This window comes from Haliotis rubra, unplaced genomic scaffold, assembly GCF_003918875.1.
Source record: "Haliotis rubra isolate DU_JTF1 unplaced genomic scaffold, ASM391887v1 Scf601, whole genome shotgun sequence".
Classification (NCBI taxonomy): Eukaryota; Metazoa; Mollusca; class Gastropoda; order Lepetellida; family Haliotidae; genus Haliotis; species Haliotis rubra.
The window spans coordinates 1-72,089 of NW_025767304.1; the positions used below are offsets into that span (position 1 = coordinate 1).

Below are 72,089 nucleotides of genomic sequence, written 5' to 3' on the forward strand. Positions count from 1 at the left end.
CAAGGTTCATGTGTTTATCATTTCAACATGTTCAGCATTATGTTTCTTCCACAGGTGATCTGGAGCATCATAAATGATTCATTCTGCTCCTTCAAGACCAGGTGAGCATAAACGTGGTATAATTCAGGAAAAGAGTTCCTTCCGTTCGGTATGGACGTACCGAAACAAATCATCCCAAGTTATAAAGTTGAAAAAACCCTAAACGTAGTTCAAACCCTAATTTTCCTAAAATTTTGGACTTTCACTCATTTTGTGAGTTCTCAACTTGGAAGCGGGCTGTCTGGTGAATACTCGGTGAAGGCTTTGGTGTGAGCTATTTTCCTAATGTTTTGTTGATATCTCACAGAGTCAGTCAGAGCGGGTGGGTGTGCACTCAAGTGTAACGGCTGGTTCATTTGCAGATGCCGCCCAAACGGCTCATTGTGTGTGTATATATAGAGATGTTGGGTTTTGTAAATACATGCTCATTTTTTGTGCATAACATTATGCAATCAACAGACATGATAACATGTCATGTGTTCAAGTATCACACCTGCCTGTCTGTGTAATTACATAATGTGACAGAGACCGAACTCGGGCCATAAATCAATGTATTTTGTTTATGGTTAGCTGATTGGTGTTAAGTTCAAATTGCATGTGGTCAGTGATCGCAGTTGTGTATTGAATATTATCATTAGCAGACAGGCAGGCAGAAACACAGGTGTCAATAAAACAAGACATTGAGTTTTGTCTGTGACAACGACATATCTATATCACAGTTAGAAATTCTGTCAACGCTACATAATGACATTGCTTTTAAGTATCGAACTGAGAATGTGACTCAGTAAGAAGAACGTGTGGTGAAATAGACAAATGAAATTATATAAACAGTTTATTTACTGTCATAACATATGAGATATTAAAGGTAACATGCAACCAAAACATCAAACATAATCAAAACACAATTATCACTTATTCATGACATATAATATACATTGTTGGTTATGAAAAAACATACAAACAAAATTATAAGTGTATAATCGCAAATCAAAAGAGCAATATTTTGTACTTGGGTTTACCTCCCTCGAAACGAAGCAGCCGGGATACCGAACCCAGTCAGAGCGGGTGGGTGTGCACTCAAGTGTAACGGCTGGTTCATTTGCAGATGCCGCCCAAACGGCTCATTGTGTGTGTATATATAGAGATGTTGGGTTTTGTAAATACATGCTCATTTTTTGTGCATAACATTATGCAATCAACAGACATGATAACATGTCATGTGTTCAAGTATCACACCTGCCTGTCTGTGTAATTACATAATGTGACAGAGACCGAACTCGGGCCATAAATCGATGTATTTTGTTTATGGTGTATAGCCTGATTGGTGTTAAGTTCAAATTGCATGTGGTCAGTGATCGCAGTTGTGTATTGAATATTATCATTAGCAGACAGGCAGGCAGACACATAGGTGTCAATAAAACAGACATTGAGTTTTGTCTGTGACAACGACATATCTATATCACACTACAGTTAGAAATTCTATCAACGCTAAATAATGACATTGATTTTAAGTATCAAACTGAGAAAGTGACTTGGTAAGAAGAATGTGTGGTGAAATAGACAAATGACATTATACAAACAGTTAAATCGGTAATCTACTGTCATAACATATAAAAAGCTCGCGCCTGTGAAATATCAACAAAACATTAGAAAAATAGCTCACACCAAAGCCTTCACCGAGTATTCACCGGACAATCCGCTTCCAAGCTGCACGAACCTATTTCACTGCGCATGTGCTATGAGCGCAGCCCAGCTGTTGAAACCACTTCGATTCCCCCAAGCGCTGGGGAAAAATTAGTGAATCGTTTGAACTACGATTTCGCGCTTTTTTTTCATCGCGTTACAGAGGCCCAGATAAGCTGCGTATCCGGGTAAAATACGCATATAAACTTTCCAATTACGCATTGAAAAATAATTGTTGCGTACCAATTACGCATTTAAAATGTTAGATACCCAAAAAGATCCAAAAAAAATGCGTACGGAATATATTTATAAAAATCGCTTGCGTAATGAAAAAGACATCGATTGCTATCAAGTTGTACTGTTAGTATAGGACAAGTGCTGTACTATCCATTTAGGATGGGGGACTTTTTATGAACTCATTTCCATTATATTTAAGTTGGTTTTGATTAGGTATGACATAGTCACAAGGCAGAACATACCTGCTTAGTAAACTTACTCAGTCACATAATACTTAGGTGAGTAAAATCACTGAAATACCCACATGTTTGAAAGCAGTGGGTAACGTCAAATGAAATACCCACGCAACATTCATAATACGCACTCCACAAAAATACAGTGGGTACAGTACCCCCATGAGCTAAATCTTATCTGGAGCTCTGGCGTTATTTTTCAACTTTATATGTTGAATTTGCATTTTTGATGATTTGTTTCGGTAAGTCCATACCGAAAGCTATCAGAATCTGCAAAGTTGTGTTTTACGTTGCATGTGACCTTTAACATATCATTAAACTGCTAATGTGATGAATATTGTTATCAGGACATAGTCTTCCATGATTTAAAAGTGTATTATAACTTAACAAGTCGGAGAGAGTGATATATTTACCTTAGATATTATTGTCCAGAATTCGAAACTTACAAATGTTGGCATATAAAAGGGGTTTTGACATTCTCCCCTCATTTCAGAACGAAGTCCCAAAAGTTTTGTCGAAATGAGTACAACTTGACAGGCCTGTGCAGTAGGGCATCATGTCCGTTGGCCAACAGCCAGTATGCTACAATACGAGAAGAGAAAGGTGTGTGCTATCTGTACATGAAGGTGATCGAGAGAGCAGCTTTCCCCAGCAAACTTTGGGAAAAGGTGAAACTCTCGAGAAATTATGAACAGGCACTGAAACAGATTGATGACAATCTGATCTATTGGCCAAGGTGAGTCAATTGTGGATTAACTTTACATAGTTTCATGCCAACTGTAGATGAACCTGGTGCATAGACCAGAATGAATACATTTTACTGCACCTGATTGTCTAAGGGCTTAACCACAACTATGCATAGATTCGACACATAAGTTTGCTACTGAAGCATGGGAAATACATGAGAAAATTTAGACCCTTAGCAGTCAATTCTCTTTGTAACAGATGCCATGACTAGTTTGATAACATGTTATCATTACCCATTTGGGTGGATAATTGTTTGTGATGTGAATCGCTGACTTGTCTTGTCGTTTATTATAACCTGGCTGCCATCATACTGTTGAAATACTGCTGAGTAAACAGCACACAACCATAATACATGCTTACGACCCCCATCCCAAACAGTTTTTGAAATTTGGGGGTCACATACATACATACATCTAGGTAAATTCTCATGTTATTGTAATCTTTCTGATGTTGATCAGATTGATAGACATCTTAGAAATATAAAATATTGTGTCTGTACATCAAAAATATAAAATATTGTGTCGTTTAACAAAGTAATGAATTGACTGTTTGCATGTTGTATAGTTAACTACTGCTTAGCTGTGTACAGTGTGTTTTGAGATAACGTGGCCATGGTTACTATTTTATCTTTCAGGTTTATCAGGCATAAGTGCAAACAGAGGTTCACCAAGATTGCACAGTATCTGATAAGAATCAGAAAACTGACTCTGAAAAGACAGTGAGTATTGTTCTAAGACAGGTATATTATCCCCCCTTGTTTGAAAGATGATCCGTATATTCATTTTCTATTTCTGGGGCAGATCTCCTAAATTTGTAAATATGTCTTTCTGAAACTTGCAATAATATCATTCTAGTGGTAAACTGGTGCTTCTTGTATATTCTTTTGTTTTCATGACAAGTTGGACTTAGAAATGTTGGACTCTATACTCCTTTCTTGAGCATATTTCCAAAAATCATTGAATTTGCTATACAAGTCAGTTCAGTAGTGAACTGTCACCTTCAGATGATTTGGTACTTTTATTTAACCTTTGAACATTCCTTGAAGAAACTTGCTATGCAGATTCAGTCTATACAAGATTAAGACTTTACATGGAGTAAACGTTATCCTTAACATGGCTCTGGTCTTTATGTACGTTTATTTTGTTATGACCTGGCTGATGTCTCTACAGAATCTGAATGTAGTCTGGAGATTCTAGACTATAGTCTGATTCTGAAAGCGAGCTATAATTCTGTTTCAAGTGAAAACGTACCGATGAATTACACTTTAAACTAGAAAGTAAATCAAATAAAGTGAAATTAAGATTGCGAAGCCTCATAATTTTACCTTGCCAACTGAACATTTGAATCTCAGAATTTGTTAAAAGTTGTTTAACAAACGATCATAGATTCAAATCGCTAATATTGGTTTGTATTACAAGGGGGTAAGCGCAGTAGTTGGAACACTGAAACAAATGCACGTGAGGTACGTGATGAGCGTTAACTTAGACCAACCCTACTTGTTCTCGATGTTTCATTTAAATGTGCATACCCCCTTGTAATACAAACCAATAATAACGATTTGAAACAATGATGGTTTGTTAAACTTTTATCCTAAGTTTAATAAAATTCTGATATTTAAATGTTCAGTTGGCAAGGTAAAATATGAGGACTCACAATCTTATTTCACTCTATTCGATTTACTTTCTTGTTTAAAGTGAAATTCATCGGTACGTTTTCACTGCAAACAGACTAAAGAACAGGTCTCCAGCTACCAGTTCTAATTGTAAGAGGCAACAAATGGAACAAGTGGATCTTTACCCTAATATCAATCACTGGATTGTCTGGTCAAGGCTTGTGGGTTAACAGGCTGCATCATACAGCTGAAATATCGCTGGATGTGTTGTTATAATACCAAACAACAGAAGTGTAGGTTAACTGTGTTGTCATTAACGTGGAAATGATCTCGACCTTGATGGTCTGTTGCAGGAAAAAGTTGGTTCCCCTCAGTCGGAAGGTGGAGAAGAGAGAGTCGAGGAAAGAGGTGAGACTGACATGTTTTTCACAGACACAGACAGTATATGTTACTGGGTGTGTCACAATACCTTAAGTCAAGATATAATGGATATTGTCGTACTTCATTTGCTGTGGTGATGCTCACATTATATATGAGGGAAAAATTTGGAGAATATCTTACAAAGTGGTGGTGGTAACCATGCTTTGCCAATCCTCTAATCAACCAGAATTTATCTGGACAGCTTACTATTTCATAACATGATTTTTTATTAAACTGTGTATATATTCATTGAGCAAGACTAAATATAACTCACAAATTCCAGCCAAGATTGGCAAGGGTAGAAAGTGGATGTTTACTCAGTTATCTCCCTTACCTTCGGATGCCTGCATTCTGCTGCTCAGTAAAGAAATTCTATCTTAACTACAGTGGTCGTCTTGGTAGCATGTAGTTAAGTATTGTTTCTAAACCAATTTTAAATGTGCAGGAGAAGGCCTATGCTGCTGCTCAGTTGACGACATCAATCGAGAAGGAGCTTCTAGAAAGGTTAAAGAAGGGCACGGTGAGTACAAACAGCTACATGACCAGATTTTCTGAAGCTAACATCAATGTAGTTTCTAATGGTCCCCAGTACCTAATACTTGCATATTCTGAAACAATCCCATTAAAAATAATCCTGTAGTGAATAATACAGTTGAGCACAATTGTGTCGAAAGCTGATAACTCGATATTTCGGTTGTCTTGATATAACATCTCGGTCCCGGCAAAATCCTTCATAATTTATCATTATTCAAGCTCTTTCAACTCGATACGGATGTCTCCATATTTCGGATATCTCGATATAATTTCATGGTCCAAACAAGCAAAATTACCCTTGTAACTCGATGTTTTCAAAGAAACTCGATATTCACCTACCTTTCATGGGCAAGTATTCCTCTGAACTGAGGTTATTTCCACACGTTTACCCACAGTGCGGCATGATTCAAAGGGATGCGGTAGTGTAAACTAATTTGGGCTAATTGAGTTGAAGGTGTGACTTGTCTGTTATTTAATCAGGATTAATTAAGAAGGAATTAATTAGGAAGTACTCACTGTTACAACTAAACACTATGGGTTATGTGTAATCACGTGACAAGCATGTGATTGTTGAGTTGTTTCTAAATTGCGGACATACATGAAATCTACTTTTTGTTTTGTTTTCTTTCATATTGATATATAATTATATGCCCTGGTCAGATGTCTCGAAGTTCGGATAACTCGATATTTTTTCTTGGACCCATGAATATCAAGACAACGGTGCTAGACTGTATATTTTAAATTCCAACGTCAATATTCTAAGTTTAGTCTTGGCAGCTGGCAATCTGTTCATCATTATGTACAACTGACGTCTATGGACCCATGAGTGTTGATGTATTGCTGCCTGTGTCTTGTTCCAGTATGCGGGATATCTACAACTTCCCTCCGTAGCCGACAAGGTGCTGGATGAGGAGGAAGTGGAGAGTGAGAGTGAGTCAGAGAAGGAAGAGAAGGATGAAGGATGAGGAGAGGAGGAGGAGGAGGAGGTGTATGAATTGTCCTTGAGATTTGGGGGGGAAGAGGAGGGGCACAATGTGTAAGCCCATGAATGGTGTCCCCCTTGATATTTGAATATTTGGGGGTCAGTCAGTCAGTCAGTAAATGCGATTCGTAGAGGATGATGATGATGATGATTTGGACATTAAACATGCACTTTCCGGCACACAGTAGGTTGGCATTGAATTTCAGTGGCTTCTTTTTAATTACTGTGATGTTAATACTTAATATTTCAAATCTTAAATTAAAATCAGGTTATTCAGGTCCCTACCACTACACAATGCAGAGTACTTACAATTACAGGTCCATAAGGTATAACTTTCATTTTGCCATTCAGAGTGTCACTTCAAGATTGAGAAAGCTAATGATCAAATGTGTTTTATATCCAGCTACATCCAAATGTGTAACACAACTTGTTCTGAATGACAATTATGGGCTGTAATGGAACAAACATTTGAACATGTTACAATGGGAGAGACTTTCGAATGGCTCTTTGGCGCAACTCATAAGAGTTATCTCCCTTTGCTCCATGAAAAGATTAGTTTGCCTTCCCAAGAACACTTGTCTTGTGCTCCTTGCAGTACCACAACTATGGGTCAGGCCACCACTTTAGGCAGGAACTATTCCAGGTTGATTTAAACCGTCACTCCTGGCCACACATGATAGGTGTAGGTGCCACCATGTTCATGGGGAGATATATTATGTCAAGGCGAAGTGATGATTTCGAAGTTGGTATGCTCACTTTGCTGAAACAAACCAGTTTCAAATGCTCACAAATTCAAACATATTCCCTGTCACTGTCTGGAAAGTATCCTGTATTTAGTTTCCGCCTTTTGACTGATGAGAGTTGTATGCACCTGTCTTTGTGCAGCCCCAAGAGACGAAGGTAGCAGTTCACTCCCAACAGTGAGGGTCAGGTTGTTATGGACATACCGGTAAACTTACGTGTCATCTGCTTTGTCATGCAAAGTGGTTACCGCCTCATCCTGATAGGTTCAAAGTTTTGCTACATGTAAAAACTAAAATACTTGCAAGTATCATGGATCTAACAAATTTTCAATTACAGGGAGTTGGTGAAATTGAGTATGTAGCTGATGAAGACTTTGATGAGAGCGATGTGTCTGACATGGAGGTAAAGAAAACCAACAGTTGCTGATCATTAGTACTGATTGTTCTTCATATCAACCACTTTATTTTCTGACTCGATTATTTACAAGCTGCCATCATATTGCTGTCAATATTTGAGTGAAGTGTTAAAACATTTATGACAAACAAGTAAATATGGTGAACGTTTTTGTACCACTATATCAGAGATTGTTCACGTCCTGTGGCAATACCAGTTTGGTGTTAAACCATACGCTCTCACCACGGTACAGTACGTATTGCGGTACAAGGCCTTCGCTCCGGTGCGGTATACGAGATGTGATCATGATATGGAAAATTGACAAGAGCAAAATACCGCGGTTCTACTTATACCACGGTGTACCGTTTCACCCCCATGGTGCTTGTGTCCTGCATTCATATCAGGCTGACATTTGTGTAGATCAATGCTCATGCTGTTGATCACTTGATTGTCTGGTCCAGACATATATTTACACCATCACCATATACTGGAATATTGCTGAGTGCAGCATTAAACAACAAACAAACATCAGTACTGATGTTGAAGCATGTTTGAAATTTGTGTTGACGTTGTCTTCCTTTATTGTACAGGACATGGGGAACAGTGACTCATCGGACAGCTCCTCGTCTGAAGATGACAAGCCCAGAAAGGCAGCACCTCGAAGGAAACGTCCCCGTGTTGAAATTGAATATGAGCAGGAAACAGATCAACCATCGACATCCAAGGTCAAAGCGGTGTCATGATAACCAAATACTCCTTCTCCTGATACATGAAAACAACATTTTACGGCATTTTTTTAATCATCTTAACATTTTAGATGCCTGACTATGTAATCCTGTAAGATTTCTAAGTTAGAATAGGTCCCAAAAAATCTGGACCTGCCACATAGCTGGAATATTGCTGTGTGCGGTTTTAAACAACAGACCAGTGTTAATTGTAAATGGTACTAGATGCACTATGTGGTGAGGCACTTGGATTGGGTTGATGGCGTGTCATCTCACCTTGGAGGCAATTATATCAATCACTGGATTGTTTAGTCAAGGCTCTTTCATTTGCAGTCTGCCATCATATAGCTGGATTATTTTGGAGTACGGTGTTGAACAGCAAATGAAAACACATGCCTTGGACTTGTGTTTTCCTTGTGTTTTCTGAGAAGATCCGGGCTAGAATTGATCTTCAGTAACCCATGCTTGTCGGAAAAGGCGACTATCGGGATTGGGTGGTCAGATGACACATGTCATCATATCCAAATTGTGTAGATCGATGCTCATGCTGTTGATCACTGGATTGTCTGGCCCAGACTCGATTATTTACAGACCGCCGCCATATAGCTCTACTATTGCTGAGTGTGGCGTAAAACTAAACTCACTCACTCCCTGTGTTTCACCTTACAAAGTGTTTGTTGATTGAGACATGGCAGGACAGTTTTGACTTGTCAAGTCTCATCTGTGAGGTCTGCACATTGTGAAACAACAGTACTGAAAGGTGGTACAGACCTCCCTGCTTCTTGAAGACTCGTCCTATCTTCAACACATTTTGATGTCAGATGTTTCAGTTAACGGAGCCGTCATCTCCACATATGAGTATTTGTAAATTAATTCATGATGTTTACTCAATCCCTGACATGACAGTTGTGGTAAATTTAACAGCTTTTTATGTGAAGTCCTCCAATTGCGCATACCTTTGTTGCTAAAACATATGGAATGGAATTTCGATTGTTACAACTTTTAAACTTAGCTAAGGTAGAATTCTGTGGGTGGTGTCTGGATTAACACAATCATTCAAGAACTGTTTTTACCAGGTACTGATGCCTGTTCAAGTTTTGAATATTTAATGACTATTCCCATATGGGTGGAATATTGCTGAATTTGGCCAAAGTTAGGCTTGCAGCTGAGTGGTGTTTTTAAATTAACTGAACATTTATTAAAGCAGTGTCACTACAAAAGTTCAATACCATGCAACGAGCACAAAGGAGACACTAAATAATAATAATTTAAGGGAAACTGTTTCATACCAGACAAATGGTAGGTGTTAACGTGTATATTGTTGTACAGATGTTCTGTATAGAGTGACTATAATGTTGAAATAAAGAAAAAAAATGTGAATATATGTGTCTGTGTATTGTAATGAAACTGGTCCATGTCAGTGATCATAGGAATAGCAAGCCAGGGGCCCATTCCACAAAGCGTGGAACCTATCGTAATTTTAAGACACAAATCTTAAGCGATCCACAAAGCTATCTTAGTGAAAACATCTCGTAAAGTTAAGAGAAAATTTAAGAACGGCCAGCGCCTATCGTAAATCAAACATTTCTGTCGTAACTTGAGAATTAAGATGGCTGCATATTTTCTGCTCGGCTTAGTTGAAGAAGAGTCAAAACCATCACGACCAAGGGTATTTCGGGACCGAACTCAGGTTCTCGATACGCAGGAGAGCGACAATCTTTATTTATGAAAATGCTCGTAAGATAATGAATTTACGAATGGATTAAGATCGCTTTGTGGATCGGTTGTAAAAATTAGTAAAACTTTCTTATTTTCGATCATAAACTCTTACGAATATCGTAGGCTACGAACGCTTTGTGGATCGGGCCCCAGCAGTGGTTCCAGGCTAAACTGGTACATAGATACCCATGTTGGTCTGGCTCAGTGACCTGGTTGATTCTACGTCATCATAAGACAATGACATCATTTGTGTGGTACACATGATGATCCGTGGTAAGAATGGGTCTTCAGCAACCTATGATTGTCGTAAGAGGTGAAAAACGGGATCGGGTGGTCAGGATCGCTGATTTGGTTGACTCATAATCGTATCCCAATTGCTGGAATATTGCTCTGTGCAGCATTAAACAACAATCAATCAATCACTGCTCATTATATCAATCACTTGATGTTTTACTCCAGACTTGCTTATGACATGCATCTGCCTGGAGTATTGCTTAGTGTGGGTTAATTTATTGACTATTATATATGCAAATTATTATTATTATTGAATATTTACATAACGCACATATCAACTCCCTGGAGACCATACAAATAGTGTTATAGTGCTAATTGTCAGTTGTCAACACATAGTTACACAGGCTTAATGTGCCAGATGTACTAGTCCCCAACACATCATTTGACCTGGAACACAAATATATAAATGTCACCAATATCTTTTGAGGCTGATTGATAATTGGTACAATATCCAAAAATATTACAAATCTGTTCAGGTCACATGTCCAGAACAGATTTTGAATTTACCTAACATTCTATTTTGAATGCCAAATGAGGGCCAGTGTACAGGGCTCCAGATAAGGGCCGTATCAGCCTATGTACAGATATAAAATATGCACGATACGGTAGGAAATAATTTAGAAAAGGCGTAGCAGATACGCACCACAGCAATGGTGTACGGTTTTAGAATCATTTACAGACGTATTTATCTGAAAAAGTTTTGTTTAATTGTTTATTGACCTGTTTACACAAGCATAGCAATGTTATGGTGCATATATGAAACGAAACACAAGATTACTGATACTCCATTAAATACCATTCAGTACTCTAAATGTACTCTTATTGTATTCCAGTACTCCTATATTGAAAAAATAAGGGGTACATACTCCTGTTGTTGAAAAATTATCTGGAGCCCTGTATGTAAATATGTCCTCTTCAATACATTTCGAGTTACAGTAAGCACTCATGTTTATGAATAGGCCGTGTTGGTATCCCATCATTGTCAACAGGAACCCCCACACACCCTGTCTGTGAGAGAGAGAGAGAGAGAGGGACCATGTTTCGTTATCACTGGTCTCGTTAAAACAGTTAGCCTTCATCCCAGAAATAACAAACATCAAGTTGCAATTTTCCTGCAAAGCTATTTAATCAAATTATCAACAAAACGTGCTCAAATTCAATAAAAATCGATGTGAAGAGTAACCAATAACTAATGAGATATACTTGAAAGTAAAGAAAGATCAAAAGTGACAGTTCTTTATCATAAGACAATGTTGAATGTCACTGATGTTTGATCTTCAGGTCGCTCTGACCCCAAGCTATCTAACGCTTCTTCGGTGATCAAGAGCGGCCCTGCCTAATATGGCACAATAGTCAATATGTATTTTCTAGCATTCAAAATAACAAAATCATGGCTCAAAACTTATACTGCCAAAATGGGGTAAGAAAAACATGCATCAATACGTATACATCTTGTACACTTACAATGGAACAACATGGTATAAACTTAACCATTAGAAAACATCCTGCATGAGAAATTTTGTTGTTCTGTTTCAAAGCGCTTGGGAGAGTGAATGAATGACTGTTATAAATACCAAGCTCTTCTTGATGTGGGAAGAGAGCCCAAAGTGATGAAGTTGTTAGACACTACCACTTTGGTGAAACCCCTGAGCTGGGGTAGGATGCCGACGATCCCAGAAACATAAAATTGGGGCAAAACAGTATCCGAGCCCACGACAATGGGGTGTTCTCACGTGCCAAAGGGGCACAACTCTGTACAGCAAATAATAGCACCTTAGTGGACTTTGCCACCAATGCCCCCTGTGCCAATGGAAACTGATTTGATATTTGTAACAGATTAGTACTTATAACATTCATCTTGTTCATTAGCTAAACTACACTTCTTGTAAATATGAAGTCGTTCATTCTATGCAGAGCTTATTTCATGGTTTTAACACAGTTGTCAATACAGTCATTTGGAATAAAAAAATTCTTTCTTTTCTTTTACACTGCTATGAACAAAATTTCAGTTACAGCATGGTAATTTCAGTTGTGTCTATGTAATGCTGAAGGAAATCCACAAGTGATGGGTTGTAGACATAAATTTCTTTCATGAAATCCACTATCATGGATATTGTGCAAAATTCAGAGATTCTGACCGACAATCACAGAATCCTGGCCCTGTAAGGGATATAACTCTGCACATCCAATTGTGGCATCTTGGATGTCAGGCTTCATGTCCCCTTTCAACATTCTGGTACTCTGCAATACAATATGCCTACTGATGTCGCAGAGTAAGTTTGGCACAAACTCTAAATTTCCTAACATGTATCTTTTGGTTCTGCTTTGAGAGGGAGCCATTTTCAACATGAATACACAACCAGATACTTAATCTACTGATAACATTTTGACCTGCCAAGCAGTTTTGGAAAACAGTTTTGATCTGTAATTAATTATTATTATAATTATAATTGCTAACACAGAGACACTCAACTAAAATAAACATACACAAAAATATCTTGTAAATATGAGAGAATTAATAAATGAAATCAAGTGACTTGCTTTTTCTCGTTGTGTGAGATGATCCTGATAATGTACACACAAACTCAAGTACAGTCTGAATCTGTTGCTGATAATATGTTCCACATCACTGCAATATGTTTACACTGAGCATTGCAATTTTGAAGTCTTCACGGTGAGACAAGTACATCATACCTGCATCACTGGATACAAAACACAAAGGCATCTTAGAGGCTGACATCAACCAATGGTGACTTGTACAATTATTCCAGTTCAAATAGAAATTTTTATCAAAATTATCATTTAAAATAATTGAACAAAATGAAGTGAAGTTCTAATCAAGCAGAACATAGGATTTGCTGGCCTCAATCACACCTTCCTCTGATACCCTGATAAAAGGATTTACAACCTTAACTTGATTTTGTGTTCTTTGATCATAATGACTAATCTCTAAACACTGACGAATATTCTTAAACTTTCCTGCTTCAACACTCACCTCCATCCAACATGCAAAATGTGAGCCAGTGAGTGAGTTAGTTTTATGCCACTTTTAGCAATATTCCAGCAACATGATGGCAGGGGACACCAGAAAAGGACTTCACACATTGTACCCATGTGGGGAATCGAACCCGGTTCTTCAACCAGACAAGCAGACGATTTAACCACTAGGCTACCCCACCGCCATGTAACATAAAAAAGAACAAAATGCATAACAAATAATTAAATGCAGCATGAATGGTTATCGAAACCAGCTTGTGAGAATATTCTGGTTACTCAAATTATGTTCTAAACACTCACTACAGCCAAACATTGCAATCTCGGGGTGCATATGCCCAATACAATATGCCTTCATCAATCAACTTTGTGTGGTATACAAGAAACATTTCACCACTGGGATGTGAGTATAAATACAACTTATTTACCATTCCCAAAGCAATAACAAAGACTCTCTCTGTCCCCATACAGCTCGTTCCAGCTTCTGTCAATGTTTCATCTCAACCTGGACTCCTCAGAAGAACTCGTCCATAACGGAATGGTCGTTGGGTTGCAGACCTCTTTCCATCAGCGCCTTCTTCTTCTTCTCCTCCTCTTGCTGCTTCTGCAGCTGTTCTTCTCTCTGCATCTCAAGGATTTCATCTATTGACACCTGCTCCAGGGGTAGGTTGTTCTCATTCTCCAGGTCCTGCAGCGACAAACATACACATGCACTTAAGCTACTTTGGTTTGTTGCTTAACGCAGCAGTCAGTAACATTCCAGCTACATGGAGGCAGTCTGTAAATAAGCGAGTCTGGACCAGACAATCCAGTGATCAACAGCATGAGCATCGATCTACGCATTTGGGATACGATGACATGGGTCAACCAAGTCAGAGAGCCTGACCACCCGATGCTGTTAGTCACCTCTTACGACAAGTGTCGGTTGATGAAGACCAATTCTAACCCGGATTTTCACACGTAACGCCACTTTGAACAGTATATCAGTTGTACCATGGTGAGTTAACTGAAGGTGGGTAAAAAGGCCAAGGGGGTGTATGTTTCTGAAATACACCCCTCTGGTGAAACCCAGGAGGATGGTCTTAGCAGATCGAAAACAAGGATAATTCAGGCAAATCGGGATTTGAGTCAGGGTTCTTATGTACCCACTGGATGCAACTCGGCACAGTGAATTGCAGCGTTTTCGATAAATGTGTCTCCTCACATGAAATTACAACATACTTCTACTCAACAACAGTTCAGGTGGACCTGGACTTGCCCTCACACTTCAGCCATGACATAATACCAATACTGATGACATTTAATTATTCTGATTTTGGGTGAAAGTCTCCTTGTACTATGCTCCTCTGCTAACAAGAGGCAGCTTAAATCTTATCAAACAACATTGAAAATGATTTTATTGCCGTAGGAAATATTTTTTTAGCCCAAGTCATGGTAAGAAACTGCATTAAACGCTTACAAGTTCATTTACATTTCGGTATAGCTTCTTATACCATTGTCAAACTATACCAAAACGTCGCATCATAAGAAATAAAGAAGTTGTTATCCATAAAGTATTATACTTTTCTATTATCCATCAACTTCTAAAATGCCCATCAAACAGATTGTTTTATGGAATTAATCATAATTAGTGATAAAAGATATCGTTAACACCATGACAGCTTAGGTGTACATGGTACATGTATATTACAAATGTCCATTTTTATGCTACTCAAAAGAAATTAAAGAACTCCTGATTCTTGGTATGACAGATTAACTGTAGTAAAATGAAATACACATGTAAATGGTTGTTCTTTAATCTCCTGTGAGCAGCATGTTATAACTATTCCTAAAAAAATGTCTTAGAAAAGCAATTTCTTCCCCAATTGAAACACAGATACATATCGCAATATCGCAAAATTAAATTTCATGGTAAACTTTGCCCAAATGGTAACCTGACAATGCAGACACACACCGGTAACATTTTGGGATTAAAATAATACACTAATTGGTCTTTCTTGAACATGACCAAGCCAGGAATATATAAAACAAGTGTCTTGGTGAGGTAAACCTGTAGATTGGTCCATACTTACAATTTCCCCACATAGCACGACATTCTCCCCTCTTACGATGAAGATGCCTCTTGGAATGTCGCCAAACTTCTTTCCCACATGAATTCTCTCGATTGTTCGGTGCAGGACGAGGTTTGCTGCAATACAAACAAATGTTTCAGAATACTAACTCTATTTAACTTTATCTCCGTTTATTGTGTTTATATAAAGCTGGACGCAAGTCTCCCTTTTATGGATATGCTATGCCTATTATTAGATTATTTTGACAACTGCATTAAATAACAAATAAATTAGACCCAAAATCAGTCTGGTGTCTTTCCTTATGTTGTCTGAACGATCTCAATAAAATCTTTCTGACTTTGTGGATTTGAGGGGTTACAGCTAAAACAGAACCTCCTTGAAACTTGAACCAATGAACAAAGCACCTATTGGCAATAACAGTAGGGGTGGTGTGGTAGTCCAGTGGTGAAGGCGTTTGCTCATCACGTTGAAGACACAGGTTCGATTCCCCACATGGGTACAATATGTGAAACCCATTTCTGGTGTTCCCTACCATACAAATGCTGGAATGTTGAAACAAGTGGCACAAAACCATAGTCACCCACTCACTCCATAACAGAAACTTGCACAAATCGAAAGCAGGTCCAGTTACCATTGTTACGAGAATTAAATGTGTGGCAGGTATGAAGTCATGTAAGGTTTGGTTCGTTTGAAGTTGTCATTGTTTATAGTTTTAACGCAAGCAGTATCATTTTTAAGCGTTAGTCTATGGTTATTTTAGATCTTGCCTAGTCCATTACGGGTATAAGGGGTGTCAAGAGATTGTGTCATCGCTTGTGTTGTGCCCTTTGACTTGCTTGGCCCCTTGTGTTGATTGGTTCTTTTAAAACACTAAACATTACTTGCACGTCAGCCATTGCACTTCACTTCAATCCGATCGCAGTTCAGAGCATAAAACAACTAACACGTCCGATCTAAAGGTAGGAACAATATTTCAAGTATTTTATATATGTTGTACTAAATAACAATGTTATTAGTGCTAATTAAATGTTCTTCATGATAATAAAATAGGTTAAAGTATATTTGTGCAATTGTAAATATTATGCCAAGGTAAGTAGACAATCTTGCAGTGATATAGTAAATAACGATCATGCTTAAAACTATGATACTTTGTTTATTTGAATGATGTTTATGCATAGGTTATTTATTGTGCATTATAACCATAGCGCACTTGGTTTGCATTGTACTTACGATGCAGAATGATTGAATGTGTGATTGATTTTGGGTATGACCTAATGTGGCTTACACATAGTTACGTCAGTACCGAACCATAGCTATTGATTGTTGTGATTTGTATACATACATATTTAGAATATTGAGACTTTGGTTTGCTTGTTCTTGTAGCAGCAGTATATTCCTCTTGGAGGCGTGGCTCTTCTACACCCCAGTGTCACGCACAGGGTATGAACGTTATCATTGTGTCATATGTATAAAGTTATTATGTTATTCACATAGTTGATGGATTTTATGTATTATGTACAAACACGTTCACCATAATGTGTACGTTGGTACGACGTATTTGAAACGTTATTCTAATACCAAGGAGTTACCGTTCTTGGTGGTTCAGTCAACGTGTTAATGGCTATGTACCTATTACCACAACAACATTATATAATGTGCACCTGTTGACATTAATTGATATTACACTCATTTCTAATGTTAGAAATGATATAAGAGATTCAATGATTGTATATATTTATCTATATTTACATGTTTGCCCTTAACTTGGCACTTATTTTGTAAACATGTGTTTCAGGGTGTCTGTCAATAAAGAATAGATCTCACAACCCGTAATCAGTGTCTGGTCCTCAGTATTCCCATTCACGTCCCGGTTACATAATGGAGCCCCCAGTGAGGATCTTTGCAGACTATTGATGACAGAGCCACCACAGGTTGAGAAGGATGAAGCATTGCCTGCATCTTGCTGTTCGTTGAACCGGTCAGTGCACAGGTTTCATTTACAGGACTGATTGTAACACCAGTGCTGGGACTTGTTCTGTGATTACCTCGGACATATGAGACTTGAGCTGACTTGAGCTGAGTCTGGAGACTTGTGTGTCATAAGCGTGTGTGCTCATGAGTTCTGACTTTATTGAACTGTGCATTATGTGCGTCACGTGACTTACTTGATGTGATATATTTACCTGACCCAATACCTCTTGGTTTGAATTTACTTAACTTTGTCCAAGTACTTGCCACAATAAAGACCTTATTGTCATCCATCATATGCCATAGAGCAATTGTACTTACATTATGAAGCAGTGGGTGTTGATTCAATTCCTTTAGTTAAGGGCCGGCCATAGTTTGTGTGTGTTCTCTTGACTCCGTTGGTACCAACCTGTTTAGTTAGTTTGTGGATCCACACATTGAATTTTAACTTAGATCATTTCAGTCAGTATAATTTAGATATTTTATTTGTACAATTACTGGCTTTGCTTGATTAGTTATTTCTTAGCATCAGATCATATTTCAGGTCCGCATGTAAGTGTGAGAGTGTGATCTTTACTTTTCAGCTCTACCCTATAGATTAATTTGGTGACATCTAAACTTAGATAAACTTTAATTAGGGACTTAAACCCAGTGATACTTGTACCACAGTGACGCCTTACATCTACACTGCACTAGATTGCACTGCACTGTAACCATACTGTTTACTAATTCCAATGTTTCCCCCATCTATCCGTTTATCGTGCAGGTAGACTGTTGTATATGCTGATATGCTGGTGATTGAATTCACACTCCCGCTTGTTTGTCCTGTCGAACTCTAAATTGCATAACCTGTCAATCATTACTTAGTTGTGTAGTTATTGTTCAGGTTTTGGGCTTGAATAATTGTTTCGAAGGTTTATTGTTGCTGGTAATCTTGTATGACGTTTCTTTAAAGAAACAAAACAACTTAGTTACCAACTCCAATAGGACTCTGTTCTTTTCTCATTCTTTTCAACTCATACTTTGGCCAAATATCTTAGCCAATTACCCATTCATTCTTGTATTCTGATTATACCTGATTGAACTAGTTCAGGATTTCACTTGCCTTTGACGGTGCAGCTTGGTATCCAGTGGGGATCAATCGGTTTATTGCGAGTTAAGCATATTTAGTTACACGTTCACAGTGTCAACTTTGTGTCAACTTCTAGTTCATTTCCCCTCTATATCTCTACAACAATGGAGCTTGATAAGGATGGATTGAAAAGTCTACTAACAGTGTTTGAGAAGATGGGAATGTCTCCCAAAGTCGACACAGGGGAGGACTTTAAACAATGGATTCATGGAATGGCACAACAGGAAGGGCCCTTGATTAAACTGGAGGAAGGAACAGCCCACAAGATACCTACTGGGAACAATGATCCCACAGATCCTGGGACAAGCTCAACTACAAGTTACCATCACTTCCCTAGGCTTCCCATATTTAGTGGAGAGACAGACAAGGATACTACATATGATTTGTGGAGATATGAAGTTGACTGTCTTCTACAGTCAAAGACTCATACACGTGAAGTTGTCTTACAAGCTATCAGGAAATCTCTCAAAGGAGAAGCAGCTTTAATATCCATGAAACTAGGCCATAAAGCAAGCACAGAGGATATATTAGCTAAAATCAGGAGTGCATTCGGTACACTTAGGAGGAAGGAGAGTCTTATGTCACAGTTTTATGGTGCATCTCAGAAGGAAGATGAGGATGTGTCGGCATGGGGATGTCGCCTTGAGAACCTTATGTATCAGATATCAGAGCAGCGCCACTTAACCTTGGACGAACAGGATGAGATGCTTCGGGAGCAAAATGTGGGATGGGCTCAAACCTGGATTGAAAAGCTTGGCTGCGCACAAATATGAGGTCATTTCTAATTTCGATGAACTACGTCTTTGTCTGCGAGAAGTGGAATTTGACCTTAACAGAAACAAGCCCACGGCAGAGAAAAAAAAGTCAGCTACAGCTAAAATGGCTTTCACTTCAGATAGTGCTGAGGCAGCTTCAAAGCAAGAAGTTCTTGACTTGAAGGAAATGGTGAAGGAAATAAGAGCAGAGATTGCAGAGCTCAGGTGCCAACATCAGGGTCAAGTTTACCAGCACCAGGTTTCAACTCCGCCATCCCAAGTACACCCCAGTTTCTCAAACCCCAGAGTCAATCATCCCCACAGACCTGAGAGAAAAGTATCAAGTGGAGGCAAAGGAAAATCTCCAGCATACACTGGTTCACAATCCAAGCCATTTCTTTCTACACATCCAGGTTTTGATGTCACCAATGAACAGCCATATGGAACTGACCTACAAGCATCAGGGATGCATCCTTATTCAACACAAGGAACAACTGGATATGTCTCTCCACCAGAGAGAGGGACACTGTGGAACAACACTAATGAAGAGTTGCCTAGATGTTTTAGGTGTGGTTACCCAGGTCATATTGCTCGGGGATGCAGAGTGAGACTTGATCACCTACGTCATCCTTTAAACTGGCCCAGGCCTATGGGAAGGGGCTGCCCTTAGGTTGTTCATCACGCCCTACAGTACCAGATGGATTAGTTGGCAACAGTAATGAAGTTGAGATTGTAATTGAAGGAGTGCCCGTACAAGCATTAGTGGACACAGGAGCTACTGTGTCAATTGTCTCTGAGACCTTTTACAAATCTCATTTGCAGCACATTGCGCTTGAACCCATTGGAGATATTTTGGACATCGAATGTGCTGGTGGTCAGTCACTCCCATATCAGGGATATATACAAGTTAATATTATCCTTACAGGTGGAGGTATCAGCCCTCAAAATCCTGTCTCCAGTCTACTCTTGGTTGTTCCTGAAACAAGGTATAATGCACGTGTCCCTGCCTTGCTGGGTACCAATGTTTTGCAATGTCTTTTGGATGAATGTAGGCAACTCCATGGACCAAAATTCCTACAGAGGGCAGATTTACATACACCTTGGTACTTGGCCTACAGAAGCATTGCACTCAGAGAGAAAGAGTTAGTACGCAATGGATGGCGTCTTGGTTTAGTCAGGAGCACTGAGACTCAGAATATGATCATTCCTCCAAATAGTAATGTTATCATAAAGGGTCGGATCACGAAGGGATTGACATCGCCAGGAATTTGTGCACTTCTTCAGCCTACCCACAGGTCATCGCTACCGGCAGATATTGATGTTGCTCCAACACTCATCACTTACAATAGTTCAAGGCCAGAGATTGTAAATGTACACATCTCAAATGTGACCACGCAGACCTTATGTATACCTCCAAAGGCTCTTCTCTGTGAACTTCAACCAGTAACCATACATGATTCACCCAAATGCCTACCTGTTGAAGCAGATGTGTTATTGGATCAGATAGATATTGATAAGGAAGGATTATCAGAGGAGGAGATTAAACATGGACTGGATATGATCATGAGATTTCAGGATATATTTTCAAAGAATGAGGAGGATATTGGACAATCTTCAATGGTTCATCATCGAATAGAACTCACGGATAATAGACCATTCAAACAGCGGCATCGGCGCATACCTCCTGCTATGTATGAGGAAGTTCGCAGTCACCTACAACAGCTCTTATCTGCTGGGGTTATTAGGAAATCGCACAGCCCTTGGGCTTCCAACATTGTACTGGTTCGCAAACGGGACGGTCGACTAAGGATGTGTGTTGATTATCGCCAGCTGAATAAGCGTACCATCAAGGACTCATACGCTTTGCCGAGGATTGAAGAGCTATTGGATTGTCTTGGTGGTATGAAGTACTTTTCAGTACTAGATATGAAGAGCGGGTACCACCAAGTTGAAATCGAGGAAGACCACAAGTCTCGTACAGCATTTACCATTGGACCGCTCGGGTTCTTTGAATACAACAGAATGCCATTTGGATTATCAAACGCACCGGCTACCTATCAGCGACTCATGGAAGAATGCCTAGAGGGTCTCCATCTCAAAATATGCCTCATCTACCTCGATGACCTTATCATATTTTCCAGGACCTATGAGGAACACCTTGAGAGGCTACAACTTGTTTTTCGTCGTCTCAAAGAATGTGGCTTAAAGCTTGCCCCAAAGAAATGTAAATTTTTTTAAGCGAAAGGTTCGATATGTAGGGTATATCGTATCTGAAGCTGGGATTGAAGCTGATCCGGACAAGATTGACAAGATAAGACATTGGCCAACACCTTCTAATCCAGAGGAAGTCAGAAGATTTCTTGGATTTGGAGGTTACTATCGCAAATTCATCAAGGACTTTTCAAAGATTTCAAGGCCTCTCTCTGAGCTTATGCCCAAATCTGCTTCGAAGAAATCTAGACAACCATCCAAGGATCAAGACTGGATCTGGGGCCCAAAACAGGAAGAAGCATTCAGTGAGTTAAAGCACCGCCTGTGTTCCCCTCCTGTACTAGGCTATGCAGACTATTCACAACCCTTTGAACTCCATACTGATGCAAGTACACATGGGTTGGGTGCAGTGTTGTATCAGCTCCAGAATGGCAATCTGCGTGTCATTGCCTATGCAAGTAGAGCATTAGGACGTTCTGAGAGGAACTATTCAGCACATAAACTTGAGTTTTTTTGTGTTTGAAATGGTCCATCTCAGAAAAGTTCCATGACTATTTGTATGGGCATGATTTTGTTGTGTTCACTGATAACAACCCTTTAACCTATGTACTTACCAGTGCTCGACTCGATGCAACTGGGCATAGGTGGTTGGCTGCACTAGCAAACTACAACTTCAGTATCAAGTACCGTCCAGGAAAGGCTAATATTGATGCGGACGCATTATCTCGCTTACCAGATCATCAGGATTATGTTGAAGATGAGCAAATATCTCAGGAATCTGTGAGAGCCATTTGTGATACCATCCATGTCTCAAGTTTGGTTGAAAGTCTGTGCTTCTCTATGAATACAATTGAAGAGGATACGGAGCTTGAGGATGATCAGTGCGAGCTGAATGCAAGGGAATGGAGGAGAGCTCAAGCCAAAGATTCATCTCTTCGGATAATCCTAGAACACTTGAGAAATGGCACATCTCCAAATAGGATGCAGTACATCAATGATCCTGAAGTGAAATCATTATTGAAATGCTTTATCCAATTCCAAATGAAGAGGGGGAGTTCTCTATAGAATTACCACTGTAGATGGAGAAGACCGAGAACAGTTGGTTCTACCGATGAAATGTCGCACTGCAGCACTGCGCAGTTTACATGACAACGTTGGACATCCAGGTAGAGATAGAACTTTAGCACTTTTGAGGGATAGATTCTACTGGCCTGCGATGTCAAATGATGTTGAAGCACACTTGCAAAATTGTGAACGCTGTCTTCGAAGGAAAACACCAACAAGCCGAGCTCCAATGGTAAACATCCAGACATCAGCACCTTTGGAACTTGTATGTATGGATTTCTTGACGTTGGAACCATCAAAAGGTGGATTGGAGCATGTTCTAGTTGTAACTGATCACTTTACCAGATATGCCCAAGCATATCCAGCAAGAAACATGTCAGCCAAAACAACTGCTGAAACTTTCTTCACAAATTTTGTCATTCACTATGGACTACCAAGGAGGATACATTCAGATCAAGGAGCTAATTTCACTGGTAAAGTGATGCAGGAACTGTGCCAACTGTTGAAAATTGAGAAGTCCCAAACCACGCCGTACCATCCCATGGGCAATGGTATGTGCGAGCGCTTCAATCGAACACTCTGTAACATGCTAGGCACTCTGGATCCCGACCAGAAAAGGAATTGGAAAGCCCATATAGGTCCCTGGTACATGCCTACAATTGTGTAAGACATGAGACAACATCAGCATCTCCATTCTTTTTGATGTTCGGGAAGACTCCCTAGATTACCTGTCGATTTGGCTTTTGGATTGGACATAGAGCCAGGAAAATCCAGATCTATTTCTGAATACACCAAGTCCCTCAGGGAACGTTTGAAGCAAGCATATGAATTGGCATCTGCATCAGCAAAGAAGGCTCAGTCCAAACAGAAATCAAATTACGATCAAAGAGCTCGTGCTGCAACACTCGAGGTCGGAGATAGAGTCCTTGTAAAAATTGTAGCCTTTGCGGGACGACACAAGCTGGCTAACAAATGGGAAGATGACGTGTATATTGTTGTGAATCAACCTAATCCATCTATTCCTGTTTTCACAGTTGTGCAAGAAAATTGCGAGGGAAGGAAGAAGACACTTCATCGAAATCTTCTGTTGCCTGTTGGCTACATTCCTAACTTGGAACCACCTGTTCCAACACCAAGACGAGTAACCCCAACGCCCAGACAAGTGATCCCAACACCCCGGAAAAGATCATCAACATCCCTGAAAGCCACATCAGAGATATCGCACAAGGATGATGAAAGTTCTTCAGATGGACAAGACTCGGACATTTACTCCTATTCATATCATGCTCCAGTGTTCACTGATTCATCAGTGGATGGGCCAGCTGAAGTACAGACAGCGAGGGTAGGAAATGATGAAGCTAGTGCTGTCCATGATGAGAGGGAGGAAGTAACGTCTGAAGATACTGGTCAGCCGGATCAGACATCAGCTGCAGGTGGCGATTTCAGAAATGAAGTATCTGATGAAGAGAATAATCAGCCAGCAGAAAGGGAAATGCCAACTCCAGTTCCACGACGCTCAGGCCGAACCCGAGTTCAACCGAGATGGATGCGGAGTGGGGAGTATGTTCTCTCTGCGGTAGCTACACCAGACTGGTTGGTGAGAGCGGATTATCTCAATTCTCTTGCCTCTGGGGCAATGTTTGCTCACCAGCCAGAGAAGCTAACTGAGGCTATTCTGGGTGTTGTCACTGGTAAATTATAATGATGGGGACATCATTTGTTGGGGAGGGGGAAGTGTGTGGCAGGTATGAAGTCATGTAAGGTTTGGTTCGTTTGAAGTTGTCATTGTTTATAGTTTTAACGCAAGCAGTATCATTTTTAAGCGTTAGTCTATGGTTATTTTTAGATCTTGCCTAGTCCATTACGGGTATAAGGGGTGTCAAGAGATTGTGTCATCGCTTGTGTTGTGCCCTTTGACTTGCTTGGCCCCTTGTGTTGATTGGTTCTTTTAAAACACTAAACATTACTTGCACGTCAGCCATTGCACTTCACTTCAATCCGATCGCAGTTCAGAGCATAAAACAACTAACACGTCCGATCTAAAGGTAGGAACAATATTTCAAGTATTTTATATATGTTGTACTAAATAACAATGTTATTAGTGCTAATTAAATGTTCTTCATGATAATAAAATAGGTTAAAGTATATTTGTGCAATTGTAAATATTATGCCAAGGTAAGTAGACAATCTTGCAGTGATATAGTAAATAACGATCATGCTTAAAACTATGATACTTTGTTTATTTGAATGATGTTTATGCATAGGTTATTTATTGTGCATTATAACCATAGCGCACTTGGTTTGCATTGTACTTACGATGCAGAATGATTGAATGTGTGATTGATTTTGGGTATGACCTAATGTGGCTTACACATAGTTACGTCAGTACCGAACCATAGCTATTGATTGTTGTGATTTGTATACATACATATTTAGAATATTGAGACTTTGGTTTGCTTGTTCTTGTAGCAGCAGTATATTCCTCTTGGAGGCGTGGCTTTTCTACACCCCAGTGTCACGCACAGGGTATGAACGTTATCATTGTGTCATATGTATAAAGTTATTATGTTATTCACATAGTTGATGGATTTTATGTATTATGTACAAACACGTTCACCATAATGTGTACGTTGGTACGACGTATTTGAAACGTTATTCTAATACCAAGGAGTTACCGTTCTTGGTGGTTCAGTCAACGTGTTAATGGCTATGTACCTATTACCACAACAACATTATATAATGTGCACCTGTTGACATTAATTGATATTACACTCATTTCTAATGTTAGAAATGATATAAGAGATTCAATGATTGTATATATTTATCTATATTTACATGTTTGCCCTTAACTTGGCACTTATTTTGTAAACATGTGTTTCAGGGTGTCTGTCAATAAAGAATAGATCTCACAACCCGTAATCAGTGTCTGGTCCTCAGTATTCCCATTCACGTCCCGGTTACATGGAAAGAAGTGTTGTTAAAACCTGATGAAATGGCTCACTGAGGTGACGTTTCAGAATGCATGCGACTGAAGACCAGATTTACTGAAGTAAGTTGTGAAATTATGAAAAGATTAAACAAGCTCACAGGTTTCAATAACAAATAAACTGCTCACAAAACAGGGAAATGATTGTTTGAACGAGATTGTTTGAAAGTTGCTAAGATAGTATGTTTAAAACCTGTATGTACAAAACAGGACAATTCTAAATATTTTTACCCTGCTGGAGTGCTGGCCCCTCACAAATAAGTACGTACCAAATTGATCAATGCTCCGCAGAAACCCTATCAAAGTTCTCCCATCTCGTAATACCACCAGAAGCTTCTCTGAAAAAGAATACGTAGAAAGATAAGCGTTCACGAAGTAAGAAACCTGTATCATATTATTTCCAACACAAAAGTTACAATACAAATTTGACAGCGTGACACCCCCGGTGACAAGACATTTCTACGCGACAGAAGGGCATAGCGGCGCCTTGGCTCCCCCAAACACCGTATCTTGCACTTACTATCTATCTCCTGAATTAAACTTGCAGTTCCTGGAAGATAATTCATTGTGAACGACACCTTGGATTGTAAACTTCTTAATACAAGCGAGCATGGATTATTTCGACCTTCACCTTTGGTGCGTGATCGCTCAACACAACGCTAGACTTATGTTATTGATTCCACCAGCAGTGGGCTTTGTCGTGGTATGGAGCTTGCGGGTAAACACGAACGGGAAAATAAATCCGAACAACGCTTTGATAATTTTCAGTTTTGTATGCCAAATCCGATATGGTGCATCAACAATATAGCTCTTCTTTCCGCATACCCCACAATTACCCGATTTAATACCAATATATGAATTTTGTTTAGTTCACAATAAGGCTTTAGCAAACAAAAGGTGGTTATTGAATCACACAGACAGACAGACAAACAGATAGACAGACAGACCTGTGGACATCCTTAATATTTTTTCATATATTCTTCAGCAAAATACGTTGTTATAATAATAATTGATAAGGTGAGTCTGCTTTATAAACGTATGTGTATATATGTACGTACGTACGCAGTGACGGATCCAGAGGAGGGGGTTCAGGGGGTATCCAATTTGTATGGATCAATGTTCATGTTGGTGTTCATCACTGGTCCACACTCAGGTATTTACTGACTACCGTTAAATAGCTGGAACCAGGGATACTCTACAACATGTAGTCTCCCTGCTGGAACATAGTTAAGTGTGGCGTTAAACAAGAAACAGACAATGTATGTTTGACCATAGGACTTAAACTAAAATATGTTGTAAGGGCCGATCTATAAAGAACCCAACGTAATCTTCCGTAAAGATTCCCCCATCCTCCTTCAATCCAAGTCTGTATGTTGAGGCTTCAGTTTTACCACGTTTTACCACAATACCACGTCAAATATAACAATGACGAAACTCGTGGAAATTTAATGGTCCACATGGAAGTTTCTTCTTTTGGTGTAGAAAATATAGATTTATCACCCAAAACTGACTCCCCCAGTAGCTATCGTTTGTGTGAGATCAAGCGATATCTACAAGCAACTGAATTGTCATAATGCTATTACGTCGGTGTCGTCTCAGGACGCCGACCTTTCGATTTTCCACTAGTCTCAGGACGTCGACCTGCGGTTTCCTTTGAAGGTTAGGGTTCCTAATATTAGGGCTTCTAATTAGGGTTCTAGATGTTTCGGATAAGGTGGCTTAATTAGCGTTGCGGATAATCTACGTCGTCGGTTAATGACCTCACTAGATGTTTTGATAACAAGGTGAACTCTGTCAATATATGATGTCACTAGAAGCCGGTAACGTTGATGATTTTTGACCATTATAGCCTGAACCATTACATTCGTCAGTTAATGACCTCACAATGCGTGAACTCGTGACTTCTGAACCAAGAACACAGTTGACGACAATGCAGCTGACCTCACAAAGTTGACATGACAATGCTATGATGTCATGAAGCCGATGACGTTGATGATTTTGGATAATAATTGAATCTCACCCTCGTGACTTCTGATATGAAATATGCTAAGCAGCAAAAGAAACGTCAGTTTGGAATTTTCCATCGCAGAAACGGATAACTGTAAACTCATTTAATGTTTTGATTGTATATTTTTAACAACATCTCCAACTTTACCTGAGCAAAGACTTTCCTTCCCAAACTCAGAATGGAACCCAGGAAATGGTCTCAAAAACGCAACCTGATCTCGGAGATGGTACGGTGTTCTCCATGTTTTTCATGCAACTCGTGCTGCACGTGCTGTTCACAAGGACCAGCCCTATAAAATGCACCCCAAACCTGGTTGAAACATTCACATTACAACGTCAGCAGGATGCCGCGACTCACGACAGCTCAGAGGAACCAGGCGCTAGGAAGAGTTGAAGCTGGCCACACTGCATAAGCCGTACTGCCAATCACTTCTGTACAGAATCCCCTTCATGCAGGCATCCGAAACAGCACGCCAAACAGTGGGAACACACGGAAGACCAATCAGTACTGATACAGTACGCCGACGTCTTAACAGCGGGAACCTCCATTGCCGTAGACCTTACCGTGGACCTATCCTCATCCCTCGTCATCGGCGTGAACGTCTACAGTTTGCCCTACAACACCAAAACTGGCGATACAGGCAATGGAGAACTGTTCTGTTCACAGATGAGAGTCGGTACTGCGTATCAACTGCAGATTGCAGAACAAGAATATGGCGACGACGTGGCCAGCGTTACTCAGACCAATGTGTTATGGAAAGAGACTCATGGGGAGGTGCAAGCATCATGGTATGGGGTGGAGTAGGCCTGAACCAGAGAGTGGGTCCTGTGACGTTCCAGAACCTTGGTCTAGGGAGAGGAGGCGGCATCACAGCGGTGCACTACATCGACCAAGCTCTCAAACCCCACGTCACACCACATTTCGCAAGTCACCGGAACAACATTTTCCAGCATGATAACGCCCGGGCCCATACTGCCGGAGCTACACGGGAGTTCCTACAGCACAACGGTGTCAACATTATGCAGTGGCCAGCCCTTAGTCCTGATTTAAACCCAATTGAACATCTTTGGGATGAAATTCAGAGGAGACTGAACAATGTCATACCAAGGCCGAACACAGCAGATTTATTGCGCCAGGCCTTTCTCAGAGTGTGGTTCCAGGTGCCAATGCCCTTTCGTCAATCAATTGGTGCACTCCATGCATAGACGCTGTGCTGCAGTTATTGCTGCTCGTGGTGGTCACACTAGATACTGAAGTCAAGAGTCTGAATGGACTGCAAACGTTAACGTAGTGACTTGAAATTCTGCTGAGTTATTCATTGATGTGTCAAGATATTGTACACAAAAATGTTTTTGATCCGCTTATTATGTCAATTTCTGTAATGATTTGATTACAGTGCCTATCTAAATTTTAATTCGTACTGACGGGTTTTTTTTGCTGCTGAGTATATATCAACACTTGTTGATTCAAGTAAAAATATCAGAAGACACTTGGGTGAGATTCTCTATATCCTGTGGACAGATACAAGAGTCCTACAAGAATACGAAGTTAGTTTTCGCTGAAGTTTCGTGTTGATCAGAGTGAAACAACATTTTCTACAGTGCAGTGAAAACGTGAGATATCATCTTCACCAGGGACATGTACGGTGCTGTCTTGATGCATTAATTCTTCTGTGAAATGAAGGGAAAAACGACTACCGCACAGTCAATTGGAAGCTACAGTCAACTACCGCTCCCTGGGTCAGGGAACATGTGGCAACTACCGCTGCCCGGCCCAGAAAACATAGGTGGCAACTATTGTTCTCCGGCCCAGAGAAGATACGTGGCAACTACTGTTGCCCGGCCTAGAGCACAGAGCTGACAATAACTGTTGCCCGACCTAGAGCACAGAGGTGGCAACTAATGTTGTCCGGCCTAGAGCACAGAAGTGACAACTACTGTTGCCCGGCCTAGACAGATGTGACAACCACTGTTGCCCGGCTGACAGCACAGAGGTGACAACTGCTGTTGCCCGGCCTAGAGCACAGAAGTGACAACTACTGTTGCCCGGCCTAGAGCACAAACTACTGTTGTCCGTTGCCCCTAGAGCACAGTTGTCCGGTGACAACTACTGTTGTCCGACCTAGAGCACAGACGTGACAACTACTGTTGCCCGGCCTAGAGCACAGAGGTGACAATAACTGTTGTCCGGCCTAGAGCACAGAGGTGACAACTACTGTTGTCCGACCTAGAGCACAGAGGTGACAACTACTGTTGTCCGACCTAGAGCACAGACGTGACAACTACTGTTGCCCGGCCTAGAGCACAGAGGTGACAATAACTGTTGCCCGGCCTAGAGCACAGAGGTGGCAACTACTGTTGCCCGGCCGAGAGCACAGAGGTGGCAACTACTGTTGCCCGGCTTAGACAGAGATGACAACAACTGTTGCCCGACCTGGAGCACAGAGGTGACAACAACTGTTGTCCGACCTAGAGCACAGAAGTGGCAACTACTGTTGCCCGGTCTAGAGCACACAGGTGACAATAACTGTTGCCCGGCCTAGAGCACAGACGTTGCAACAACTGTTGCCCGGCCGAGAGCACAGAGGTGACAACTACTGTTGCCCAGCCTAGACAGAGATAACAACTACTGTTGCCCGGCCTAGAGCACAGAGGTGGCAACTACTGTTGCCCGGCCTAGAGCACAGAGGTGACAATAACTGTTGCCCGGCCTAGACAGAGATAACAACTACTGTTGCCCGACCTAGAGCACAGAAGTGACAACTACTTTTGTCCGGCCTAGAGCACAGAGCTGACAATAACTGTTGCCCGGCCTAGAGCACAGAGCTGACAATAACTGTTGCCCGGCCTAGAGCACAGAGGTGGCAACTACTGTTGCCTGGCCTCGAGCACAGAGGTGGCAACTACTGTTGCCCGGCCTAGAGCACAGAGGTGACAACTACTGTTGTCCGGCCTAGAGCACAGAGGTGACAACTACTGTTGCCCGACCTAGAGCACAGAAGTGACAACTACTGTTGCCCGACCTAGAGCACAGAAGTGACAACTACTGTTGCCCGACCTAGAGCACAGAGGGGACAACTACTGTTGCCCGACCTAGAGCACAGAGGTGACAACTACTGTTGCCCGACCTAGAGCACAGAAGTGACAACTACTGTTGCCCGGCCTAGAGCACTGAGGTGGCAACTATTGTTGTCCGGCCTAGAGCACAGAGGTGGCAACTACTGTTGTCCGGCCTAGAGCACAGAGGTGACAACTACTGTTGCCCGACCTAGAGCACAGAGGTGACAACTACTGTTGCCCGGCCTAGAGCACAGAAGTGACAACTACTGTTGCCCGACCTAGAGCACAGAGGTGACAACTACTGTTGTCCGGCCTAGAGCACAGAAGTGACAACTACTGTTGCCCAGCCTAGAGCACACAGAGGTGACAACTACTGTTGCCCGGCCTAGAGCACAGAAGTGACAACTACTGTTGCCCGGCCTAGAGCTACACAGAGGTGACAACTACTGTTGCCCGGCCTAGAGCACAGAGGTGACAACTACTGTTGCCCGACCTAGAGCACAGAAGGTGACAACTACTGTTGGCCGGCCTAGACTACTGTTGCCCACAGACACAGGTGACAACTACTGTTGCCCGGCCTAGAGCACAGAGGTGACAACTACTGTTGCCCGGCCTAGAGCACAGAAGTGACAACTACTGTTGCCCGACCTAGAGCACAGAGGTGGCAACTACTGTTGCCCGACCTAGAGCACAGAAGTGACAACTACTGTTGCCCGGCCTAGAGCACAGAGGTGACAACTGGTGTTGTTCGGCCTAGAGCACACAAGTGACAACTACTGTTGCCCGGCCTAGAGCACAGAGGTGACAACTGCTGTTGTCCGGCCTAGAGCACAGCGGGGACAACTACTGTTGCCCGACCTAGAGCACAGAAGTGACAACTACTGTTGCCCGACCTAGAGCACAGAAGTGACAACTACTGTTGCCCGACCTAGAGCACAGAAGTGACAACTACTGTTGCCCGGCCTAGAGCACAGAGGTGACAACTGCTGTTGTCCGGCCTAGAGCACAGAGGTGACAACTACTGTTGCCCGACCTAGAGCACAGAAGTGACAACTACTGTTGTCCGGCCTAGAACACAGAAGTGACAACTACTGTTGTCCAGCCTAGAGCACACAGGTGACAACAACTGTTGCCCGGCCTAGAGCACAGAGGTGGCAACTACTGTTGCCCGACCTAGAGCACAGAAGTGACAACTACTGTTGCCCGACCTAGAGCACAGAGGTGACAACTGGTGTTGTTCGGCCTAGAGCACACAAGTGACAACTACTGTTGCCCGGCCTAGAACACAGAAGTGACAACTGCTGTTGTCCGGCCTAGAGCACAGAGGTGACAACTACTGTTGCCCGGCCTAGAGCACAGAGGGGACAACTGCTGTTGCCCGGCCTAGAGCACAGCGGGGACAACTACTGTTGCCCGGCCTAGAGCACAGAACTGACAACTACTGTTGCCCGGTTGCCCAGCCTAGAGCACAGAACTGACAACTACTGTTGCCTGGCCTAGAGCACAGAGGTGACAACTACTGTTGCCCAGCCTAGAGCACAGAACTGACAACTACTGTTGCCCGGTTGCCCAGCCTAGAGCACAGAGGTGACAATAACTGTTGCCCGGCCTAGAGCACAGAGGTGACAACTACTGTTGCCTGTTGCCCGGCCTAGAGCACAGAGGTGACAACTGCTGTTGCCCGGCCTAGAGCACAGAGATGACAACTACTGTTGCCTGGCCTAGAGCACAGAGGTGACAACTACTGTTGCCCAGCCTAGAGCACAGAACTGACAACTACTGTTGCCCGGTTGCCCAGCCTAGAGCACAGAGGTGACAATAACTGTTGCCCGGCCTAGAGCACAGAGGTGACAATAACTGTTGCCCGACCTAGAGCACAGAGGTGACAACTGACTGTTGCCTGGCCTAGAGCGCAGAGATGACAACTACTGTTGCCTGGCCTAGAGCGCAGAGATGACAGAGGCACAGAGGTGACAATAACCTAAAGCACAGAGGTGACAACTGCTGTTGCCTGGCCTAGAGCGCAGAGATGACAACTACTGTTGCCTGGCCTAGAGCGCAGAGATGACAACTACTATTGACGACCCAAATGTGAACTGGAACCGTCACCTATACAATCTACTTGGCCACTGGTTGCCAAACATAACCTATGCCGAGAAAGACCAGGTTCCCATTGAAAAGCAGGAAACTTAAATTACGGGAGTAATTAATAAGCAAGCAAATGCGTTTCCAGCAAACACGGCTAACACCAATAACGCTACAAAACACCAAAGTGGTACCCTACACACAATATCTAGCTACATATACTTGAAACTGGACATTTTATACAGTTACACAACCGTATGCACCTAGACCTAAACACCGTAAGTTCCGCTAAATCAACGGATACCCACTGGATGGGGGATAAGGCATAACACAATGAGAGGCTCATCTGAGTTTTAACTATTATTAGGGTTGGATAGAAAATATATCGGTACACTTAGGTAACGGATGAGCCGTTTGAAGTTACAATCCGGAAAGCAATACATGCCGCTGTTCCTGTCGCGTCATGAGCAGACGAGAACAACACGTCTGTGGTTATGGTGTTTGTGGTGTTATGCTGGCGATGCTTTCCTTCTGGTCTTAATTGCATATGGAAATAATCGGGATAAATAATCTCACTCGGCTTCCAGTAAATCGTAGACCAGACAGGTGACGTGTTCATAGAATGAAATGGCTTTAGAGATCAGCGTCTGTTCTCGCCACTAAGCAGGGCGGAACGTGACCGGCATCGACGACAGGAGTCAGGTACGGAGGGAGACTAGAGGGAACTCCACCATATTATTATATCATGTAACTATTTTATGGAATTGCTTTACCCAAACGAGCAACGGGTTTCGCTCGCCGCGTAGAAGACAAGGTTCAATTACCAACGTGAGTACAATGTGTCAAGGATTGTATGACAAAAACCCCTGTGGACGAAAGCCCCTTAGGACAAAAACCCTAGGACCAAAATGCCTTAGGACAAAAACCCATACGGACAAAATCCCCAAATGAGGATCTTTGGACAAAACACCCAAACATGTTTTAACTACTGAGTGACAAACCGAAACATGAGTCTCATTAACCTATTGAGGCAATGACCTACCTTTCAGCCGATCCGAATTTTTTCGTGTGAAAGTGAAAATAGACATCACAAACAACTATGGTTACACTGAATTCCAATTCCCTGTTTCATAAGAAAATGTTATTTACAAATAAATTTTAATTTTAAAAAACTTAATAACATCGTATTTCTATATTTTATGGCGAGGTGTAGGCAGCATGACCCTAACTAGGACGTCACAGACTGTCCCCTGTTTGATGAGGTCGTAAAATGATTCACAACGCATCTGGGTCACTGGTTACACCTGTTATATGTTTTGTGCGCTTATTCAGTGGTGTAGTTCTGTAAACGCACAATGTGATTGATATAATATCAAGTCCGTACCAGACCGCCAAACTTTTCTAGGGCAGAGCCACGTTTTGAGATTTCCACGATTTCCAGGTTTCCATTTGTCAGAGCTCGCTGTACGACAGAGCACGCTGCACGACGTGTTTGCAAGGATTAGAAGGAGTGTAGTGTTGCAATATACAAGTGCTTAGATGTATCAAACAATACGTGATTCATATTTATGTATCCAGTTAAATGAATAGGTCTCAAAAATCTGGACTGGCTATTGTACTAAGTTCCGCAATAGGACGGAACCCTGTCAGCAGGAAACGAGACTGTTGTCTAATCAATGTTTTGACTTAAGTGACATGTTTTGATTGAATCAGTAACAGAGATTATCAGTGACAGGGCTTAAAAGGCTTCATTGATTAACTTAGTATTTCGTTTGTAAACGTTATTAAGGGTGAAGCTTCATTAATGATGAGGATTAACTGACTTATAAGAGAGTATACAGTGTTTAATTAATAAACTTAGTATTTAGGGTGACCGGACAAAATCCACCCCAAAATTGCCACCCCGGACAAAATCCACCTCTTCTTAACAAAAAAATGGACAAAATCCACCCTTCTCAAATTGCTATTGTTAAAAGTTTGTTTTTCTCAAGCATTGCAAGCATTGTTTTGATAGCATTTACGTTTTCCTAATTGGCTGTTGTTCCTAGATGTTGTTTCAAACATTAAAGGTTTCTCCATTTGTCACATTTTGATCCCTACTTAATCCTCTTTCATGTATCATTAAGTAGTCTCACACTTTGATCATTACGTAATCCCCGAACGCCTTGAAGGTCTGTGCAAGACCTACGCAGCGAAGAAAAAGACACTCGAGGACTTTCTCCACGGCTTCGGCCGTTGTTTGCGTTGTTGAAATGTGGCAAGATGTTTAGTCATAGATATGTCTGAATGTGTGAAAATATATGCTGTTGTCATATCTATATATGTATTGATGCATGAATGATTCATAGTGAGTGAGTTTAGTTTTACGCCGCACTCAGCAATATCCCAGCTATATGGCGGCGGTCTGTAAATAATCGAGTCTGGACCAGACAATCCAGTGATCAACAGCATCAGCATCGATCTGCGCAATTGGGAACTGATGACATGTGTCAACCAAGTCAGCGAGCCTGACCACCCGATCCCGTTAGTCGCCTTTTACGACAAGCATAGTCGCCTTTTATGGCAAGCACATGGGTTGCTGAAGACCTATTCTACCCCGGATCTTCACGGGTCGAATGATTCATAAATGTGAAATGTGAAAATGTGCAATTGTCATATTTATATATGCAAAAATGTGCTGGTATAAATATATGCTCCATAAACTAAGCAGGCAGTAGCATTCCAGCATGGAGCATGGAGATATTGAAGAATAAAAGGGTAGTGTCAAGTTAAGCTACGAAGGTTATCTGTATACAAAGAAGAGTAATGGAGAGTGATACAGTCGCCCACAGGGTTTTTTGTCCGCACGCCATGTCAAGCCTACTTCTGTAGTCACCCGCCGTAATATTGCTACAAGCGGCGTAAAACCATACTCACTCACCCTCTTTAACAAAACAAAGAAACACAGTATAACCCCAGCAACTTCTAAAACAAAAACAACAACATCAACAACGAAATTAAAACTGTTCCATAACTGTCGTGCATTCGGAACACGCCTGGGAAAAGAGAAAATATATTTCGCATTTATAGATATCGTTTTGCTTCGTGACCGGGAACTGCTTAGGCGGACCTGTGATGTTCCAAGTTTTGATTTGTCTTCAGCAACCCATGCTTGTCGCAAGAGGCCACTAACAGGATCGGGTGGTCAGGTTCCTGGCTTGGTTGACACGTCATCGTATCCAAACTACGTAGATCGATGTTCATGTTGTTGATCACTGGATTGTCTGGTCCAGACTGGATTATTTACAGACCACCCCCATATAGCTGGAATATTGCTGAGTGCGGCGTTAAACAACAAACAAGCAAACAAACTTCATTGTCATTTCACTCTGTGTTCGCTCTTGACAGAATGTTGCTGCCAGCAATGGACATACTATATACCAGTGTAAAATACACTCAATATTCTTACATTATTGTCTGTAAATATTTGAGTTTCACTGTTATGATTATTAACTAAACCTCAATGGATTACAGTATATCTACAAGCAAATCTAACAGTAGATTGAACACTGATAGCTACATAGCAGGCTATAGTGACGTAAGATGGACACATCCATCAAAGCCATTGCCCGCTGGCTGTCTATTGTATGGCGGCCGCAGTTGCTTCGCCACACAAGATATAGTTACGTAACAATACACCAGCGACGTACCATCCGTCACAATTAACATCAAGACAATGTACAATTCATTCAGTAAGGTATCACTCAAAGTCAAAACAGGAGGGCGATTACTATAAAGGTCAAGCATCTTCAGTGGTCAGTACACAGCACCACTGACAGCAAACTGCTTGACTGTAATCGTTCCTCTTCTTATTAAGGTAAGAAACATTTACGCCTCGCTAGTGTGGCACTGCTTTGTCTTATACATATATGTTATTATCTAGTTTATGAGTTTATTGGCTGTTAACTTAAACTAAGAAACCACTTAGACACATGCACTGTTATTGCGTAATTATCCCTTGTTTGTATACAGATAATAAGTATTCATTATGCCTTATATTTGAATGATCATACACAATGACTTGTGTGTTTTAAGATATGTCTTTTCTTTAATTTGTATATATATATATATGTGTGTGTGTGTGTGTGTGTGTGTGTGTGTGTGTGTGTGTGCATTTCTCTCAATAACATACTTCCTTTCAAAACTTAAGACTCACTTAAAACATTCACTATATGTTATGTACATGTATATGGTTACATTGAAGATTGATTTCTCCACTAACTTGGGGGAACCAACTGCAAACGTTATGCAGATGATTTGCACGAGGATCATGCATCAAATTGCTGAGCATGTGCAAATATCGTGCATGGGAACAACTGCGTTTTAATGTAAAGTGTGTGTTCTTAAAGGTCACATGCAACCAAAAAATCAAACATAATTAAAACACAATTATCACTTATTCATGACATATAATATACATTGCTGATTATGAAAAAACATATAAACAAAAGTATAAGCAAATCAAAAGTGCAATATTTTGTACTTGGGTTTACTTCCAAAGAAACGAAGCAGCTGGGATACCGAACCCAGTCAGAGCGGGTGGGTGTGGACTCAAGTGTAACGGCTGGTTCATTTGCTTATGCCCTCACGGCTCATTGTGTGTGTATATATAGAGATGTTAGGTTTTGTAAATACATGCTCATTTTTTGTGTATAACATTTTGCAATCAACAGACATCATAACATGTCATGTGTACAAGTATCACACCTGCCTGTCTGTGTAAGTACATAATGTGACAGAGACCGAACTCGGGCCATAAATCAATACGTTTTGTTTATGGTGTATAGCCTGATAGATGTTAAGTTCAAATTGCATGTGGTCAGTGATCGAAGTTGTGTATTTAATATTGTCATTAGCAGACAGGCAGGCAGACACATAGGTGTCAATAAAACAGACAATGAGTTTTGTCTGTCACAACGACATATCTATATCACAGTTAGAAATTCTATCAACGCTACATAATGACATTGCTTTTAAGTATCGAACTGAGAATGTGACTCGGTAAGAAGAACGTGTGGTGAAATAGACAAATGAAATTATATAAACAGTTAAATCGGTAATCTACTGTCATGACATATAAAAAGCTCGCGCCTGTGAAATATCAACAAAACATTAGAAAAATAGCTCATACCAAAGCCTTCACCGAGTATTCACCGGACAACCCGCTTCCAAGCTGCGCGAACCTATTTCACTGCGCATGTGCTATAGAGAGCAGCCCAGCGCAGCGCAGCCCAGCTGTTGAAACCACTTTTCCCCCAAGCGCAGGGGGAAAATTAGTGAATCGTTTGAACTCCGATTTCGCGCGGTTTTTTTCATTGCGTTATTTTCAACTTTATAAGTTGAATTTGCATTTTTGATGATTTGTTTCGGTAAGTCCATACCGAAAGGTATCAGAATCTGCAAAGTTGTGTTTTACGTTGCATGTGACCTTTAAGAATTTGCAAATTTTCACTGAATTTTATCATACATTGAACTCATGCCAATAATCTTATCAACGTTACGAATTTGTTTTTCAATACATCAGTTCATGTGTAAACAGCACATGTACCTTTAAACAGTATGGAATATTTTGCAAAATTTAGTTTAGAAATTTGGTTGCCTGAAGTGAGTGGCTAAACTTTTGACAGGAAGTATACTATCATCCCTCAAGGAAGCTACCATATAATTTATTCCAAACAAAATTACGTATTTACATTACAATATTAAATTTAAAAAGTTCGAACGAATTAATACAACGTTGCATTACATTATTTCAACCCCCATAGAGTTATGTCCCTTGGAGCTCTCTTTACGAATATATTATAACGCAACTTGTGATTGAAACCAGTTCGGCAAACACCGACAACACCGCGTGGGACAGTTTTCGATGTAAGGGGCAATTGTTTACATTCCATATATGGCAAGTGTTATCTGTTTGGAAGCTATTCGCCTCAAAGTTTCAGTTATCGATTTCAGGGATAATAAGGGATAATAAATAAGTCTTTTATTGCATTAATAGGAAGCTAAAGTGAGTGCATATGCCCCAATATGTATAATATAGGCCAAAATATTGTCCAAATGTGTGACATGGTGCCTTTAAGGAAAACAAATGTTGACATTTCTTATTTAAGTTGTTTGTATATATTTCAGGAGAAGTATAGAACGAGTCGTCAGGAACCCCATTTGTCGGATTACCCGCATAACATCGGGGCTCTGCACGTGAATTCATGAGTATGGCTGCGTGACGTCACAGGTCAGTAGGGTGAATGAAGCGGTAGTTCATCTCACCCTTCATTCAAAGAAAAACAAAAGCCTTGTTGATGAAGGCCTTAAATTACAGTAGACTGGACCCTGTTTCAAATAGCACGCGCTCACGGACAGCCCAACCTACTTTCTCCAGTTTTCTATTCAAAGCTGAATGGAGGGTGTGCTACTACAATGGAGAGAGGGAATGTATCATGTCAAGAGATGTAGCTCAGTTCGGATAGACAAATATATTTAAGATGGAAAATGATTTGCAATGTAAAACTTTAAAACAAGACAAGTGGTGTGAACAGGTTCTGAGTTGGAATGTATAACTTTAAAACATTTAAGTTGCCAGCATTTGGAATAGAAAAAAATATTTCAGATAGAAAATAGAGTTGGACTGGAACCTATTTCAAATAGCGCGCAGCATCTAACCATGCGACCTACGTCCTCCCACAGACGTATACTCACACACAAAAAGTGGCCACAGTATTGGAGTGCCGTTTATGCAAAGCAGCAATCGTCTTTGGGTATAGACATCATGAGGGTGAAAACGATGAAGAGAGCTGAGATGTATCGAGGCAGAAAGGTGTATGTCTTTGATGGTGTGAAGTACTTAAAGCACCAAGATGCATGGGCTGTAACGTTCGTTCGGAAAAAATGTCAAACAGGCGATATTACGTTTCCCTGAAGAACTATGAAAAAGGTAGGATTCCTTATTTATGGACACTTCTTCGAAGTCATGCCAGATCCTTCACATCGAAAACAATAAGCAACCTAAAGAAATGGAAAAGAGTAGGTCAACAAGCTCAACATTGAGAAAGGTTACACCCACTCATCCCCACACTGAGACGCAATATGTGTGGGAAGATCTTGATGCAATCAACGATCTATGAGAAGGCATGAGAAAACATGAGTAAAAAGCGAATCTGCCCTGAATGTCAAGCAGAAGGTATGCTCCAAACTTATTATTTTTAAATGTATAACATGTGGACATACAGAAGGAAGAAATACTAGAGCAAGATATTCACCCATCTCTCCATACAAACATGAGTTGTGGTAGTCATCAGTTTGACATCTTGTAAACGCATATATAATCCGAAGTAACGTGTCAATAGCTCTGTATTGACACTCATGTTTACTGCGTATTCATTATAGTATTGTGACTTTCCATAGGTTTGTATAGGACTGTTGCGCTTACTCACGATTTCAGCTGAGGCGTATTGAGAGCTGCTCCACAGTTCAGTACAGGATGTCTTACCTCTGTGATACATGCCGTAGCCTGCTACACATGGATGCCAACGGTGATTATGACCAGGGTTTATTTACCTGTGTTTATTCTGAGAGTAGATTAAAATACACCTATCACCATTTTCTAACACATACCGATTAGTGTGCCGTGACGAAGAAAGTGTCCTTCCAGATTCCCTCCCGTACATGTCACAGGAAAGTGCAAGAATAAAACTCCATGGTAGTGTCGGGCGACTGACAGTTTCACTCTTGCCACCTGGCGGATAAGACGTCCTCTTTCAACATGAACTCTGGAGATATAGTTGGACCCATAGAAATTTTCGCCGAGTTTAGCAAGACCAAGTCAAAGTCGAGGAAACCACGCAAGAGGAAAACAGCGGCACCAAAGAGGACACCGCCGAAGAAGAGACAGGCTGTACCTAAGAAGAAGAAAACGATGACAACTGTTATGCGAGTGTGTTTTGTTAACTAAGATGTCACATTGATTAACTTTTCATTATTATGGGTCACAAAAGTTTAAAGCGCTGAGTGTTATTTGAACTCTCATCTTGCTTAGGCTATGTAATTCCATCTGTTGAGAGTGGTCTGAGGAGCTGCGTTTAGAGTTACCAGCCCCTTTGTTGATGTTCTACTTCCAGAAGGATCGAGAAGCCACTCTATCTTTGTCTTCTGCCATCGTTTTTCTCCAGAATTGTATAATGGATATTTTAGCGGTGGTTTCTGAGATGTTCAAAACACGACTTCGAGGACTGCTTTGGATTTACACTCATCTGTCTGTCTGCTTTTGGTAAGGCAATCTGAGTTATGTATCTCAGAGCCAAGGGAATATTCTTACCTCTGATTTGATAGAAATGGTATAAAACACTGTAAATATAGTTGTATTGTTGTAAATATGGCTTCCTAGCAAGACCTACACCAGTCAGCCTGGGGGCAGGGGAGAGTACGTCAGTCACGCTGGATTAGCATCGTAGGCCGGGACACTGCCTATTGTGTTACATTCGCCCCTCTTAACTTTGAAATTTTTCGCAGGAAAAAGTTTCATTTTACTCGTATGGTTATATAGTCCTTGCGTTGTGTTTCAGCCGTATACAGTTGCTACAGTCCGCTATAGCATAATAATGGAAAATTACAGTTTCCTTGAAATGATTGGTTAATATTTACACAGTTCACTGTACATTCCCACAATATCAACACACTTGGGCATTAACTCAGCATTTGTTGTTTACGAAGTTAGTTCCTTGGACATCCCGTCAGGACATAACATAGTCTGGATCACGTCACTGCCGCCGTTCCCGGGTGGTGATTATCCAGTCACGTCCAGACTTGGGTAGAGTGGTCGCACTTCTTCCCGTTTCGTCCACCCTTCCAGGCAAGAGTGGTGCAGGGGCTATCCGCTCCCTGTCGGTGGTACCTTCCGTTTCAAAAGGCACCAACTCGAACTCGGAAGTAACATGGGTGTGTTTTCCCCTCCTAATTCTTTTGGCAAGCCAGGGTTTGATAATTTTTTGATCGACAGTGACCGACACTATTATCAATGCAACTGATAATGCCACCATGACAAAGGACCATAAGTAGTTCCCAGTGCCCTTTTCCTCAATTGTATCTATTGACTCTAATTGTTCAATTAAGTGATCCATTGGAATTGTATCGAGGTATCTTATTTTCTTTGGTAATCTAGCCCTTGTAAGATCAAACGTTCTTTTTGGTAAGGTTTTGAGCAAAAGCATTTGCGTTATATTCAACGTATTGACCATATTTAGAAATTTGTCCTCAAAACTATATCTGCTCTCATTTTGGTAATAGGGCAAATAGTAATTCGACTCAGAGCAGGACTTTTTGAGCATTAGGTTGTCTGACGTACGTCACTTTTACAAACAATTGTGAAATCTGACCTTTCGCATGTTGCTATGTCCCACTGCCCAGTAGTCAGATATTCAGCCAAAGGTAAAATAGCCTGGGGCATCACTTCTGTTCTACAGAACTTTTTTTGCTTTCTGTTCATTTCTCATAAAGAGAGAAACTATACATAACTGACTGAAATGTATGGGATATGCAGGACTGATCCAGTTTTAGCAAACATTCTTTCTATCCCAGAATAAGCACTGTAGTTCTTGTTAGTTACCTTATGGATAATCAACACCACCTCCTTAATGTCCGCCTGACATTTGGATAAGTACGATTGATAAGGTTTTAGGTCTATAACAAAGGTGACTAACCACTTAGATCTGGTGGTCGTTAGGTCATTCAACTTCTGCAATATGTGTCTTCGAACATCATGGTACCACTGGCTAATCCAACATATAAAAAAGAATTAGGACACCCACAGTGTTTTCTGAAAACACAGATGATAGCAAGATTGATATATAGATACATTCATTATTATGCATAATTATTACCAACAGTCAGAACAATTCATTCATATATACAAAGACACTGAGGTCAGCAGTATTAAGAAATCATCTAGTAAACAAGATAACATAATATATATCTATATATATATATATATATATATATATATATATATATATATATATATATATAACAATTCCATTATATACATTGCGGTCCTAGCTGGCCACACTATCGCGGACCCTTACAAGAGTTGGGCTACTGCTTCTAAAACTTCCTAACTTGGTTACCAGGCCTAGGCTGTTTATCTGTTTCGTCATCTTTAGCTGTCACGGGGTTGCAGCTAATGATCTTTACTACATTTTCTTGATGGGGTTGTGAATTAGCAGAAAATTGGCCAGAGCCGATATCTTCAGCTATTCCTTCCCTGTTCTTGCCTTTTGCTTCTTAACCACTTACCGATCTCAGCCAGGGGGATCTTATCATCATCCTCAGAATCTGATCTTTCCTGGTGGAACGGATCCCCTGTATTGACATCTGAACTTCCTGAACTTGATTCAGATGAGTGAGGAACAACATAGGCAGCCTTCCTCTTAGGACGACAACTGAAATCTTTTGGGATATCCCATTCGTCTGTTTCAGCTACTCTGAGGTGCTCTGCATGGGCTTTTGTAGTTGATCGGTCAAGCTGACATCGAATTACATAGGTGACGGGAGAGGTCTGATCTATGACCCTGAAAAATGGCTTCCATTTGTTTTGTAGTTTTCTTTTTCTCTGGTGGAGCCTGTAGAAGATTGGGTCTCCTATCAGTATTTTGTTTGGCTTCCTATTTCTGTTTGTGCTTGCCTTCTTCATGTTCCTATGTACCAGTATAAATGATTTGTGTTGCTGTTGTAACCCGATCTTGTGTTCGTCTTCTCCAGTGTACTTTCATCTTGGTTTGAGCAGGTTATCAATAGGTAACACGACATCTCGGTTGTACAACAGGAAGAAAGGTGAGACTTTTGATGATTCACAGATGTTGAACCTTATGGCTGCCAATGTCTAGTTAAGGTACAAGTCCCAGCTGGTCAGGTTGTCATACAGTTTCTTAGCGGGTACATCGTGTAGGGTTCGATGCAACCGCTCAACTTGGCTGTTGGTCTGAGGATGATAGTACAAGGTTTTCACATGATTTATCCCAAAGGCCTCCAGAGTTTCCTTAACTATTCTGTTTATATTTTCCGTGCCATTGTCAGTGACAATCTGATGTGGGGCGCCAAATCATGGAAAAATCTCCTCGATTAGTAAGTGGGCCACGGTTTCTGCTGTTTTGTCTGAGTCGGGCCAACTGCTGAAATAATCCACAAAGCTAATGATATACTTGTTTCCAGATAAGGAAGTAGAGTATGGCCCAGATAGGTCCATGCTAACCTTGGCAAATGGGTTTGGGGCATATCAGTATCTTGTAGTGGTGGCTTCTGTGCTTTCATCATTCAAGCTTTCATCATGTGAGGCACCTAGTGATGTGACTATACAGCTTTTTGTAGAGGTTCATCCAATAATATTTGGTCTTAATTGCCTTAAATGTCTTGACAATTCCCATATGCCCATTCTCATCATGGTATTGTGTCACTACATCTTGTTGAAGATGTTCAGGCACATATAATCTTGGAACTGGTTCATCATCCGCATCACTCATAAAGTAGAGTAACGCTTCAATAAGTAGGAGCCTGAGTGTATGCTTACTCCTTCATCAGGTGATGAAGCATACACTCCGAAACGTCGTGTTATTCACAATAAAAAGTTGACATCCATAAATCTTGCTTTTCTTATGCATTCCACTTCTAAATGCCCTTCAAAGATTTCATTACCATTAACGCCCTGCAAGGAAATCTTTTTCATATTGAGTTTGCAAAATCAAATATTCTCCTATGCATAATCGAGACTTCTGATCCTGCATCTATTAAATACCTAACCTTTTGTTTACCAATCTTAACACTGCATGAGTTTGGTCTCCCTGCCAGATTTATTTGAATATTTTCTTTCACTCTCTTCCCAGTGGCTTCTTTGTGGCGAAGAGGTTTGGGGGAACGTGGACGGCCTGTCCCTACCAGTGCATGAATGCCCCGTCTTGTTTGAATCCCACTCTGACTGTCTTGAATCCTATAATCTCTAGCCCTATGCCCTGTTTGGTTGCATTTGAAACATTTCCTAGGGCCTCAGTGGTCTACGTCCATTGCTTCATCCCTTCGTTCGTATGGGAATGCCCCTTCCTTACTGTTATTCGGGCTCCTCTATCTACCACATGACCTTCCCAACCTCAGTTCAAAACGAGCCCTAACGTTTCGATCATGTGTGGCCGATGTGACAGCTGTCACCAAATTTGGTGGGTTTTCTCTCATTAATTTCTTTTGCTTTCTTTAATGTTCTTAGGCGAGCCCATCTATAGAGAAACCTACAAGTTGTCTTTCTACTGCCATACCATTGCCATCCTGGCCTAAACCTGCATACGCCTCCTCTGCTAAATTTGGTAGACGTTCGGCAAATAACTGTATGCTTTCACCATATTTTTGCCGAAAGGATCGAAGTGACACGAAAGCATGTTGTGGATGGGCTATTTCTGCAAACCGCCTTGCTAATTCTACTTTTAATTCCTCCCATGTTGCCTGCTCGTGTTCGTTCATAAATCTGTGTATACAATCATTGACGGCCCCTGTGCTAGTTTGGTAGGCTATGATTTTCTTCTGGTTTGAATAGGAATTAGTCAATACTGAATTCTTTTCAATACCTTTAGTCCATTCCTTGTACCTTTTTTGATTTCCCTCGAAACTCCTGACTACAGAGGATATTCCCTGTGTCCCTGTTCTTGAGGATAAATTGGATAACTGTCCCGAAATTTGGTTTGCCAAACCTTGAAGGAACTCAGCTAACTCCTGGCTAGCCATTTAGAATATTGGAGAGTGCCAATAACAAAACCCGTGTCTACTCACTCGTTTTCTTGTCGGGCGTAGCAGCACAGTTTTCCTCCTCAATAGTCCTCTTTCGATGGAGATCCGGTTGTGTGGTCCCTCATGCAAAGTTGATGTCCACTTCACTAACTGTTGCAATAACTGTACAAGCTGGTATGCTGATGGTGCTGTTAGTTGGGTTTAGCAAACGAAATGTAGTTTTACCTTGCCGTCGTTGTACCAGGCACCTTGCAGTTGCACCTTGTAGATTGTGCATTGTGACATTTGGAGTGGGTTCCAGTAAAAGCACTGAGCCATTTGTGTTGTGTGAAATTCGAATTGGAATGCCCATTTGTCCTCTGGATGGTATGGTGAATGGTTTGTATGCACGAGCTAAACCTGTATAAGCTTGTACCAGTGAAACAAAGGTTAAACAATCATGAATAGAAACGGTTCGAGAGCCAAGGTCTTCTCAAACTTTGTTGTTTTCAAGAAAGTCCATTCCTAAGATAAGTGAAGTGTGTAACTTTGCAAAGGCATAACAGCAAGATGAGAGTTTTAGATGACCTATGGAAAAAAAAAGTTGTGTGGTGCCTAAAAAGTGTTGTTTTACACCTCCATATCCAACCACTCATGAATGGGGGATTTGTTTAATTTGTTATCACCTAATCCTATTTTTTCACTATTACAGCTGATTGATGCACCTGTGTCTATGAGTGCATCTCTTCTTTTGTCTGCAAAATGTACTAGTATGGGGTTCTTATGTAATGGTGCAATCAGGGATATGCTTGGTTGTGGATGCCTGACATTTGCACGTGACAAATTGTCAGGCGAGAATCCCTAGGCATTGTCGGAGGGGTTGCTTTGGAGAGGGTTATGGGAAGTTCTATTTGACATGACATTGGGTGTAATGAACTGAGCTTTTTTAGCCTTCCTACACATTCTAGTTGTATGGTTGTTGACCATATTGCAATTGTGACAACTAAATCCATTACAGTACTCACCACAGTGGTAACATGGCGAATGTGATTATGCAGCTCTGGCAGCAACTCTGTTGCTCCAATACTGTTGAGGTGTCTCGGTCTGATGTCTTGGCTGGTACTGTGGGGAAGAGTCCTGAAAGGAATCCCGCATAATGTGTTGCGGCTAAAATTATTGCCTTCGATAAGGCTTGTATTTGTACTAGATATTCAGTCTGATATTACTGTGCTGGTTGCTGGATTTGTTGATAGTTTTGACTTTGATAGCCTGGCTTTGCCTGATGATGAGGTCTGAAGGGTCGTCTGTACTGTTCATGCCTGGCCGTTGTCAGCTGGTCCTGTGGTGTTTTGGGGGATGAAAAGAACATCACTTTCAGAACGTCCACCAGGTTTCTTATTTGTTCATCCTCAGAAGACACTGCATTGAAAGCTGCAGAATTCTTCTTGACTCTCCCATTTTGCTTTTGGCCTCCAGATGATCCAATGTATGGAGGTCATGCATCAAAACGATCTCTTTGATGTTTGGATGATGTCTATGATAAGGGTTACTACATAAGTTTCATCCATACTGATGTGTTGAAAGTAAGAGTTGGCTCTCAGTAGATAGTCTCCTATACTTTCTTCCTCCTTTTGCACATGGCGCAGATTGGAAGCATTGAATTTCCTCTATGTAATATGCTTAGTTTTGAAGGTGTCAAATAAATGCCGAAATGTGTCTTTTTGGTCTGCATAAAAGTAGCTCTGTTTTTCTGGTCATCGTCCATGTCATTTAGCAGAGTCCGCTGGTCAAATTTATTGAGCCAGGTTGTGGCACATTCTGGCAGTGTCTGCAGGCAAGTATAGTGGCCATGTTCTTACTTCGTTGGTTGTGCTGGATGTACCGTAGCTGTTCTTGTTCTTGCGCAGATTGGAAGCATTGAATTTCCTCTATGTAATATGCTTAGTTTTGAAGGTGTCAAATAAATGCCGAAATGTGTCTTTTTGGTCTGCATAAAAGTAGCTCTGTTTTTCTGGTCATCGTCCATGTCATTTAGCAGAGTCCGCTGGTCAAATTTATTGAGCCAGGTTGTGGCACATTCTGGCAGTGTCTGCAGGCAAGTATAGTGGCCATGTTCTTACTTCGTTGGTTGTGCTGGATGTACCGTAGCTGTTCTTGTTCTTGCGCAGATTGGAAGCATTGAATTTCCTCTATGTAATATGCTTAGTTTTGAAGGTGTCAAATAAATGCCGAAATGTGTCTTTTTGGTCTGCATAAAAGTAGCTCTGTTTTTCTGGTCATCGTCCATGTCATTTAGCAGAGTCCGCTGGTCAAATTTATTGAGCCAGGTCGTGGCACATTCTGGCAGTGTCTGCAGGCAAGTATAGTGGCCATGTTCTTACTTCGTTGGTTGTGCTGGATGTACCGTAGCTGTTCTTGTTCTTCTTGATATGGTGTAGATGTTCTTGTTCTTGTTATATTTCTAGAGGTTCAGCTTTAGAGGCTAAAAGCTAAAGCACACAAGAAGAAATTATACCAGTTTAAAATACACTCAATATAACTTACATTATTGTCTATAAATATTTGAGGTTCACTGATATAATTATCAACTAAACCTAAATGGAATAGAAATATTCATAACGTTTTCATTACAGTATATCTACAAGCAAATGTAATAGTAGAGTGGTCAGTACACAACACCACTGACAGTAATCTGCTTGACTGTAGTCGTTCCTCTTCCTATTATTAAGGTAAGAAACGTTCGCGATTTTGATACTGCTATGTAAGGTATAATCTATTATATGAGTTTAACGGCTGCTTAAACTATCTGATATAAAACCACTTAGACACTTGCACTGTTATGCGTAATTGTCCTTTGTCTGTAAACAGATTATAAGTATTCATTATTTCTTATATATAAATGGTCATGCACAGTAACTTGTGTGTTTTAAGATATGTCTTTTCCTTAATTTGTATGTATATGCTGGGTATATATCTATTATCATTTAATGAATGACACATCTAAGAGGTGTTAATCCAGGCACACACGAGTGGAGGTGTTAATCCAGGCACGAACACACACACACGCGCGCACACACACACGCACATGTGTGTGTGTGTGTGTGTGTGTGTGTGTGTGTGTGTGTGTGTGTGTGTAAGTATGTATTCATTTTCACTTACATGTTGTAATGCTCTCCCTCTCTCCAGACATGAAAGTGTGCTTAGCTCAACCTGTAGCTCCTATCTATCTATCTTTCCCTTAAGTTTAATATTGACATTTCTTATTAAGTTGTTTGTATATATTTCAGCCATTCTTCTTATTGATAATCCATCTTCCATGTATTTCTGTTTAGTATTTAATTCTGTACACAACACAACTGACAGTAAACTGCTTGACTGTAATCGTTCCTCTTCTTCTTCTTAAGTGTATTATCAAGTTCCCAAAGACAGGTCAAAAGCTTGATTATAGTACACAAAATCCACCAGAAAACCGGTCCCCTATATATATAACTGGAGAGCATATTCGAAGAAATTTCTCACGGTTGATATCTGTAACCGGCTTGTTTGGTTTGATAATATGCCAGTGATGTTGGATACATGCTCGGATTGTTTGAAGGTATTATGTGACTACATGCCGTAAATTATAATCATCATATGTTAGCCATGTGTACACCCATTTGACAGCATTGCATGCTTATAATTATGGAAAACGTTCCTTATCTTTGTCATGCTTTAAGAAGATCACTGGGGTCACAGACATGTTACTATTGTTACAAGGTTAAAAAAGGCATCTGTTATACAAGAAACTTACCACAAATTCGTTAGTGAGGATTACGGTGATTGCATCAGAAAAGCAATGCTATTACGGCTTGGTAATAAATTAAGGGATCAAACAACAGGATAAATCTCACTGACAGAACAGGAAAGTCCTTTTAGGTATTAATGGACAATGAATCACCGATGAGAGTTTTCAGTAATTTTCCGATCACGAGGCAAGACATGAGACCATGGAATGATGTAATTTTTAACAAATCAGAGGGATTGTATAGGGTCATGTGACAAGGGTGAAGCAGGCTCGAACACCTTAAAAAGATACCGTCAGCACTAGAAAGTGCTGCGGGTTACAAAGTCAGCAGAACGTTCGCATCGCGATCGATATCCATATCTGGTGAAGAGCTTGCCCCATCCTGTCCAGATCACGCACCTGGTAATGAGGAGAGGGATCGAGTAAATCTATGTGAGTATAAAACCTGGTGTTGAGTTATTCATTGTATGCCCGAGTGCCAGCACATGAATGAAATGTGTTCATTGAGGAGTTACAGTCGTCTGACCTCTCACTCCTAGACTTAACATCCCCATGGACCAAGCGAGTGTGTAACTTGAGCTTACATCACCCCTGACAATGCGGAGCGGCCAGCTTAATAGGTAACTGGTTATAGGGTTTACTAACACCCGATTCCCAGTTACGACATGGTGGAGATTGCGGGTTCTTCTTGATCAAAATGTTTAAGACGATCCCTTTCGTTGTTTTCCTTATGGTCGTTCCTACCCTTTTGTTCCCTTGCATTGACGTTTGACGGTAGGTTCCCTTTTGCGACTGGGATATGTTATCTGTAGTTTTGCCTCAAGCTATTTGGACTTGTAATGCCTCGTACACACGATTCAGATACATCTACGTCCTATGACAGTCTGGTCCAATCTCGTCCCATCACTTCTAACATTTTTACTAATCCGGCCCGCCTTGGCATAACACTACCGACGTTTCACCCTCCCACCACCCCTCCATCGGCTTCGTCGGACCTCCCACTATCTCTTTCTCAGGAGGATTTAGAATTCTCATTTTCCTCTTTAGATTTTTCCGATAGTTCAAATTCTGCCCCTGACTTCAATATGGACGATTCCACGTGAATGCCAGAACATTTCACAGGTAGGGAAACGTCTCATGCTGCCGAGTGGCTTGACCGTTTCACTCATTTTAGTAAATTCAAAAGGTGGATTAATGCGCAGAAAATTGAGGTTTTTCCCGTGTTTTTAAAGGACGCGGCATATCTATGGTACAGAGATCTGAAAGCATCGGCACAGGGAGAAATTCCCCATTTTGATGAGATTGAGAAATTGTTCAAGGACAAGTATGTCCATCCGACTGACCGTTGGGCCCTTTTGGAAACTTTTGTGAGTCGAAAGCTTTCCCCTAACGAAGCTATAGATACTTATTTGGCAGACTTGACCGAAACGGCTAGCTTGTTAGGAAAATCAGACACAGATTTAATGGACGCTTTTGTTCGGGGATTAGATGACAATACTAGGCGACATGTTTTAATGAAACAGCCAACGGTGCTTAAGGAGGCAGTCCCATTTGCACGATTGGTGAGGTCAGTTATTCCACAGTCTGCAGAAAGAATTCCTTTCATACTACCTACTGTTTGACTCTCATAATTTGCAAGTTCATACGCCGACACAAGCTATATATATTTCTGGCAAAATTATTATCAGTTGGGTAAAGGCTCTTCAATTAAAGCCTTTTATTCCCATTACGATGGGTGTATTTCTCATCCTACAACATATGGGTGTAGCTTTCCCTCTACCCTTAACATAACGTATGTCCACCTAACTATGAAGCGTGTGGCTAGAGGTTAATGGGGCACGTACATTAAAAGATAAAGTGTTTCTCTTTAATCATCTTATAATTGTACTTAATCACTTTATGATATTTTTTGGTAAATATATAAAAAGCCTCCACATCTCCTCATTCGGCTCCAGGCTTCTTGGTCATTCGGTGAGATTCATTTCTGCCATACATTTTTTCAACTGCATTTTGCAAAATATTTTAGAAAATTCATCTTTTGAGATTCACTTTTGAAATTCCTTTTCAAATTTATTCTCTACTTCCGATTCATTTTGACAAAAAAACAAAAACAATTGGCAATATTTTGTATAATTGTGAGTCCGAGTCCGGTTCCCACATTTGACTGACCCTACTCTACCTCTTCTTCTTGTTTATGGTATCTTAATTAGTCTTTGATATGGAGATCCTCCACAATCAGGCTTATTTTTGGTGGGTCAGTAATAGGGACCTATTAGTCCTAAATGGGGACATTTGGGCTGCACTACGACGGCAGTCTGGGCTCGCGCTATGCACGCACCCCTCATACGCCGTCCTTCCCATTTTCAGACACTACCGTTTTGGCGCGTTGTTTTATTTTTGGCGGGACTGTTGCCAGTACTTTCTGAACTGGACCAAATGGACATTGTCACACTCAAACAGGTGACGAGTCTAGCGGAGTATTGCCGTGCGCCCTACCTGTTTGTGGCATGCGCGCGGACCGACTTTACAAAACGAAATCCGGTTGCAATTATGTCTTCATGGGTGATAAGGGCCGTGATCACCTTGAACACACATCGGCCGTCATTATTGGCAGTTTTGGATTTTTGGAGCAGGAATATGCTTTCCCAACATGCCGTTTAATCGGTGATTTAGACACTAGTTTTGCGCCCGATACCGTTTTCATCCGCAGTCTGGTTGATGAGACTTGCCAACGGTATCGAACATGGTTCCGTCAGCCCTTTTGCGTATTTTGTAAAAGGACTGTGTCTTTTGAGACGGGACCAATCCCCATGATACTACCTTTACCATGCTGTCATGCCACCATTCATAGGGGATGTGCTGAACGATTTCGATCCTGCTCTTTGACGCCCGGATTTATCCCACACATTTATTGTCCGGACTGCGGCACCCCTTATCTTCATGGCCGCATGGTCCTTACATACGGGTTGACGCCTTTGCAGGTTCATTCTTTCAGCAACCACCAGATTAATCCTCGTCCCGCTAGTGCACCCCCAATGATTACCCTCCCTTCACATCCAGCTCCCCCTCCGCCTCCCACCCCTCAATCTGCCAATCCATCATGGTCCCCACGTTATGCCGAGATTGTCTCGGATGATGGGTGGATATCCTCGGATTCGGACATGCCCGCCCTCGAACCCATTGCCCCTTTATCGCCGGACTCTGCATCATCAGAGTCACTTCTGGATTTTCCCCAGATTTCCAGGGCAGCCTAAATCTCATATTGCGTGGTTTACTTTTCTATATATGGTAAAATGTAATGTTAATGATATCACTCGGACATATACCTATTTTATTCGTCCATTTAATGTTAGATATATTGTGATATTATATTCTACCTAGTGTAACCACGTGGAAATTGGTCAATATTATCTTATTATTCATTCTTCGTCTCAGATATACTCATTCTTATATTCAACTTGTATTATTGTCATGTAGTTATCGTAATTGTATTCTATTGTGTTGTGTTGTGTACATGCTTTGTGGTATTACGAAGTAACATGGGAGCCATTATCTTCCAATTTTTCGAACGTAAGTTTTTTTATTTTTTTATTCCATTTCAAGTCTCACATAAAATACATATGGCAAAGAGGACAACCAAATATATATGTATATAGCTTCAGTGATGTAGCATGCATAAAAGACAGTATTGCAAACATATACACACACGCGCACACATACATATATACATATACATACATATGCACATACATACACGCATGTATACATATATATAGATATAACATCATGAGATTACAACAATTATATAGATACATAAGATGTCATTAAAGTTTCTGTGGAGAGAATATGAAATTGGAGGGGTAAGGTTGAATAGTATGGTTGTAGTGAGTAGGGTCTGGAGGTCTCAGCTGATATTATAAGTAGAATTTAATGTTTAGCACATAGTAAGGTATCTATATGTTTCCATTTCCTTATAAAGGGATCTAAGCAATTGTTTTTCCTAGCTATATATTTTTCAGTTGTATATATATCTTTTAATAACTTAAGAAATCCCTCAAGGGAAAGTGTTTGTTGTTTTATACTTGAAACATAAATGAATCTTTTGGCAAGAAGTATAATATGGTTTAGTATTTTATTGTTTGAGAACATTCCAAACATGATAGTGAATTTTGTAAATGTGACATCACACTGGAGGTGGGCATTTAGAAATTGTTCTACTTTTCGCCAAAAGTTTTTAACTAAATCACAGTAAAAAAATACATGCAATATGTCTTCTGAGGTATTTTTACAAAAGTACAAGTATCATTATCAACTAGCTTCATCTTCAATAGTTCTTTCTTTGTATAGATTATTCTGTAAATAAATCTGTACTGAAAATCTAACAGCTAACAATCATTTGTGCATTTCCTGTATTATCTGAATACATTACTCCACATTATATCCTGCTGAAAGACAGTTTTCCAATACTCTAGTACTTTAGGGGTATTGTTGTTCTTAATCAATTTATCATAGAATATCCTTGAACCTTTAATATTTGAGATCATATCTAGGTAAACTCTATTAATGTTTAATTGATTTAAGCAGAGAGTTCTGTTTCCTACAAGTTGTCTCCAGTTCATTGGAATGTTATTTAACAAATGATGATAGTCTAGGAAGGTCCGCTTATTTTGTACCTCTGTTTTACATCTTCAAAACTGAGAAATCCATTTTCATTACAAATATCGCTGACATAATGTATACCGCACTTAAACCAATTTCTTATCATGTATGAAGATTTAAAGAAATGGTTTAACCAGAGTGGCTGAGCTAAGATTTGGTCTAAGTCATCGCTGTCAAAGGTGTGTTTTTTATAAAATATTCTCCATGCAGATAAAACATCTCTCCAATAGGGATTATCTTTGCCAGATAAGCAATCAACAGCATTAGAACCTAGAAAGTACAGTTGACTTAAAGGGAAAAATGCTATTAAAATTTGAAGTTTTCTTTAAGTGACATTTCAGTGATGATAATTTCGAAGCGTTAATGAAACATTCAATGTCAATCATTCTGAGGCCTCGATCTTCGTAAGTTCTACTGATATTAGACCTTTTAATCTTATCATTTTTATTATTCCATATGAATCTATAGATTATTTTATTGAGTTCATCGATGAATGTTTTTGGCGGGTTAGGAAGTGCTGAGAAAATATGTACTAGAGTAGAAATTGCTAGAGTTTTGATAACAGTGATTTTCCCAATTAGAGTCAGGTTTCTTCTTCGCCAACTAGCAAGTAATCTATTAATATGTTCTAGGCGTTTTCTGGTGTTAATTACCCAAAGGTCTTTAAGAGAAGCATTAAGTGTTATTCCTAAGATTTCAAAGTCTCCACTGTGCCAGTCAAGATAGGAGTCGTTGGCTAAAGTTATATTACTACCTGTCATTGAGCCTATCCAGATAGCTTTTGTCTTGTTTATGTTCATTTTGAGTCCAGACATTTGATAGAATTTATTCAGTGTTTCAATTGCAACATTGACACTTGTTTCAGATCCATCTAGAAATAGCTGTGTATCGTCCGCATATTGTCCGAGTTTCTGTTCTGTATCATTAAGTGTTATACCCTTTATATTAGGACCTTATCATAATACCTAATATTTCAACGGCAAGGATAAATAAATACGGTGAGACTGGATCTCCCTGTCTACACCCTCGTTCCTGGTGGAAAAAGGAAGAGATGTGTCCGTTTTGTATCACAGCTGCTGTATTATTACCGGTTAGAATTTGATAATATTGGGCCCAAACCCAAACGCTTTCATTACCTGTATTATAAATGTTTTGGAGATAGTGTCAAAGGCTTTTTCAAAATCTATTAGTAATAATAGGCCGGGTTTATTTAACCTTCTTGTTTCAAAGACAATATCATATGGAAGTCTTATATTTTCACTCATACATCTCCCTGGTTTTCGAACGTAAGTTAGTGTACCTTGGACATGTTTGCCAGTTTCGCGTTTTGTCCAGATTTCTTTCAAACTTCTCCTCATATCCTAGTCGAGTTCTGTGCTCCTGTATTGCTTCGGGTGAAGATTTGGTTGTCTTTATACACATCGCCTCCATGTACTCATGTTTACTTATTCCGAGCTGTGGGCAGCTCTTGTCCACAGGCGGAGGATGTTATAAGGTTAAAAAAGGCATCTGTTATACAAGAAACGTACCACAAATTCGTTAGTGAGGATTAGGGTGATTGCATCAGAAAAGCAATGCTATTACGGCTTGGTAATAAATTAAGGGATCAAACAACAGGTTAAATCTCATTGACAGAACAGGAAAGTCCTTTTAGGTATTAATGAACAATGAATCACCGATGAGAGTTTTCAGTAATTTTCCGATCAAAAATTTTTTCCGATCACGAGGCAAGACATGAGACCATGGAATGATGTAATTTTTAACAAATCAGAGGGATTGTATAGGGTCATGTGACAAGGGTGGAGCAGGCTCGAACACCTTAAAAAGATACCGTCAGCACTAGAAAGTGGTGCGGGTTACAAAGTCAGCAGAACGTTCGCATCGCGATCGATATCCATATCTGGTGAAGAGCTTGCCCCATCCTGTCCAGATCACGCACCCTGTAATGAGGAGAGGGATCGAGTAAATCTATGTGAGTATAAAACCTGGTGTTGAGTTATTCATTGTATGCCCGAGTGCCAGCACATGAATGAAATGTGTTCATTGAGGAGTTACAGTCGTCTGACCTCTCACTCCTAGACTTAACATCCCCATGGACCAAGCGAGTGTGTAACTTGAGCTTACATCACCCCTGACAACGCGGAACGGCCAGCTTAATAGGTAACTGGTTATAGGGTTTACTAACACCCAAATCCCAGTTACGACACTATATTTAGTTTCATAAATGCCAACTGTAACTGCTATTTACCTTCGGGGACCGGGGTTATAATATATACATGCCCAACATGCCATTGCCGTTTATGTATTGGGGTTGGGGGTTGGGGAGTGGGAGGGTGTTAGGTATGACCCCAGCATTTATTTTTCAATGTTAAACAACTGAACTAATATTTCAAACAAAAACATTAAATTTACGATATTACATTACACACTGTCAAACACGTAAAGGGTACACTATTTTCTTGCCTACAATGCGAGCCGAGGCATATGTAAATGATTTCAGTCACATGTAGGCTTTATTATTTTAAAAAAATATCCCGCCACAAATGATTGCACCCTGAGTACGAAACGATAGTTTGTAAAGGACACAGAAAAGTGGCATTATTGACTGTAACGTAACCATGAAACCGATAATTATTAAGTACTCAAAAGTGTTTAAGATAACTTTGTTACATACACTTACGACACAATACTGAACAATACCAAGATTGAGGATTAAAGTCTGAATTAGAATCTGCCATCTGCATTTAGTCAAGAGCAAGTATTCGGCTTCGAAACTCGTTTTTAACATTGCAATTTATTTGATGTGAATTCATATTCACGTTAACATATGGAAGTCCCAAAAAATATTTGATGGGTTTTGCGTATTTCAGTTCTGTTTAAACACCCATTTATAAACCCGAGATTTCCAAATTTAAGGAAATAAAGCAAAATTTGGTTTAGCTGATTCTGATTACTCGCTGAAAGTTTTATGTAATTTATCTTCATCTATTTGATTGGCATTTTAAGATAACAATCTATAAAGTATTATACTTTTCAATTTACCTTCAGCACAAAGCACCTCGATATTGGCAATGGAAGAACATGCACGTCTCCCAGACCAACGTGAGGAAGTAAGGTCAATCTCGGTGTTTGTGAAGAAGATTAAGGACGTGATTTAATGATTAAAAGTAACCCTGTTGTGTGTCGCATCAAAGAAAGGAAATTTAGTGCTCTTCTAACGACCGCCGGTAAACATCAGGTTAATCAAGAATCAGTTGCAGTTTCACGATCTTGACTACCCACCACGAATAAATTGTATCATCTCGATTTAACTCTGTGTTTTTATATTCTTGTATATTCCCTCATAGGATGGTCGGTCTCACTTGGTGTATGTGAGAGGAGAAGTAATGTTTGTTTTATGTTATCAATTTCAGTATACTTAAAAATGATGACTCGAGCTCTTGCCGTTTCAAAAAGGTTAATGTGTCTGACGATTCGGGTTTGTTAACGGAATCACCCGAGACTGACTGAAGATCAATGAGGATTATTAAAGTATTATCGTGAAGACGGATTTCTGCTGATTTAACGGACTGGTTGGGTAATGTCTGATTGGCAATCATCCATGATTGCCAGGGACATTGGTACGTTTATTGCTATTCATGTAACGGAATTATCCGAGAATGGTCTCTGTGTACTGCAAATGTGTAATATATTCTTTATTGTAAAGGAATATATAGTTGTGACTAAAAACACACGCTGCTCCCCTTACTCGTGCCAGGCTTTGCTATTCGTGGATAAGGAATCACTAACTCATAATAATTATGATCCTTGGATCGTCAGACCATTACCAGTGCCCTTTGGTTTCACCAAAGTGATGTAAGTCTAGGATCTGCATCACTTCAGTTTGTACCCTTGAGATTCCGGTTACAATTCTTCTTAAGCAATCCATGCTTGTCGTAAATGGTAACTAACGGTTGGTCAGACTCGCTAACTTGGTTGATACATGTCATTTTATCCGAATTGTCAGATATATACTTATGGTGGCAGTCACTGGATTATCTGGACCAGTCTCGATTATTCACAAACCACCGTCATGTAGCTGGAATAGTTCCATGTGTGTAGTTAAACAACAAGCCAACAAACAAAACACTTGGTATTTTCTCCCACGTTTAACTTACTCATCATGACCAAAGTCAACCCACTCGCAGCCTATACTTTCTCGCTAATGCAAGAACGTCTTATAAACGTTTTAGTTTGAAATGTGAAAGAAAAATACAAAAAGAATGTAAATGGGTAAAATAGTTTAGAAAAACAAATTTTCTGTCGTTATGAATATACATATATTATCTAAATTCCATAATTAAAATATCTTTCGATCTTCTGACACATTTGTTTTTCGACCAACAATCCGTTTCACAAAGACCGCCTCCGTGGTATAGTGGTTAGAGCGTCCGCCCGGAGAGCGGAAGGTCGCGGGTTCGATCTCCGGCCGCGTCAAACCAAAAGACGTTAAAATATGGTACGTGTTGCTCCCTGCCTGGCGCTCGGCATTAATAGGTACAACAAGGACTGGTCGGCTCGGAGTCAGTATAATGTGTCTGAGTAGGATATTCATGCTTAAGTGCCGCATGGTATCTCAGTGAGCTAGCATAAAACCAGCTTAAGTCTTGGCGTGTACAAGCAACTATACATACACACGCATGTTCGTCGTCATATGAGCGAAATATACTTAAGTGCGACGTTAAACCCCATTTCACCGTTTCACTAAATAAGGTCTGTTTAAAACATACTACTACTGTTAGCGTTAGGTTTTGATTTCAATCTTCTCAAACTGTCTACTGTATATGAAAACCAAACTGACCTGCTCAAATCTGAACACGTTCATAAACTATTACAATTTTTTTCATGCAACAAGATTTTCGTAATCTCGAAATTGAATCACATATAGTTATCACAACATGAAATTAAATCGCAAAAAGAAAGCAAATTGATTTCTTGAATAACTTATCCATGTAATAACAACCCAATGAATAATAGTCATTTAGACGTTTGCTGGCATGGTTAACACTCATTCACCTGAAAGTGTTTGTCAGATTCCCTAGAAGTTGCAAGATTGTCAACGGTCGTCTGGAGCAAGTATTATTTATCCAAAACGCAGCTCGATGCTTCGTGGAAACTGTGAATCGAGCCTGGAATTATATGGTTAAAGAAGACAAGAACCCTAATAAGTTTACGCCACCACCTCTTCCATTAGTCTTCAGAACAAGTTTACAGAGTACATGGTCTCAAGTATCCACTATTTCTGTCACAGCCTTGGCAAAATATGGCTCCGCTGTCAGACAAATGGCGTTCATTATTGCAAAGGGAGATAACCCCGATCGATTATCCTCATAAATCACATATAATCTTCTGACGAACATCATACGACTGATGCCATTTGAAGAGGCAAAGGAAGCTCTTGTGATCCAAGTGTACCCCAAAACGGAATAATATATATTTTGGGAGGTCTAGACACACTTGCAAGACGAGCTGGCAAAACAATGCTTCTCCTGTGCAAGCAGTAATTCCTACTCGTTACAAATAATGCTGGAATTGCCACCTATTACGTTACATTCCGCCTAAAGCTGCTTAAACACCGTGTAAATGGATAAGATATTTACTTAAATCCCTGACATCTCAGAACTGTATAATTGCCTTCATCCAACACTGCGTTGAAATCACCTTTCCTGTCTGCAGAGATTTTGCATATGACTTCGACGTCTGTCAGAGCAATTCGTCTTCATCTGGAAAAATTACTTGGGAACCAAAGTGAAAAGTGCACGATCGCGCTTCGAATCCTTAATGATGCAATTTATAAGAAACCTATTACACCTAGATCCTCAAATTATTGTCTAAGGCTCACAATAAGACCTCAAGTGTACTGAATTACCAACCTGTACTGGTTTCCTAATAAGAAGGTCAAGTGTAATTTGCATATGCCACTTAGTTCATTCGGTCATGAGCCTGTCGCAGAGGCCCGGGGTGGTGCTTAGAACAACCTTTGATATGGAGATCAGAGCGTGAGATCTTCGTGAATGAAATAATTGTATTTGTCACTGGTTCCCTGTAACACCAAGCGAAAGTCCATGAATTGAAAGTGCAATAGGACTTAAATGTGCAGCAAGATATGTGCATGGTTTGTACGTGTAGAGAACACATGCATCGAGCATTGTTTCCTTTGGAGGTGCTTGTCAGGTGAACCGACGTTCGTAAACAGAATAGCCAATGCCATTCGAAACGTGCATAAAACATCTCATTCTGGGATATGACGGAAATGTGCGTGGCTCGTGCATGAAATACATGATGTGCCAACTATATTGACACATGAAGATCCGGGTTAGTAACCCATGCTTGTGGTAAGAAGCGACTAACGGGAACGGCTGGTCATGTTCACTGACTTAGTTGACGCACGTCATCGGATCCCAGTTGGTTAGATCGATGCTCATGCCGTTGATCACTCGATTGTCTGGTCCAAACTTGATTATTGACAACCACAATATTGCTGAGTGTGGCGTTTAACAACAAACCAACCAACCAAACCATTGCCTCTCCGAAACAGGTCTAATTATATTTTGTATGTTTATCATTTCAGACAGTGTGTGGTGACCCATGTGTACGCGGTGTGTTATGGCTATTACGATCAAATGTCAGCTTGATGCAGGTTAAAAGACTAAAGTGATTCCTGCATCACTATTATACAATCGACTCAGCTTGCAAACACCTGGTATCATCACTATTTGATAGTGACTCACATATTCAGTCATCATATCACTGGATTGTCTGGTCCAGACTGGATTGTAACACTGCTGAATGAAGCGTCCAACAAACACATTCTTATACATGGTCACAATTGTCCAATCGAATCTGCTTTAATCAGAGATTTCTGAAGAAAGTGGAAAGAGTTTTGTAGTCTTGTTTGGTGAAACCCACATCTATATAGATATGATACATCCGGAAACAGGTTTCTTTCACGCCAAGGGGATGCAACTCCTTACAGCCAATTAGGCCTCGTGCGTTACTTAAGACCTAATTCATATCCCAAATGAAGCTATCGATCAATAACACCGTAAGATGTTTACTTTGAACATCAGTTACATCTTACCTTTGGTTCGTCGAATAGATTCGTCTATCAATAGATTAAACACTGCTTCAAAGGAAACGGGTTTTACAAAAACGACAGTAGTCCCAATGTCCCCATACAGATAAATGTGAAAATTACTTTCGAAAACTGACTCAAGTACACTGTTAATAATGACTTCAAAGCCGGGATCGGAGGTATTAATCACTGTTTGTTCTTAATGGACATCAGCAGACAATGCTGCTACCTAGGACACATCACCGGATGTGAAGAAAGAATAAATACGGAAAGATGTGTCTCTTGAGATCGATGACAATGTAGACATCAGCGTCGATAGGTGGAGATCGCATCTAGTCTTGGAGCTTAGGCATTACCGGCCTGTCTCTTGTATCAGATGAAAGAGATTAGTTCGACAGGAAATTGACAATCCTATCCATGTGGGGTGGTGTTATCTGTCAACTGGTTAATGCCAGGTGTACCTGCAGGTGACGCGATTACGTGAAATGTACATGAAATATATTCTACCTGTCGAGTGAATAATATGCAATTACGATGTAATGAGGGCTTCGACATGATATCGGTTGTAGTTATGTGACGATAATTGCTACCTTGTCTTCTTTCTGGGGATGTCTGTATGATTACTGTAATGGTGGACACATGATTAAGTGGAAACAGGGACCGAGGAAGATAGGAATGACTACTAACGAGTGAGATAAACAGCATTGTATAATAAGGAATGGATGTGGTGATAGTGGTGACGATGGATAGCTTTATGAAACATTTACATAACGACATGTCCTATGGCTGCTGAGGTGTAAGTGTCAGCAATATCTGCATAGCAGAAATATCTGCATAGGTAAATATTAAAAATAAATGTATTAATTCAAATTAACTTACTAACTAACTAACTAGTAACGAAGTATCTGTCAACTACAACGCAAAACGTTTGCCCGTATCTTTAGTTTGTGTGAGTGAGTTTGTTACAGCGTTGGTTTGAACATTATTTACGTAACAGCTTCATTCATTACGGTTTGTCAGCTTCATGTGGGACGTAAAACAGGTATTCAACTCTCTGGCGAACCACAAGTCTTTTGCTGACATGTCTTGAAACATTAGAAAACCACAGTCAACAAACAATAACCAGTTGATTTTCCGAAGAATGAGACAGGTGTGTGGGGAAAATGGTTTTGAGCTCAGCATTTTGTTCAATGTTTGGGAGCTCATGTATTGTTTCCAACATAAAAAGGTGATAAATAATTCCTTGTAATAAACATAAATAAAAAAAGTATTCTTTGGGCACTTTAATATAGTCTGCAAGAAAAGGGGACATTATTATTGTGCCTTTCTTCTGATGACTCACATAAAAGGCATATGTATGTTTTCCTCATCAAAAGATGGGTGGTCTAGAAGCCAGACCCCCAAAATGTTGAAAATGTGGTGAGGTTCTGGCGACCAAAAGGGATGTGATTTTTCACAATCAGGAATGATTAAACTTTGATTAACATTTTAACCGATAACTGGATCCTTTAATTCAATAACTTTGGTTTGGCGTGACCGATTTCCATCAAATAAGTAGTTTTGGATGCTCAGATCATGATTTATAATTGTGGACAATAATAATTATATATTCGTGGTTGCAAAAATATTTTGGTAAGGTCAAAGGTCAGTTTTATAGAAAATGCATTTAATGAGAATAATATGAGATTAGCTTGACAAATTATAGGTAATTGTACTACAAATATGGTTTTCTAGATTCATCAAATATCATTGGAAGATCATATAAACGTTTGGTTGGGAAAGTATGCATGATAAACCATTACAAGGAAACAAAAGTTGGTACTTTCTATTTAGACCAGCAAAAGCGTACACAATGCCTGTTCAACAGTAACAGCTCCGTGCTTTACAAAGCATTCACAATATCTGCAAAAACATTAAATCATCAAAAATATTGAAAACGTGATTCAGCTCAATCCCAAATGGCATAAATCATGCTATGCAAGTTTCACTAGTAAACACAATCTCAAACGACATACGAGTTCAGCATCTGAAGAAAAATGTGGTTCCTTCATTCCCATGACTCGGTCAATTCATTCTTCATCAAAACCAAGATAATGTATTATATGCTCTTCTGCTGTTGACAACTTGGAAGAAAGTTCATCACTTCAAGCTTCTGAAACACTGAAGCGTGTGGCCTCACTTCGAAATGATGACCATGTGTTAAGGAATTTGCAAGAATGTCAAATTTTGAGAAATGCATTAATATTTCATAAATCCTGTCGAAAAACATACACATCCGCAGAGCACATCGCTCGTTTAGACAAAAAAGAAGATGCTGATAGTGCCGTAGTACAGGCTTTCCAGACATTGACCGACTTTCTGGACAATGAACTTTTCTTTCGCAATAAGATTGTACAACTTACTGATTTGAGGGACAAGTTTAGACCTATCCTCCGAGACATGAACGTTGATTGTCAAGGCTACCAATCTAGTCGATTAAAACAGCGCCTACTACATCACCATGGGAACAAAATATCATTTCACACACGAAAGTATCCAACAAAGAGTGAACTTGTCTTTGCTGAGTCAGCATCATGCTTAATTGCAGAACATAGCTTGACAGATTCTGTAAAGGAGGACCAGAGAATTCAAAGTGGAATGTCAGATGACATTATCCTCACAAAAGTTGTCAGTCTTCTTAGAGAGAAGCTGTTAAATACACAGGGGATTTTTGCATGGCCTCCACCCATAGAGAATATATCGGATGAACAGGTTGAAATAGATCAAAATGTTAAGGATTTTCTAGGTCAATGGCTCTATGGACTACAATATCAGGAAACCGGAGAGAAGTTGCGTCACATTATTTCAGTCGCACAAGATATTTTGTTCTATGTCTCAAATGGTAAGAAGCTGATGCCAAAACACGTTGGACGTGCTGTGACTGTTCATCATCTTACAAGAAATTCACAGATAATCAGTTTGGACACTGCATCTCATACGAGTTTGTTCGGAGGATTTTAACAGCTGTTGGTACTGCTCAGGAACCTGACAGAGATGATGTTGTTGTACCGTCATGTGTAAGAAAGAGCACAATTGCTGCGGACAACAATGACCTCTCCGAAGAAACCCTTGATGGCAAAAACACTACTCATTGTACAAACATGATTGTGATCCAACGAGACTACCAGAAAGTACATATAGCTTTGGGTATGTGTCCAAAACATCTCGACGTAAAAGAAGTCTTCAGAATATTTCAGCAAGACCAATAAAATCATACTTTAGACAGAAACACAAGCTTTGTATTCAAATATTGACAAATTTAAGATCTGTCTCAGGCCTTCACAAACGAGGAAACGTAGATTCAACTGACCATATGTGGATTACTGCAAGAATGCTACCAGAAAAGAAACTGCATTTGTATGTTCCAGAAGACCAGCAGGTTCTTCCAGGGTGGACAGGTTTTAACCAAATTACTTCTAACATAAAGCCTTTGATATCTGTGATTGGTTACTGTCCAGTAATAAATGCATCAGCAACAGAATTCAATGCAGTTAATACTGTACTGGACTTGACATGCAGAATTACTGAGAAAATAGGACAAAAACACACAGTTCTTGTCCTTGATGAAGCTATTTATTCCAAGGCTGTTGAAATCAGTGCAAGTAACAAGAGTGAATATCAAAATTTGATTCTCAGGCTCGGGGGATTTCATAATCCGCTAGCTTTTCTGGCTGTTATTGGAAAGCGTTTTCAGTCATCTGGATTTGAGGATATCCTTATTGAAGGTGGTTCATTTCCTGAAGGTTCTATCTCCTCTATTATGAGTGGGAAAGCTTACAACAGAGAGAGGAAGAGAGGAAGGTTTATGGTCAGAACGTAAGAGCTGCCTTTGAATCAGATGATCGTCAAAAGATTGCTCTGTGCAGGCAATGCGTGAGTGGTTGCCATCATATGTCAACGCAGTGGATTTGTTCAGAGAAAATGAATGTCAGAAATCGAGCATGCTCCGTTTCTGGAATGAATACCTTTGCATGGTTGAAGTATTGTTGCAATTCATACGAACTGAAAGATCAGGCAATTGGAATCTTCATTTGCAGCTATGCTGACATACTTCTTTGCATATGACAGACATAGCTATTCCAGATATGGAACTTTCTATCTTGCTTGCATGGATGAATTGCCTACAAAAGCACCAGAGGTGCATGACCAGTTCATGGCAGGAGAGTTTGTTGTTGCTCGATCAGATATGCCATTTTCCCAAGTTTCTACTGATCCCGCTCTAGAACAGACAATGAACAAAGATTCCAAAACTGCAGGTGGAGTTATTGGATTTTCAGTCAGAGGAAACTGTTCATCGATGGATTCAAACAGCTGACTACAGAGTCAGTGTTTCTTCCAAGATATCTACTATGGCAGGCTTGAATAACACATCTGTATGCAAACCAAAAGAAATTGGGTCAAAGCGATTGAGCAGAGATGAAGAGGATGTTAGAAATGTGACAAACTGTATTCTGAAGTCAGTGAATCCATTTGCGAGTAATGAAAGTGAAACACTCATCAATTTGATGTCTGGAGAAGTAGCTCCTTCAGAGGTTGAGGACGATCTGCATCGTGCTGTTGAACTTGGAAGCGCCACGAGAGATAACTTTGTTGCAAGGTTACTTGCAGGTAATGGATTTTTTGACCCAATAAAGAAGAACACTTTGAGAACGTTTGCCCATGTTCGAAAGAAACATGTGAAATCAGCTTCAAGAAACAGTGTACTCACCAGTGATCGAGAACTCTTCAGCAGGCTTGTCATTGTTGCACAGATGAGACAGTTTTCTCTGTCCGAACTATTCACATATGGGTTAACAAATATTCCCTTGTCTATAGCTCTTACAGATGGATCCATGCGAAAAACATAAAAGTCTGGTCTCATGCATGTCATTGAGTAAAATGTTGGATCAGCGACGATGATCTCTATCAGTGGTACAATCTGCAGAATCTGTGACTTGATGGCTCTTATCCAGGCCTCACGCTTTATCGCATTGTCATGTAAACATTTTGAAGAATATGCATTAAAGTTGTTTCATGCACTCCTTTTCCAGAGCTGCTGGAGCTAAAAGAATTGACATAGTATGTGACAGATATGACAAGGAAAAGTCAATCAAAGTAAATGAGCGAAAGAGGCGAACTGACAATACTGGTATCAAACTAGCAATCAGACCCTTGGTTCCGGTACCCAAACAATGGGACAAGTTCATTTCCCACCATGAAAATAAATCTGCCCTAGCACACTTTCCAGCAGAGACATGGGAATGCTTTGGTCCCAAGCTTGAAGAATCACAACATCTTCTTGTGGCTGGATGCAACTCTGAGGTAGTAACGGGATCCTGAGGTAGTAACGCACATGTTCTGTTCACATGAAGAGGCGGACACCAGGATGTTATTTCATGCCGCTGACGCCTTTCATGAAGGTTTCTCAACAGTGGTCATCAGTAGTCCAGATATAGATGTGCTAGTTCTTTACATTGTCTTTGCCAAAAACTTTGGTGGACAGTTTTTCTGTGAAACTGGATCAGACAACAAAAAGCTACATTGACATCAACAAGTGTGTGGATCGGCTTGGTCAGCCAGTGGCATCCTCACTGGCAGGAATGCACACAATAACAGGTTGCGATACAACTTCAAGCTTCTATGGTATTGGTAAGAGAACAGCCTTGATGGCTTTAAAGCAGATTCCACATCTCTTGACAAGTCTGGGAGAATCGTTTGAGGTTTCTGATGAGGTAATGCAGAACTGTGAACAATACATTATATCTTGTTATTCATCATCAAGCAGTAGCAGTTCTGTCAATACTTTTCGATACCTACAGTTCTCAAAGAATCAGAAGAATAGTATGAATATGCCACCATGCCAGTCGACTTTGAAGCTCCATATTAAGAGAGCAAACTATCAAACAGGTATTTGGAAGTGGTCTCTTCAGGGGAACCCGACTGTTCCAGATCCAGATGAGCATGGGTTTGGACGATGTATGCAAGTCTGTCCTTACTGATGGACCTCCAGCACCTGGAGGCCTTCTTCAGCTTCATATCTGTAAGAGTCAATGTACAGGAAGATGTAGCTGTAAGAGGCTGAACCTATTGTGTACTTCTGCATGCGGATGTGGACCTAAAACATGTTCCCGTGATCTTGATCTTTGCAATAATGACTAACACGTCAGCTGGGAATGCACTTTGACAAATAAGATCAAGAGGTAATAAATGATATGAAGGAAATGCTGCTTGCATTATGACGACATGATTTACTCATCTTTCTTTGATGAGCATGATCAAAGGTATCTGGAACTACATGGACAAATTCATTATTCTTTTTCTTTTATTCTTTTTTATCATACTCAATATATGATTTGGTTTTGTTCTTGGTTTTTCTTCAGAATTATTCATTTGAGAGCTTTCTGTTATATTGTGTGATTTTAATGACAGTTCTCGGGTATCTTCGACATATTTGGTATTGTTGATACTTTGTAAAGCACGGAGCTGTTACTGTTGAACAGGCATTGTGTACGATTTTGCTGGTCTAAATAGAAAGTACCAACTTTTGTTTCCTTGTAATGGTTTATCATGCATACTTTGTCAACCAAACGTTTATATGATCTTCCAATGATATATGATGAATCTAGAAAACCATATTTGTAGTAAAATTACCTATATTTTGTGAAGCTTATCTCATATTATTCTCATCAAATGCATTTTCTATAAAACTGACCTTTGACCTTACCAAAATATTTTTGCAACCACGAATATATAATTATTATTGTCCACAATTATAAATCATGATTTGAGCATTCCAAAACTACTTATTTGAGGGAAATCGGTCACACCAAACCAAAGTTATTGAATTAAAGGATCCAGTTATCGGTTAAAATATTACCGTAACCGAAATGAAATGTTACACCTTAAAAGTCCCCTTTGCGCGGTAGTCACGCATGGTAGTTGATGACAACCGGCTTAAAATCAAAGCTTAATCATTCCTGATTGTGAAGAATCACATCCCATTCGGTCGCCAGAACTGTCTACATTTTCACCATTTTGGGGGTCTGGCTCCTAGACCAGGGGGTTCGTTTGAAAAATTATCAAACGGAGGAACAGAAGAAACCATACCGCCAAGTTGATTTTTTCACGTTTGATTTTCATTTGAAAATATCAAAAGCATGACCCAGATTGGCGCTTCATCACTACTCAAAGAATACTTGGGTTTTATCTTTTAAAACGCGATTATTTTTGTCATTCTTTAGGAAGATCACTGGGGTCACAGGCATGTTGCTATACTTTGCACCCTGGTTGCGTATGAAAATTTATCAAACGGAGGAACAGAAAAAAACATACCTCTCAGTTGATTTTTTCACATGTTTGATTTTCATTTGAAAATATCAAAAGCATGACCCAGATTAGCGCTTAGTCATTACTCAAAGAATACGTTGGTTTTATCTTTTAAAACGCAATTATACTTTAAAGCCCTTGAAAATGAACAAACATTTTTTTGACTTTGATACTTAATACAAATCTATTGATGAGTATCTTGATCACGTTTTCTTTGAAACTAAAAACATGTTCCCTTCTTGGCACAAATGTACAGCATTTCAAACATTGTCATATGGTTCATTCCCTTCAGTCTTCACTGAACAAATAAAATTATACACGAACGTACCCAACCACAGAGTACTTTGTATAAAACGTTGCAGGAATTAGTAATGTCATAATAAAATTTAATAAAAGTTCAATTTACTTTTTTAAAATCGGTGTAATTTCTAATGTGCCTCAGTTTTTCATTAAAGTGAAATATACAAGTATACATCTATAGCACCAATACGTCAATCACTGAGTTGAAATGAACGTTCAACTGCAGTTCAATTTACGCGGTGTCAAATGCATGACAATATTATCTTAGAAGTGAGTGGACAGAAATTGGGCAAGTAATTTTCTGTAAATAGAACCGGCGAGTCGTAATCTAAAATCCATATTGGCTTGTCAGAAGCAGCGACAGACTGAAATGCCTGGGTACTTATTTCTTATACCGCATGTTATTTTTTGGTAATAGCCCTGCTATTAAGGAAGATGAACATTTGTAACAGGTAACCTTGAAAGAGGCGTGGGAGGATAATAAGTATGTAATTGAGTATACTGCTTTATGGTTCGTATGAGAATTTTATCATTACAGTTGATCGATTTTATTTTCTAATGTATGCTCAAATATTTCTACATCGAGGTTGTGATCTTTCAAGCTTGTAAATGAGACCCATTTGTGTCATACCGAGCTGTTTCCTTTTATTTCATGATGATATTTAATGTGAGTAAAATATTTTGAGAACTTTATTATCGAAATCATGTCAAGACCTTTCTTAACAAACGTCTCATTGTTAATATCATAATAGCATCCTTTCAAACAGTATTTAATACGATGTTTATGATATTTAAGATGTAATGGATGCCGACCACATTCCTCGCCGACTGCAACATTATATCCGCAACATTTAGAATACACCTACAAATGACCTTTTACAATTTCTATATTTTCCTTAACTTTAAATGCAGATACTGGACTACTAGAATCAGTGTAGATAAAATGTCATGTTAGTATTTTAATGTACTTCAGGGGGTATATTCTTTAGATATAGAAATGTTGTAGCTTGTAATTCTTTTATAGAAAATCGAACCTGTTTCAGTAACATAATTCATCCGAAAAATGTCTCCATCATTCCCTGAGCACTTGACAATTTAGCACAATATTCGTATTTAGCCGACAAATCATTGATTCCTGCTGTGCTGTGTCTCAATTGCAAAGGGAATTCGATTGTAGAAAAACTAAATATCCGATTTAATTTATGAAAATGTTTTGGTAAATAAACGTTGTGTCTCAGATAGGGTGTTGTAATATCTTCAGTGATATATTGAGGCAAACAGAAAACTAGAAACCTATCTTAAGTTATGGAGGGGGGCAGACATTCTGGCGCAGTCAGCACCTTTGGTCATTGCGGTAGTCCAATGGCAATAGGTTTTCAGTTCTCTCCATGGTAATCAGACTATCTGGCGTGAAAGCTGGTAGCGTGATGGTAATGGACCAGGGTTTCTGATTATTTCTTCCTGTGACGGCACCAAATGATTATTTTTACACTTCATTAAATTCCTTTTAAAAATCTATATGGCAATACCTTTTTTCGTACCACAGACGGGAAAGGTACGTTGCTCTGACATTAAAAAATGACAATGAAATGAAGGTGCTTTTAGATTCATGATATGTATGAGCAGGTAAGACAGGTTTGATGTTTATTAAAAAGTGTTGTTTCATCAATCGGTACACAATTTTGGGGGGATTGAAAACGCTTCACAATGCATGTAATTCTTTTCTACCTGTGGACCAAAGTTTTCACAAGTGTATGATAAACTATAGAGCTACGCTTATGGGTTGATTGTGAGTTGTAATTAAGATGCACTGAATGATACCCTCTTCTGCCATTGTGATGTCAACTATGTCACAGAGCATGACCACATAGGATCTAATGGAGCTGTCCCTGCCATATTAGGCCATGCAGTGGGTTGCTGGATGTTTGATCTCATCAGATAGCAACTACATCATTCAAAGGTTTCTCAGTAGTTCTACATCTTACTGATATTGTTATGAGACGTTGTTATTGTGCCACACTGTATATGGTTGTCTTAGCGCTAAGTTAGTTTTGTACAACAGCACCCTGGTCTGAAATGGTCTAGAACATTCAGAATATTCTAGAGTAGTCTGACCTAGCTAGGGAAAGTTCCATAAGGGATAACTTGTGGACGGTTTGTATATGTAAAGAGGCAAGCTCTTGTCAGTGTAAGTTCGAATGACACCTCACATTTCAGTTGTGTGAAAGTGACTTTCACCCTGGCTTCCCAGCCTGGACCTATTTTGGAAGTTTGACCACTGTAGCATTTATGAATTTATGATCACTGTCTAATCACGGTTTGTATACTGTATAATTGAATTGCCATTGTGTTTGTACTGCTACACTATTCTGTACTTCCATTGTAATCCGTTTGTACTTATTTGTATTGTGTAAACTTCAAGTTCAGAATATATTTGTTCAATATGTCACAGTTCTGTCTTGTTTGTTGGTGTCACATGCTTTTACCTACAGATTTCGGGTTATCCAATATTTCAATGAAAATTATTGCAGCAGCACATGATGCTATTTCCACGAACACCGGGTGTTATTTTCCACGATCCCTTCATATAATTATCATCAACATTTTGCATAAATTCTGTTTCCGATTTCAGTTCTGTTTAAACAGCCATGTATAAACTTGAGATTTCCAAATTAAAATAAATAAAGCAAGATTTGTCAACGGGTGGAGCTGATTCTGATTACTCGCTGAAAGTTTTATGTAATTTACCTCCAGCACACAGCACTTCGATATTGGCAATGGAAGAACACGCACGTCTCCCAGAACAGCATGTGGAAGTAAGGTCAATCGCAGTGTTTTGTAAGGAAGATTGAGGATGTGATTTACTGATAAAAAAATCACCCGATAGTCAGTCGCATCACACTTAGCTAACAAGCCTGTCCCATATTTGCAAAGAAAAGTCGAAACGGAAATTTAGTGCTCTTCTTACGACCGCCGGTAAACATCAGGTTAGTCAAGAATCACTTGCAGTTTCACGATCTAGACTGCCCACTACGAATAAAATGTGTCATCTCGATTTAAATTTGTGATTGTGTGTTTTTATGTTCCTGTATATTCCCTCTCAGGATGCTCGGTCTCACTTGGTGTATGTGAAAGGAGAAGTAATTTTCGTTTTATGTTATCAATTTCAGTATGCTTAAGAAAATTGAGATCTCGAGTTCTTGCCGTTGAAACAAAGGTTATCTGTCTGACGATTCTGGTTGGTTACCGGGTTCATCCGACTTTATCTGATTAAAAGATCAATGAGGATTGTAAAAGTATTATCGTGAAGACGGATTTCTGCTGATGTAACGAATTCGTTCGGTAATGTCTAATTGACAATCATCGATTGTACGTCTGTTGCTATTTATGTAACGGAATTATCTGAGAATTGTCAAA

The 72,089-nt window shown here is 40.1% G+C and overlaps 2 protein-coding genes and 1 long non-coding RNA gene across 3 annotated transcripts; 2 read left to right on the top strand and 1 right to left on the bottom strand.

The window, feature by feature from the left end:
* Positions 1-18: 18 nt before the first annotated feature.
* On the top strand, positions 19-9,729 carry LOC124255523 (protein MAK16 homolog). Its single transcript, XM_046689460.1, has 8 exons — positions 19-101; positions 2,686-2,928; positions 3,574-3,657; positions 4,905-4,959; positions 5,417-5,491; positions 6,366-6,491; positions 7,568-7,633; positions 8,215-9,729. The coding sequence occupies exons 1-6, from the start codon at positions 28-30 to the stop codon at positions 6,468-6,470; spliced, it is 636 nt and encodes a 211-aa protein (XP_046545416.1). The 5' UTR covers positions 19-27; the 3' UTR covers positions 6,471-6,491; positions 7,568-7,633; positions 8,215-9,729.
* Positions 9,730-11,463: 1,734 nt separating this feature from the next.
* Positions 11,464-26,197, bottom strand: LOC124255515 (U6 snRNA-associated Sm-like protein LSm1). Its single transcript, XM_046689453.1, has 4 exons — positions 26,066-26,197; positions 25,815-25,883; positions 15,429-15,544; positions 11,464-14,044 (listed from the first exon to the last, which is right to left on the bottom strand). Exons 1-4 carry the CDS (start codon positions 26,109-26,111, stop codon positions 13,871-13,873), a joined length of 405 nt encoding a protein of 134 aa, XP_046545409.1. The 5' UTR covers positions 26,112-26,197; the 3' UTR covers positions 11,464-13,870.
* LOC124255516 lies at positions 16,126-17,261 on the top strand. Its single transcript, XR_006892699.1, has 2 exons — positions 16,126-16,387; positions 17,224-17,261. It is a non-coding gene; the product is annotated as an uncharacterized LOC124255516 (long non-coding RNA).
* Positions 26,198-72,089: the final 45,892 nt, after the last annotated feature.

Coding starts and splice junctions, on each gene's coding strand:
- LOC124255523 (XM_046689460.1), top strand. CDS start 28: ATGTTCAGCATTATGTTTCTTCCACAGGTGATCTGGAGCATCATAAAT. Junction 3,658..4,904: donor AAACTGACTCTGAAAAGACA/GTGAGTATTGTT, acceptor GGTCTGTTGCAG/GAAAAAGTTGGTTCCCCTCA. Junction 4,960..5,416: donor AGAGAGAGTCGAGGAAAGAG/GTGAGACTGACA, acceptor TTAAATGTGCAG/GAGAAGGCCTATGCTGCTGC.
- LOC124255515 (XM_046689453.1), bottom strand. CDS start 26,111: ATGAATTATCTTCCAGGAACTGCAAGTTTAATTCAGGAGATAGATA. Junction 25,884..26,065: donor TTTAATTCAGGAGATAGATA/GTAAGTGCAAGA, acceptor ATTCTTTTTCAG/AGAAGCTTCTGGTGGTATTA. Junction 15,545..25,814: donor GCGGAGCATTGATCAATTTG/GTACGTACTTAT, acceptor TTTGTATTGCAG/CAAACCTCGTCCTGCACCGA.